Consider the following 72,089-nt stretch of genomic DNA (forward strand, 5'->3'; position numbering starts at 1 on the left):
AGATTACCTCGTCAAGCAGTTTGTCCGCTCGCTAAAAGGAAATCCTTTTGACTGGTACACAGACCTCGAGGTTGGATCTATTGATAGCTCGGATCAACTAGAGCAAGAGTTCCTCAATCGCTTTTATAGCATGAGACGTACTGTGAGTATGATAAAACTTACAAATACTCGTCAATGAAAGAGTGAACCAGGTATCGACTTTATCAATCATTGGAGAAATGTAAGCCTCAACTGCAAAGATAGGCTTATTGAAGCTTCTAGCATAGAGATGTGTATCCAAGGCATGCATTGGGGACTCGGCTATATCTTGCAAGGTATCAAGCCTAGCACATTTGAAGAACCCGTGACTCGTGCCCATGACATGGAGTTAAGCATGGCCTCCACTAGAAACGAAAGGTTGCCTATCTATGAGCCTCGCAAAGGGAACAACAAGTAAGAAGTCAGGAAATGGAGCAAGTTTGTACCCAGGTATGAAAACAAATAAGCTATGAATGTCAACACATCACCTGTGAAGTTCACAACAAAGGTGAGCAAGAAGCAGAGTACGAAATCCACTTCTTTTCAAGATTAACTAAGTGGGAAGTTGCCTCTAAAAGAAATGCAAGAGAATGAGTACCTATTTCTGGATTCTGATGTGCCAGGAATTTTTGAAGAACTCCTCGAGTTAAATCTCATTGAACTTCCGGAGATGAAGCGGCCAAATGAAGATGGTAAAACGAATGACCCAAATTACTGCAAATACCATCGACTTGTAAGCCACCCTCTAGAGAAGTGCTTTATCATCAAGGTCAAAGTTATAGACTTGGCTCGTGAAAAGAAGATCGTACTTGAAGATGAGAAAGAAAGTGCAAACCAAGTCTCTATCATCTTTGGCTCATTCAGTCCGGATGAATTATGTGGTTTTAAAGAAAGTAAAGATGGAGAATTAATGGAGAATAATAAAGTTAAATTCGATCAACCTGATGATGATGAAGGTTGGACGTTGGTGACTCGTCATAGGCGCCATAGAAGGAGTCCACAAAAAGAATCAATAGAACAACCAACAAAAAAATGATGGTAAAAAGACCAAGAAAACAGAATCCAGTTAGGCTTTTGGGGAAAGCAAAAGTGGAGGTGTACCACCCTCAAAGCCACGACATCCAGTGACCTTGGAGAATTATTTGCCATGTTGAAGATTTCTCATGATGGTATTGAGGCCTCTTGTTGTAATGCTGATAAAGGGGAAGAAAAGAGTGATGACCTACCGTTGGCACCATCTCCAAAAAACCTCATCGAGTCTATCCCTCAAGAAGCTAACGTGTGCGAGGAAAAAGTTACGTTCACAAATGACGACCTTCTACTAGGTGACACTCTTCATAATCGCCCGTTGTACCTGGTTGGCTATATGTGTGATGAAAGGGTAACTCGAATTTTGGTTGATGGAGGAACCTTAGTGAACATCTTGTCAATTCGCACTGTGAAAGAACTTGGTATTCCCACTAACGAACTCTCAGAAAGTCATGTGATGATCCAAGGATTCAACCAATGGGGGCAAAGAGCCATGGGTGCAATCAGGTTGGGAATCACCATTGAAGATATGCAATCAAGTGCATGGCTGTATGTGATCGATGCAAAGACTTCATACAATGTCTTGATCGGAAAGCCTTGGATACATGAGAATAAAGTGGTTCCATCTACCTACCATCAACATTTGAAATACTATGAGGGTGAAGTCGAGAAGAAGATAGTTGCTGATGATGAGCCATTCACCGAGGCTGAGTCACACTTTGCCGATGCAAAGTTCTACTTAAAGAATCGCATTGTGAAGGAACTAAAAGGTGATGATGGCATGAAAAGCAAGAATGACGAGCCCACAACTAAAACAGTTGAGGTGATTGCTGGCAGCACTGAAGTTGTTACTGAGGAGGTACAACCAAATGTGAATAAATCTCATAGAGGGGATATTGTGTCTTATGGCAAGAAAGTAAGTCTTGCGCTCCAATATGTCCCTAAAAGGAATAAAGGTGAAGGTGAATCATCTAATCTACAAACTAACATGCTAAAGGAGTTAACTCTTCCGGTAAAATAAATTGAGGCAGTAAAGTTGTCCTCAAAGCCACTTGCAGCGTTGTGGCCCAAAATCGTTCGCAGAATGTGGCACTCCCTACAAAGCGAACAGATGAAGGTTTTGATCCTAACGCTTACAGGCTATTTGCAAATGTTGGATACAATCCCAATGAGCCGTCAAAGTTAGGGAAGCTCCCATCAGAAGCTGCAACGAGGCAACCACGTGAAGGTTTGTGATACAAGCAACTGTCTCCAGTGCGCATCTCCATAAGGAGGGCGGGCAGCAATTATATCACTGTAGAAGATGAATCTACTGCTTCTAGCAGGCTTTCTGTCTTTGATCGACTTGGAAAATCAACTGTGAGAACTTCCGTGTTTGAGAGATTGGGTCCATTAAAGAAGGGGAATAAGTTCTAGAGATATTATCGAAATACAATAACACCCGCTTCGCCCAAAATTCAGAAGATCTCTAAGGATTTCCAAAGTCTGGTTCCTTCTAGAATGAAGCGACTGATCTCGGCCAAACCCACACCATAATTAAGTAGTGAGGCGGTCGATGCAATAATAAACCCAACAAAGGTCGGGATCGAATCCACAGGGAGTTAGAATATGGGATTAGGTGTATATCTAAGTTAATTACAAGTTAGAATATGGGATTAGGTGTATATCTAAGTTAATTACAAGTTTTGGCTCCAATTACACTTCCATAAACTTGATTGGTGTTCTACTTCTACTTTACTCTATTGTTTGCAAGTAGACAATATTTTTGGTTTTGAGTTTTTCAAATGATTACAATGGACTAGGATTGTGACTTCTACCTAGGTGGTTATCTAATGGGTTGTAAACTCCAGGGAAAATTTGATTAGTTGAGGTCGTGATGTAGCAATCACATTCGGGTACTCACTCGATACCTATCGCTAGTTTGAGTGATTTTGCCCAATTTGGCTTTCTCAAGCCCAATTGGGTATTTGCACGATGCAAGTGATATTAACTTAAGTCGGGTATTACTATCTCTAGATTTAACCTTTTAATTGGGTCTATCAATTTCTTGAGTTCACCCCAATTTCTTATTAGCCAAGGTTTCCTAGACTTAGTCTCTCCTTCTCAAGTAGAGGCTAAGTCAAATAGGCATGAATCAATTTTTGCAACCATTGATTCTAGGATTCAATCATGAACAAGGCTAAATATCACTAACCTAATAAAAAATAAGCCCTAAATTAAACATCCATCAAATACCCACACTAGGGTTCAGTCACAACCCTAGCTAAAGATTTAGCTGCTCGTGAAAAATAAAGAAATACAAGAAGAAATTAAGATAGAATGCATAATAATTGATTACACAAAGAAAATCTAATGTTAAGAAGTTAATCTAGTACAAAATTACTCAATACAGTAAATAAAAAGGCTCGGTTGCACTTCTAAAAACTCAACTTAAACTTAAAAATGACAAAACGTTCTATTTATACTAAGCTGAAAATATCTGACAAAAATGTCTCTACGAAGGTTGTGCGGCCGCATAATTCTGGTGTGGTCTGCACAATGAGCTACTGCGATCGCACAATTATCGTGCGGTTCGCATTCTTGGGAACTTGGTCTTGGAACTTGGGGGATTCTGCAGTCCGCATAAAAATGGGTGCGGCCGCACTTATGATTATGCAGCCACACAAAACTGTTGCGGTCCGCACTCCTTGCTTTTTTGGACTTGACACAGCTCTCTGATTCTTCAAACTTGCGGACCACATAATAATGAATGCGAACGTAGTTGGCCTCCTGTGGCCGCACAATTTTGGTGCGGTCCGCATGCCTTTAGCTGGCCCAAAAACCACTCTCTGAATCTCCCCTCTGCGGCCGCACTAGAATTGTGCGGTCCGCACTGCTTGCCTTTTTGCCCTGTTTTGGTTCCTGTTCACTTTTGACTCCTTTATGAGTTGATTTTGACTTCTTTGGCTCGTGTCCCAATATTCCTAGAAGTAAGCACATTTTGATAGTTTCTGAGAATGCCTTTAAGCATTTTTTAGATAAATCGCAAGTAAAAGAGAGCAAATAATCGGTCAAAATCCCCACTTATCAGCGACAAATAAAAGTCATGGTTTCGTGTGATGAGGTACTGAAGATAAAGCCATATATTGTGGTCTACACTAAGGAACATGATGAGGATAAAGAAAGTGTGGGTTCTTCGTATCACGTTAGTACACTAGGCGAGAATGGTGTTTCGTCTCTAGTGGAGGATGATGATAAATTGGAGAATGTTTCACCGTGTTACCACATATCCTTAAACGATGAGGACCCTCAAGAAGATGAAGATGCAAAGGTTGCTTCGCCTGAACTTGAAGAAGGGGTAAAAACAACAGTGAACACTTTGAAAGAAGCAAACCTTGGCACTGATGAAGAACCGAGGCCCACTTATCTAAGTGCTTTACTAGCAGCCGATGAAGAAAGTACTTATATGGAGTTACTCAAGGATTTAAAAGATGTCTTTGCTTGGAGTTGCAAAGAGATGCCTGGCTTGGACCCTAAAGTAGTATTCCATCACCTTGCAGTCAAGAATGGTGCTCGTCCTGTTAAGCAAGCTCAAAGGCGCTTTAAGCCGGACTTGGTACCCTTGATTGAAAGTGAAGTTAACAAACTCGTCGAAGCTGGTTTTATTATGCGTCGACTTCAGGGATCTCAACAATGTGTGTCCCAAAGATGAATTCCCGCTTTCTATTCTAGAGTTGATGATCGATACTACTATTGGGTACGAGGCATTTTCATTTATGGACGGTTCATCGGGCTATAACCAAATTCGCATGGCATCAAAAGATGAAGAGCTTACTGTATTTCGTACCCCAAAGGTATTTTTTGCTACAAGGTAATGCCTTTTGGCTTGAAGAACGCTGGTGCTACTTATCAAAGGGCTATGCAAAATATTTTTGACGATCTTCTCCACAAGAATGTCGAATTCTATGTTGACGACTTGGTGGTGAAATCAATAGAGAAAAGCGACCACTTGAAAGACTTGAGAATGGTGTTTGAGTTGCTCCGAAGGTACCAACTTAGGATGAACCCATTGAAATGTGCCTTTGGAGTTACTTCTAGAAAGTTCCTTGGTTTCATTGTCCGACATCGAGGGATCGAAATTGGTCAAGATAAAGTGGATGCCATTTTAAAAATGCCTGAGCCTCGGGATATTCATGAATTTAAAAGTCTGCAAGAAAAGCTAGCATACCTTAGAAGATTCATCTCAAACCTAGCTGGGAAGTGCCAACCATTCAGTCACCTCATGAAAAGAGGCGTTCCTTTCAAGTGGGACAAATCTTGTAGCAATGCCTTAGAAAGTATTAAAACCTACTTGATGAAGCCTCCAGTTTTGGCAGCGCCTATTCCTGGAAAGCCGTTAATACTATACATTTCGGCACAAGAAAGGTCTGTTGGAGCATTGTTGGCCCAACAAAATAGTGAGGGGAAAGAAAACTCCCTTTACTACCTGAGCAGGACGATGACACCAAATGAGCTGAATTATTTGCCAATCGAAAAGTTATGTTTGGCCCTAGTCTTCTCAAATCAAAAGTTGAAGCACTACTATCAAGCTCATGTCGTTCACCTTGTTTCTAGGGCAAATCCCATCAAGTTTGTAATGTCAAAACCTGTCCTTAGTGATAGACTAGCAAGGTGGTACCTCTAGTTTCAACAATTTTAAATTGTGTACATCCCTCAAAAGGCTATAAAAGGACAAGAGCTAGCGGACTTCTTGGCAGATCACCCTATGACTGATGATTGGGAGCTAACTAACGAACTACCTGATGAGGACGCAATGGTCGTTGAAGTTCAACCTCCATGGAAGATGTACTTTGATGGTGCTGCACCTCACGGAGGAGCTGGTGCTAGTGTAGTATTTGTTACTTCTCAAGGTGAAGTTCTGCCCTACGCTTTTACGTTGACACAGCTCTGCTCTAACAACGTTGCTGAGTATCAAGCACTAATACTTGGGCTTGAAATGGCTGTCGAAATGAAGCGGTTGCAATTGTAAGTCTTTGGTGACTCTCAGTTGGTGATCAACCAGCTTTTAGGTAGTTACGAGGTCAAGAAACCTGAACTACGCCCATATCACGATTATGCTAAAATATTAATGGGGTGGGTCGGTTACGTAACTATTCAACATGTGCAAGGGAAAGAAAATAAGAAGGCTGATGCTTTAGCTACCCTAGCTTTATCTATAACCCTGCCTGATCAAGCGCAAGTTATTGCCTCCCAAAAATGGGTAGTACCGCCGCCAAATGAGGCTGAAGGCGAAGAAAATGAACTCAAGCATCTTGTCGTTGTTTCTGAAACTGAGAAAGAAGAATGGAGACAATCCATTATCGACTACTTAATTTATGGGATACTTCCAGAAACTCCAAGGAGAAGGACTAAAATCTGTCGTCGCGAACCTCGCTTCCTTTACTATAAAGATACTCTATACAAAAGGTCATTCGAGGGAGTACTCTTGCGATACTTAGGGGAAGAAGAAGCACTCCAAGATTTGCAAGAGGCACATTCTGGGGTATGTGGATCACACCAGTCTGGACCAAAGCTCCAGTTCCATATAAAAAGGATGGGATATTATTGGCCAACAATGGTAAAAGATTGCTTGGACTACGCTCGAAGATGAAAGGCTTGCCAATTTCATGCAAATTTTATTCATCAGCCTCCTGAAGTGTTACATCCGACTGTTGCATCCTGGCCGTTAGACGCCTGGGGATTAGATGTTGTTGGACCACTTAGGCATCTTAGAGTTTCATTCTGAGTTCAGTCGCATGAGTTCAAAAGATACATAGTGCCCCAATCTTTGTTCGAATGAAGTATGATGGAATTTAATCCATTCAATCGGCACTTGAAAATCGAGCTGAGATACCATTTTTCTATTAAACTTTGGGTCCCATTTGCTTTAAAGGGTACAAGCCTCTATGGTAAATTTGTGTCTTCAATAAAATGATTATAGTCTTTTAGGAGGCTACAAAGTATTTGCATTGAAGTTTGGGGTTTCGCTATGTCTTCATATTCATGTGACCTTCAAGTTTGTTGGTCTTCATATTCGCTCTCTGCCCTAAAAAAAAAAGGTAAGAGAAGAGAGGCGTCAAAAGGGAACACAAGTATAAGAAGGAAGGTTACTTGGCACAACGTTTCAAATTCAGCCAGACTTGAACCTAAGATATTTGGTGAGAATGGAGATCTTGAATTTTGATTGATAGCAAGAAAAACGTCTTGTGATTCTGAGGCTTCCATACCAAAACATAAAAGTTTTGGCGAAATCGCGCCAATTCGAAACTGTCGGTATATCAAAATCTGATGTTGACTTCAAAATATTATCTGAAACTATCCTTAAGGTATTAAATCCTACATTTTGGGCATGTTTTTATATTTTGAAGTCTTGTTTTCAAGAAATCAAACGGTTCGATATCAACGTTCCTACATCAAAATATAAGAGTTTTGGTGAAGCCGCGCAAGTTTGAAATCGTCAGCGTGTTAGAATTTTAAGTTGACTTCAAAATATTATCTGAAACTATCATTAAGGTATTAAATCTCACGTTTTGGACATGTTTTATTTTGAAGTCTGATTTTTAAAAAATTAAACGATTCATAATTTTGACGTTTCTACACCAGGATACGAATATTTTGATGAGACTGCGCAAATCTAAAATTGCCAGCATGGTGCAATATAAAGTTGGTTTTAGAATATTGTCCGGGACAATTCTGAAGGTGTTTTTTTAAAAGTTCTCATTGTGAACTTTTATAGGTGTTCGTCTCGAACTTTTAAAGGCATTCGAATTTTAAGGTTTTTGTTGCGAACCTTTAAAGGTGTTCATCTCGAACTTTTAAAGGCATTCGAAGTTTTTAAGGTTTTCATTCTGAACTTTTAAAAGGCGTGTGTTTCAAACTTTTAAAGGTGCTCGTGGCAAGGTTTAAAGGGTCCTCACTGCCGACTTTTAAAGATTTCTACCATGAGCTTTTAAGGGTCTTCGCCATGAACTTTTAAAGGTCTTCATCGCGTGCTTTCAAGGGTATTCGCCATGAATTTTTAAAGGTCTTCACTGTGAACTTTTAACGATAATGACCGCGAACTTTTAAGGGTCTTCGCCACGAATTTTTAAAAGTCTTTATCGCGCGCTTTTAAAAGTCTTCACCGCGAACTTTTAAAGGTCTTCACTGTGAAAGATCATCACCGTGAGATTTTTCTTTTAAGGATCTTTGCGCAAATTTTTATGGATCTTCGCCACAAATTTTAAAGGTGTTCATCGCGAACTTTTATGGTTTGCCGCCGCAAAGTTTAAACGAATTTTTAAAGGCCTTCGTCTCAAATTTAAAGAGGACTTCGTAGTTTGACGAAGTTATTTCTAAAAAAAAGAGAAAACAAGTAAAACAACGAAGAAAACACTAAAAAAGAAAAAGAAATTATCTTTGCGTCAATACCTTCCCGTCGTTAAATATTGACTCGAGGTGACTTGCAAACGCTACAATTGATACTTATGAGAGAAGCATATGTCTATATATAGGTTCTGGAGAGGTTAGGAAAACCTTACTTTACCTGATGTGGGACAGATTTTGCCGTCACCTAATTGTCGCGATTGATTTCTTATTAGGAATTGGCTTAGTGGTAGGCAGTGGAACTCTTTTCCAAAGGCAAAGAGTTTGCCTTAAGTTAAGGCAAATATTAAGGTATGAAGAAAGTAAAATCCTACATGGCATATGGATGTGAGCTTCTTCATCAATTACATAAGAGTAAATTTGTGGCAATGCTAGAGCTAAAATCAAAATATGTGCAATAACAAGATGCATGACATACTCAAGTTTAATTATTGCAATTGGAAAGAAATATTTTTCTAATAGAGCAAAAGGAAGATTTTTTGGCAAAGTTCAATCTCCTGCCAAGGGTGACGTCAATCATCCATATTTGTAATCAAATATGTTTTGATACAAAAGTATCGCAAACAAATATTTCAAGTACCAATTTGACGTCTTTATGATACTTCAATCCTAGTTGTATTGATTTAATATCCCGTCAAGTCTTCAAGTATGGGACATTTGTAGGCATGTAAAATTTATTGAATTTAAATTCAATAAACAATTGGGATTATATTTTAAATTCAAAATATATTGGTCCAAATAAATTATGGGCTAATATAAGTAAATTAATTATATAAGTCCAAAATATATGGATTAAATAAATAAGTCTTAATCCATTGGGCTAGCCTATTTAATTGGGCTAAAGTGATGAACCCACTTCATTAAACCCAAGATGTCATTTTGCTAGAGGCCCAACTTGATGCCATGTGTCAAATGACGTGGCGCGCCAAGTCAAACGAAAGAGCCAATAGGATTGTGCCATGTGTCAAAAATGACACGGCATGCCAAGTCAAATTAAAGGCTAATTAAATTGTGCCATATGTACAAGTGACATGTTCTGGCCAATCAAATGTGGCCTTGTCACGCTTCAATCTGATTGGTCGAAAAGAGTTTGTTCCTATCAAAACTCTTCTCTTCCACAACTATAAATAGAGGTCTTCATAACCCAGAAAAAGAACCAGAAGTTATAACAAGAAGCAAGAAAGAGCTCGTAGATCAAACGCTGTAAATTTCTCCACAAGTTTCAAGTTTCAAGCAATCAAGTTCTAGTTCAAGCTCAAGAACGAAAAACAAATCAAGTTCAAGTTCAAGCAATCAAGATCAAGCTCGAGAACGAAGAACAAATCAAAATTCAAGGAGTACGAGTTCAAATCAAAGTTCGTGCTAGTTGAATTCAAGATCATCGTTCGTGGCAACAACTACATATTCAAGATCAAGCTCAAACGCCCTTGAATTTATTTACTATTGAAAAGAAGAATCAGAGGATTCATAGAGATTGTACACTCAAATTATTTGAAATCAAATACTACGATTGTTGCGATATTTTCGGTCTTGAATTTATTTTCTTGACGCAAATTTATTGTCTACAGTTGGCTTTAAAGTGCTAATTTGCTTGGGATCTACAAATAAAGAGAGAATTTACCTATAATAAAATCTTATTTGATTCTAAAGTCTTAAATTTTAGAACTTCCTACGTATATGAAATAAGGAAAGATTTGATAAATAAAATTTTAGTTGATTTAAAGTTCTAAATATTAAAAAATTAATTAAATGATAATTTTATCTAATGTAAAATCTACTTTAAAGGGAAAAAAGGCGAACGACTTTTCGCTAAGGGTTCATGCTTTTAATATAGTACTAGTATCTATGAAATAAAAAGACATCATCAAAAGTTACACAAATAATCAATTTTGTCATGTTAGTTAGATAATTATGTATTATAGTTTAAAAGTATTTAATGTGATGGTGTAACGACCCGGCCGATCGTTTTGAGAATTTAAGTCTCGTTCGGCGGCATAAGGCCCTGAGTAGCTTCGTATTATGTGTATTGACTTGCGTGTGTGGTTGAATTCAATTTTCGGATGATTCAGAGTGATTTCGGACACTTAGTCCCTAAAACGGAAGCTTAAGCCTTATGATTTTGACCGTAGTCGGAACTGTGTGAAGACGACTCTGGAATGGAGTTACGTCGGTTCAGTTAGCTCCGTTGGGTAATTTTGGACTTAGAAGCGTGTCCGGACTGTGAATTTGAAGTTTGTAGCTGATTTAGGCTTGAAATGGCGAAAGTCGAATTTTTGGAGATTTTGATCGCAAGTGGACTTTTTGATATCGGGGTCGTAATCCGATTACGGAAGTTGGAGTAGGTCCGTAATCTTGAATATGACTTGTGTGCAAAATTTGAGGTCAATCGGAGGTGGTTTGATAGGTTTCGGCATCGGTTGTAGAAATTTGAAGTTTCAAGTTCATTAAGTTTGAATTGGAGGGTGATTCGTATTTTTAGCGTCGTTTGACGTATTTTGAGGGCTCGACTAAGTTCGTATGATGTTTTAGGACTTGTTGGTATATTTGGTTGAAGTCCCGGGGAGCCTCGGCTATGTTTCGGACGAGTTGCGGATGGTTTTCATGGTTGTGAACAGGTCTGAGTTATGGTGTAATCGCACCTGCGGACCCTGGGCGCATGTGCGATGGTCGCAGATGCGAAGATGAAGACGCAGGTGCATGAAAAGCTGATCTTGGTCGTCTCTGCAGATTCGGAAAATTGGTGCGCATATGCGGCGCCGCAGAAGCAGATTCTTGGGCACAGAGGCAAGCTGGAGCGCAGATGCGGTTTTGGCATGCGCACCTGCGGGTGAGATGTCCGCAGGTGCGAGGGCGAAGCTGGTCAGTGGTCTTTGCATATGCGGTTCTTTTGTCGCAGAAGCGGCTAATTGTGTCGCAGGTGCGGTCATACCTGGGCAGAATCATATAAGTCGAGGGTTTGGCCATTTATTTCATATTTTGAGTTTTAGACCTCAGTTTTGGGAGCTTTTTTGAGGATTTTTCAAGCAAATCGATTGGGTAAGTGTTCTTCACCTAAAATTTATTATATTCCATGATTTTATCTTTATTTTTATCATTTAATTTATATTTTTAATTGAGGAAAATTGAGGTTTTTGAAGAAAAATTTCAAAATGAAAAATCATGATTTTAGGGACGAAATGGTATCGGAATTTGATAATTTTAGTATGGTCGAACTGGTATCGGAATGGGTGTTCAGATTTTGTAAAATTTGTCAGGTTCCGAAGTGCGAGCCCGGGAGTCGATTTTTGGGTCAATTTTTAGATTTTGATAAAGATCGAGTCTTTATGATCCTGAATAGTTTCTTATGAGTTTTATTTATGCTTTGAAGTTATTTTGGTTAGATTTGAGCCGTCCGGATGTCATTTCAACCGAGAAGTTCATTTTAGCATATCAGTTTGTCTTCTTTGAGGTAAGTATCTTGCCTAACTTTGTGTGGGGGAAATAACTCTTAGGATTTGAGTCTTCTATGCTAATTGTAGTTCGTGTACGAGAGGTGACGAGTACGTGCTCAGACTTATTTATGGAAAGTTGGCCTTTTAGGGTTCTTAGGTCCTTGTATTCACTGATTATGCAGTTGTTATGTTATGAATACGTCTCTTAATTACTTATTTTATCTCTACCTGCTTTAATTAGAATTAATTATTTCATGATCCGCCCTTGATGCTTATTTGAGTCATCTGTGCCTTAACTAAAATTGTTATCTCTTCTATTGCCATGTTATCTTTCCCCTAACTGCTTATCTTTATTTGAAGTTATAATTATCTCTTTTGTAATTGTTCATCCTTAATTGAGGCTATGATTATCTTTCTGCTGCTTATCCCTAATTGAATTTGTTGTATCTCTTTCTTAAATGCCAACCTTAAAAGAAGTTAGATATCCTACATTTTAGTTGACTTGTCCTTATTTGGAATTATTCGCCTTGTGTTAGCTCCCTCGTTGTCGAACTGTACTTTGTGGACCGTTGTTATATAATATTTCCTTTCTTGTTGAGCTGTTCTTATTATGATTAGCATTCTTTATTGTGGCCACTCCTTGTGAATTTAGTTCCTCCGTTCCCTTGAGTTCTGAAATTTTTGAGTTGATTTATTTATCGTACCCTTATATTAGTGTTATTGTTGTTTTTGTACTTGTTGTTCTTGCATATTTACTTTGGGACTACGAGGCGGTATGTCGGGAGATCCCCCTATCTTGCATATTTACTTTGGGACTACGAGGCGGTACCTCGGGAGATCTCCCATCTTGCATATCTACTTTGGGACTACAAGGAGGTACCTCAGGAGATCCCCCTGTCTTGCATATTTACTTTTGGGACTATGAGGCGGTACCTCGGGAGATCCCCTGTTGAGCATTTACTTTTGGGACTACGAGACGGTATCTCGGGAGTGCCCTTTATTGACATCTCTTTGTTATGAGGTTCCACGAGGTTTCTGCCATGCTATTGTTACTATTGATATTTGCACATGCGGCGTGACAAGGCAGGATATATATATATGTGGGTTGCGCATGTGGCGAGACAAGGTGTGAACATTATTATGCACGTGTGGCGAGACAAGGCGGGAATTTACTATACTATTGCATACGTGGTGAGACAGGGTGGGCTATGTCAGGGATTGATTTGTGATGATTTGTGATGACCTGGGGGCATTCTTGATGTTGATATTTGTGTGGTGGTACACTTACCTGTGTGAGCTTTATCTTGTGAAAGTTGTGAGAAAACATTCTACGTGTTGTCCGTTCTTTTTCTTATGCTCACTAGCTGGTATGAACTATGTTAGGACACTTGTACAAGCATACACTTAGTTAAGCACTCTTATCGGATAAGAGATTTTCTTGATATTGTTGAGTACAAATGCACACCTTTGCTTACTTGCCTTCTATGTGAGAATGGCTCTATTTGGCACGCGAGTCGTCAGTGCAGTTTTGAGGTGTAATAAGGGCACATGATGCCAAGTATTAGGGTTCAGGTATTGAGACTTGTGAGTTATGATTTGTCCGAGGTTCGGTACCTCGTGGAGTTTGTTGACTAAAACCTGATGTGAAAGCGGTCATTGTTGCTGAGTTATTATTTGTTCTTGTTGTATCTGTGATTTCGGATTTAGGTTGTGTTTACGTTCACCCTTCTGTGTCAATATTATGGTATTTTCGCTGATACTTGTTGTTGTCCTTTCCTATTGCAAATTAATGTATTGTTAATCATATCGCGTAGTCTTTATGTAGATATTATACTCTGTTGTTTCTATATTTATAATTTGTTCAGGTCATTTAGTCTACTAGGTGTCTTGATTGTTCCTCGTCACTACTCCACTGAGGTTAGTATTGATACTTGCTGGGTACCGCCGTGGTGTACTCATACTACACTTCTGCACATTTTTATGCAGATCCAGGTATTTTGAAGTCAGTTGATCATTAGCTAGCTGTGTGGACTGTTGCTATAGAGACTCAAGGTAAATCTGCTGTTGCATTTGCAGGCTTCGGAGTCACCTTCCTATTTTGTATTCATACTGTTTTACCTATTTCCAAACAGTTGTATTTAGAAATTTGTAGCAATCTCTGTAGAGCTTATGACTTGTACTACCGGTTTTGGGAATTGTAAATTTTTATAAAGAATTCCATTTCAAGTTATTAGATGTTATTTATTATGGTTGTTATTCAGTAAATGTTAGGCTTACCTAGTCCCTAAGACTATGTGCCATCACGATACCCAACAGAGGGGAAATTGGGTCGTGACAGATAGTATCTTAAAGAACACTTCTTTATGGACAATATTCTTTTTGTGTATGTTCCCTCCTGAGGCTTTGGTTGCTCTGCCTTAACCAGAACTCTTGTTGTCGATCTTGATATCCCTCTTGAAAGTGCAACATACAGTTGTTCGTGCAAGAAAAAATATTACGGTAAATATAGTCTAATATTTAGGATATTTGTCCTTGTGCTTTATTTATTATATTTGCAAAACATAAACATACTAAAAATTATTTTCACACAAATTTAAAAGGATATTCCTTAGTTTCGAAAGACGAAAGTTGAATTCAAGGATAAGAATATACTTAGAAGTACATTGACCAATATCATAATTTTTGCATATGTGATGTTATTGTCAAAATTTTTATATACCATATGTGTGCTATTACATAAGGTATTCAACGTATTTAAGTTTTTCAGCAGCATGACGGGTATATTTTTCTTCAAAATCAACTGAAGATCAACTTAGTCTATTATATATATGGTGACACAAACATACGTAAGAAATAATAAACTTGACAACAAACATATAGAGTAGAATGTCGCTTGGTATTAAAGTATTTAAGTATTCTTCTTGGTATTAATTATTGGGATCCTTTTCTACTGAGCCAAAAACAGAAAAATATTTTGTTTTTACTATAAATTTTGTAATCAACCTTTTATTTAGTTGATCAACATATTCATTTCTGCTAGCTAAGATATCTTTTTAATTCTATCATGCGATTTGCACAAAATGCATTTTAATCTAATGATAGAAATAATTCTCTTATTAAATGCACTACTATTACCATTGAGATTGATAACCAAGTGTTTAGGAAGAACCAACTCATCTTTTATTGGATGCTCTTGTTCGTTTCCAATAAGAAGCAAGAAGACACTGAATACTAGATCTGTTCTTACTTTATATTTCTTGTTAGTTGAATCTTTTTCATTTGAGGCCAGAAGTATAACTTTGGCAAACTCGCTTTTACAGTCTCTACTTTTGTCGATTTTGGAACTACTGGTGGTACTTGGGATAAATTACCTCCCAAACCATTAATTTTTCACCAAGCGGTTCATTAATATCCAATATATCTCTAGAACTCCGTTTGACACTTAGCCATAAGTGTTTCATCCCATATTATCAATTTTGCCTTCCTTATAAATTAGCACCATTATTCTGCTTTGATATATTTGTGATGGTTATTTAAGTTGTTTGAAGAGGTATATCAAATCTAAAGTGGGTGACCTCACAATAAAATCGTTGTTGGTACATCACTTGCTATTATTGCTAACAATGTCATGCCTCTTGATATGATATTTACAAGTAATGCGTGACATAGAAATATTATTTCGATTTTGCCAGAGGCATCTACAAAGAATAATCCCGTTATAGCAGAGTCGACTCTTTATAATATAGTCTTGGAAGCTTGTTCTTGTTTAGGATTTAGCTTTGATTGTGCTTCCTCATACACTTGTATAGCATTTTGATTCTTAATAATATATTAATATTTTTACTTTGTGTTCTAACTCTCTTTTTATGGAATAAATTTATGTATCCTAAGATTTTTTTAATTTGAATAAGAATTTTACTTATATGATAAATTTAAAAATAATTGAATTGGATTCTCTTGCTAAATAATTAATTAAAAGATTTAATTATTTAATTTTAGCATAAAAATAATTTATTCTATTTTAATTCAGATTTTAATATTAGTTCATCTCTTGTTTTGAATATTTAATCTTAATTATAATTTTATCCACCATAAATTTTATTTTCAAAGAGTAAAAGATTGATATGACATTTTACTTTTAGATCTTTATGTTTGTAGAATCATTAGTGGTATTAACTCTTACCTACCATTTTTTTCTCTTTCTCACATATTTATATTCTTAAATATTTTCTTAGTAGTTGTTTAATAATTGGGTATTTTTTAATATTACACGAAAAAATAATTAAAAAAAATATTATTTGAGTAGGAACATAATTCAAATATAATATAAAAATATATTATCGTGGGGGCATTTTTTTCTCAATTTTAACTCTTTATGCAGTCTATTTAATTTTTTTAAAATTATATTTGGTATTGGACATTATGGAGTGGTAATGTATTGTCAATACAGAGGATTCTGATGAAATTAATTTTATTAAACCTTCCTACATATTTTTACTAATAATTTAATAAATTTGTTTTATTAATTTTAAAATTTTAAATATTAAAAATTATCATAGAAGATATTGTAATCCAAAAAATAAGGTATTACAGTTATACTCTTTCCCTATGAGTTCTTCTGTTTAATATTTTAGGGCTATTTTGGTATATTAATATTGTATTTATACTTTTATAATAATATAGGTTCTGTTTTTTCTAAATGGATTTGGACAATATACTACATTCTCAAATTAAATTAGTAATAGGACATTATAACACGTTTTTAAATTAAATTAGTAATATAAATTTTTAAGAAGTATATCTTAAAAGTAGGATTACATAACTAAAGATATTTACTTGTTCAATTTTATATGAATTAGACAGCCGAAAAGTAATTATACTAATAGGATTCCTAAAGGTAATCATGTAGGATTCCTAACGTGTAGTATTATGTTCTAAAACTAATAGGATTATAAGGCTAATATCTAGAATTTCGGTTATGTCCTTTTATTATGAGTTATTATGCTTAATATTATAAGGTTATTTTTATAAACCGACATTGTATTCATGCTTTTTATAATAATATAAATAGATAGATAAGTCTGAGAAAAACATACGCAATAAGTTATTAATTTATTTACTTTGATTTCTTTTTTTTGGTTTGTTTTGAAAATAAGCAATTGAGCTTGTCATTTTCCTGCAACCTTATATTTTTTCGAGAAGAATATAAATTAACTAACACTATAGTTTCCACAAAAATTGGAAAATTCTTAGAATCAGTTAGTAACTGTCCGGGTAACACTCAAGAAAAAAGCCAGAACATTAGTTTTTGTCGGTCCCATCCATATATATCTAGTTCTTGAAACTTGATACAATCACAAGTTGTATCTGTCATTTTAACCTCTTAATGGTAAATACTACTTAAGTAGTATAAGTAACAAATATTTATGAATATTCTTAGACCAAAACTAAAGACGGATTCAGGATTTACACTATGTTCAGATTCACAATTTTATCATATCTCATTTAATTTAGTTTAAAATTTATTATTTATATATATTTAATAATTTTTTGAGAAAAAAATCAAGGTATGAGAATGAATTCAGATGAACTCATAATGTCTAAGTTGGATACGCCCATGGCAGAACAGATAAAGACTGACAACATTACGTCTCTGTGCAAACATTTAATAATAACATTTTTATAGCATCAGGTTATGCAAGTTTTAAGGAAAAATTGTAAAGCATCTAAAAACATTCACCAAAAAATTCAAGAAAGAATGAAAATATTATATATACAGAATCTAGAAAAAGATAACATGAAGGGCAACGGAGTTATAACAGGTTTCATCTTTTGGAAAGAAGTTACGTTGGGATAAAAACTTGCACAAAATCTAGAAAAGGAATCACATGTAATGTTTGAGCAGAGTTATTGTAATCTGATAAAAACCAAATCACATTTTGCAGAAATTTGGCTGCAGGACATGAAAAGGGAAAAGAAAGGAGAAATACCAAAACAGAACAGGAAGAGAATTCGGTGGTGCATTTGTTGATTTCCGACAAGTGTAAGAAATTTTTTCCGATAAACTTTGTTAATTTCTGCGAAATAGTTTTAACCAAATACCATTTGACTATGAGAAGTGATTGGTTGGGAAAAAAGATTAGAAAGTATCTTTTACAATATTTTAACTCTTGCAGAATCTGACATTAAAATGTCACTTATTTTTAAAACAAACCTCACCAGTACTTTAAGGGGTCGTTTGGTGGGGTGTATAAGAATTATGCTGAATAAGGTACATTAGCAATACAAGAATTAGTAATGCAAATATTAGTTATGCAGAGATCATTTCTTATCCACTGTTTGGCGTAGTGTATTAAAAATTAGAATACATTGCATAATTTTTAAGAAAATTAATTGTTTACAAAAATATCCTTCATATTCTTTAGTTTTAAGGGACTTTAAGGACAATTTTATCTTTAACCATGCTAATGCATGCATTAGTAGCCTTGATATTACTAATACCATATTTTACTATGTATTAATTATACATAAGATAATACCAAATAAGTTATATAACTGATATTTGCATTAGTAATACATAAGTTGAAAAAGTATACCAAATAAAGAATTGGTAATAACAAAAACTAATGCATGTATTATTTTCTCTGATGCATCTTACCACACGACCCTAAGAGTTGTTTAATAGTAAGGAATAGTTGACTTAGTGAATAAAGAGGAGAGACAAAGACGATGGCGAGATTTAAATAGTATTGGATGGAATATCTAAACAATGAGTTTAAGCGAACATAATATTTTTAATATGAAAAATATATGAAAGATTACAAATATTTCAATAAATATTTTAATTTAAGTCCATAATTTAAAAGTATAATGAATTTAGTTATAAAAATCTGAAGTCTCAACTATCCAATTAAAATATTGGAAAAATTTATACCAGATATATAAGTGACGAACCAACAAATATTCGATTAACAGAGTGGTTAGCAACTCCCAATCTCTAACCACATGAAGTGTTTTTTGTTTGTTTTCCTTTCCTTTTCACATGCACTCTGTAATTTTGCATATATTGTCGTCCTTGGCATGAAATAAAATTAAAAAAAATAAATAAAACAAATTCGCGAAAACTCGTGAGGAAGAGACAAGTTACTGACCTATTTTGTCCTGACTTGGTTCTGATTGAAGCAGCGGTAAATAAGGCCACAACGTGCGAGAGTCCATGTATCTCTGCTGAGTTGTTCCCTTCAAATTTACAGAATTACCCTCAGACGTGGCATACCGCAATTGCTCTATTGACAGTGCCACACAAAAAAGAAGTGATATAAATAAAGAAAGAAAAAAAAGTAGACGACAACACTACTACGGTTTCTCCAACCCCTCAATCTACCTCAAGGGTCAATTCGTGTTATATATAAGTGGGAAGATATCATCCATCTCTAATCTACAACAAAACAGAGCACAAGTAAACAGAAGCAGAAAAAATAGATAGAACTAAGGAGGATTTGAAGTTTTATTTTGTTGTTGCTTTGGCGGAGTTGCGGGAGTTGAGGACTCTCCGCACTAGGGATACCAGGCTAGGAGAGGAGCCGTTTCTCTTTGTTTATTTGTGAATATGGATACGGCTGATCCTGCTCGGGCATTTGTTAAGGACGTCAAACGAATTATTATCAAGGTATATTTTTTATCTTTTTCAATTTCTTTTTTTGTTTCACTTTATTTAGTGTATACATTATATTTGCATGTCTAGTTTGATGGTTGATTTTCCTCTTTTTTTTTTTTTTTTTTTTTTTTTCGTGTTTTCCTCGTTCATGCCTTTATAAGTAATTTTTTTTTCTTTTGATTTGTATAGTCGTGGTGTTTGAGTTATGGAATAAGGTAGTTCGGTATGAAGTATATGATGCATTTGTTTTCTCTTTTTTTTGGTTGAATTTGAGTGTCCGATGAATGTTAGATTTTAGTAACAGTGGTCATTCTGCTTCGTTTTTTATGGTGTTTTTTTTGTAGATTGGAAAAGGTCCTAATTATCCTTCATTTCTGCATATTAGTTTTACTCTTTTAGCTATGTTGCATGTTATCTCTTTTTGTTTTGTTTGAATAATCGTGTTTTTTGGGCCAACTTGCACCGTAACTACTAACTCTCGCCACCAAGTCTTAGGCAGTATTTGTTTTTTGAACCTTGGTTTTCCATGGATGCGAGATGTTATATGCATAGGCGGAGCCAGGATTTTAACTTTGTGGGTTGTGAATTTAGAAAAAGGTTTGGCTTGCTCTAGTGGCAAGCACCCTCCACTTCCAACCAAGAGGTTGTGAGTTCGAGTCACCCGAGAGCAAGGTGGGAAGTTCTCTTGGATGGTGAAAGTCGAGTTTCTATCTGAAACATCCTCTTTACCCCAGGGTTTGGGTGAGGTCTGCGTACACACTATCCTCACAGACCCCACTAGTGGGATTATACTGCATTGTTGTTGTGGTTGGTTGTGAATTTAGAACGACCAACTTCAAGGTCTAATAACTGGGTTCTAGATGTAAAATTCGTACATATTTAATGAATTTATGAAAACAAATACACTCTTTGAGCAAAGACTATTGGGTTCGACCGAACCCGCATCCAAGCTTCTAGCTCCACCCCTGGTTACACGTTTGGTGCATGGTGGCTCTAGGATAAGGCCACTAAAGCTTCTGCTTTAGGCTCCACGAGTCAAAGGCCCCCAAAACTTTTTCTAATGGTTATAATTATTTATATTAGTAAGATTTTTTCAAGTTAACAAAACATTAACATTTGTTTCAATACACTACATTAGTTTTAGTTATCAGATATTTTATTAGTAGATATGAATATTTAAATAATTTAACTCAAAATTTTAAAATATTAGAAAATGTTATACCGTGGAATACTTAAAAGAAAACTTAAAAACTTGAAAGAAAATTTGTTAAGACCACAATTTTTTCTTGGTTATCTAAATTAATTGTGTCTATTTATCCAACCGTTGTCACATTTCTAATGCTATTTCCTCACTTTAGGCCTCCGATTTCATTGAGCGCCCCTGGTCTGGTGTACCATCTTTTGTAGTTATCTTTTTCTTAATCTCTAGTGCTAATACATTTAGTTTTCCTTTTAACAAATTGTTTTGTTTTTCCAAAGGTTGGAACTGCAGTCGTGACTCGAGGTGATGGAAGATTAGCACTTGGAAGAATGGGCTCACTGTGTGAGCAGGTGAATCTTATGCTTACTCAATTTCCACTATATTGATTAGATAGTTTCTTTTAATTATATGTTATTGTGTTTGCTTACAAACTACTTACAGATTCGGGAACTTACCACCCAAGGCTTTGAAGTTATTTTGGTGACCTCAGGTGCCGTTGGTGTTGGCCGTCAGCGGCTTCGATATAGGAAGCTGATTAATAGCAGGTTTCTGCTTTGTTCTTTCTGTATAAACGATGTTCTCTTTGTATTCTAAAATTCCAATTCAAATAGCTTAACAACCCGTTTGAGTTAAATGCAACTTTTGGTATCATTAAAAGTAAGTGTGTGGCTTATGTTAAGTGATACAGGTGAATGAGAACCTCTTACTAAAATGTCAGTAACATGTGTAGAGTAGTTTATCTCATGGATGGCATCTTTGCCTATTGTATAATTTTTTGAATTGTATTCTACTAGCCAGTATTGTCAAAGGAGCGCTTAAGTCCTGAAGCGAGAAACATGTTGAGCGCTTCGCATCGCTTTGGGGGTACTTCAGTGTCGTAAAACTTTTTAATTTTTTTTTTGTATGTAGATTTGTTATTCATGCTTATAATTATTGGTTTTGAACTACATATACATATTTTTACTTTTTCACCTGTTGCGCCTTTTTTCATTAAAGCCCACGCTTTATTTGCGCTTTGCGCTTAAAGCCCCAACGGACCTTAGAGCTTTTTTGCGCTTTACGCCTTTGATAACACTGCTGCTAACTGCCTAAATTATGGATAAAACGTTACAAGTGCAGACACCTGAACCTTTACATCTGATTTCGTGTATTATTGGATATTAGAATACACTCAATCTATTATCCTCGTCGACGAGAAGCAAAAGATAATATTTTACATTTCGGCATTAACAAGATACTACTTTAAAATATCAAGTATGTGTGTTTCATTATTCACATTTCAAATGCAGTTTTCAATGTACTAAATAGCTAATTGGCCCCTGTAACAGCCCAAAGACCTTTAGCGGTTGAACTCGAAAGAGATCGTTGTGAAACTTGCCTTGGGTAAATTCGACATGGGAATGGGAGGGTATAGTTAGGGGGCGGCCATATAAAAGCGAGTTTAGGATTCAACTGTTGAGGCACCTTTTGGGATAAAGCCCAAGGAGACAAAACCATGAGGCCCAAAAGCCGAGGATGTCCGGCCAAAGCGGATGATATAGCTGCCAAGGCCGTGACATGCCTTACTCTTATTAGGTTAAGTATATCTAATAAACTGGAAGCCTGCTAATCTGAAAAGTCTAGTCTATTGAGGTCTAGGTTTGCTCAAACGTATATTTACTAATTCTTGGAAAGTCTCCATATTTGCAGCTTTGCGGACCTTCAAAAGCCTCAAGGTGATCTTGATGGCAAGGCTTGTGCTGCTGTGGGTCAGAATGGCCTCATGGCCCTGTATGATACGTTATTCAGTCAGGTAAAAGCTTGGTTTTTGGAACTTCTGTGTATATTTGTATGGTGTAATGCCTTATTTTGTTTGGCGGAACCATTCCTTCTTTTCTCAAAAGGATTGTGTAGTGACCTTCCCGCTTTGTGTCTTACCTTCATACAGTTGGATGTAACCTCAGCTCAGCTTATGGTGACTGATAATGACTTTAGAGATCCGGACTTTAGGAGACAACTCAATGAAACTGTAAACTCATTGCTCTGTCTGAAAGTTGTACCTATATTTAACGAGAATGATGCTATCAGCACGCGGAAAGCTCCTTACGAGGTACCATTTCTCTTGTTTTACTACTGTACATGCTGTATCTGGTGCTTTCTGTTACAGTCCCTTCGCTATTGATGTTTTATGAGAATAAAACTGACGACTCTAACTTGTGTCGAGAGTTAAGACCAACCAAGAGTGCAACTCCTAAATTTTTGAAATGTTTGTTCAGCTGTTTCAAGTTTTGATCCTTTGGAACCTGCTTGATTGTTGATATGTCTGAGACCCTGAGTTACATGCATTTTCTTTATCTCTGTTGTTTTTTACTTTATTGTCACGTCACATGAACCCTTTTATTAAATTGGTTTCTTTTAAATTTTGGTCCAAAATATCATCTTGATTTTGTTTGGTCTTCAGCCTTTGACATGATATGGTTTTCAATTTTTAGCTAGTATCCATAAGATAATAAGTTCCAATTTTTTCATTTTTGTTCTAGGTTCTTGTTTTGGTCTTAATAGTGACAGTTTTTAGTTCTCCTTGCAGGATTCCTCTGGAATCTTTTGGGATAATGACAGTTTGGCAGCTCTATTGGCTCTGGAGCTAAAAGCTGATCTTCTTGTTTTGTTGAGCGACGTAGACGGTCTTTACACTGGCCCTCCAAGCGATCCGCAATCAGAGCTAATTCATACTTATGTTAAAGAGAAGCATGAGGGGCTGATTACTTTTGGAGACAAGTCTAGAGTGGGAAGAGGGGGCATGACTGCCAAGGTAAAAGCTGCTGTGTATGCAGCTTATGCTGGCATTCCTGTTGTGATAACCAGGTATGATGTTAATACTAACAGAATTCTGACATTTTGAACTTTGTGTTGATAAATTGTGTGCGTGTCCTATTAAGATATTTAAGAGAGTAGAAAATGCAGCAAAAACAGTTTGTGTCAAAGTTGAGCTTTTAGCTTTCAATCAGGGTAGAGAAGCTTGAGGATTTGAGTGGAAGCTGTTATGATGTTTTCCGGATATGCATTGATAGACCCCAATATTCATGTTCCTTAAGTTGTAGTTTGATGGTCTAAAAGCTTTAAGATTTCTCTTCTGATCAAGCAGAGATGTTTAAGAAGTTCTAGAGCATTGGAAGCTTTTGCTTGATGCATTGACATCTATTCCACACAAAAAGAAAAAGAAAAATGGTTGCATTAATTTCATAACAAGATGGCCCATTCATCCTTGCATTTTTACCATGGAAAAGGTGATGCTTCCATCAAATTAGAGACGGATCCAGGATTTAAATTTTATGGGTTCAAATTTCTGAGTTTATTGAAAACTTAGGTTAAAAATTGAATATTCATACTACTGTTTTTCTGGGTTTTTCACATATATTTCTGTTGTCTATTCCAAACATGATGAGCTCAGATGAACCCACACGCATCAAACATGACAAAGCTTATCTAGTAAAGTTAACAATTTTGTGAATATCTTTATCTTGTTACATTAAGAGGCCTAATGAGTCTTTAAAGGTGAGAGTAGAACAGATGCTTGTAATCACGCGAGTCGTTCAGGTGTTAAGGAGTACAATTCAGTATCTGGTGGAAGCATATTGCACTTAGCAAAGCATTGTTCTTGAGCCTATTAGATGTAATGTTTTGGTAGCTCACTACTTGTTGCTCCCAATATTTCAACTCCTGCTGATTGTGTGTCTCACTCTCTCTCTGTGGAACAAGTGGCTTCGCCAACAACAATATCATTAAAGCACTAGATGGAGAACGTGTTGGCACTCTCTTTCATCGTGAAGCCATCAAATGGGCGTCAACAGGGGATATCGATGCTCGCGAGATGGCAGTTTCTGCAAGAGAATGCGCCAGGCGGCTTCAGGTATTTTACATAGAGGGACACGTAAATATAAATTGTAGTAGAGCTGCATGGATGCGGCTGCTGACTATTTCTTTCTTTTACTTCAGGCACTCTCTTCTCAAGAAAGGAGTAAAATTTTGCTAGATATAGCTGATGCACTGGAAGCAAATGAAGAGGAAATCCTGGCTGAAAATGAAGCTGATGTGGCTGCTGCTCAACAAGCTGGATACGAGAAGGCTTTGGTATCTCGGTTAGCTTTGAAGCCAGGAAAAGTAAGACATTGCTCACTTATGGTAGATCTAGTCTTGTGTAAATTATTCTCACTGAATGTTCATTTACTTATTTTAGTATTCTTGCTGAATTTAATTTTAGATTTCAAGTCTTGCAAACTCTGTCCGTGTGCTTGCTAACATGGATGAGCCTATTGGCCGCATTTTAAAGAGGACGGAGGTAAGTAAATCTTGTTTATCGGGCACTACCTCGTGCCTTTGAACATTATGGTTTGACTTGTAAAAAGATGAGGTGAATAAACCAGATACCAATATTTGTACAGTGAATGCTTTTATTGAGATGTGGAACAAAGATCAGTTTGGAGAGTAATCTTGTGAAATAGCTTCTTATGAAATATCTTTCTGCAGTCCTGGACAATATAGTGGATCACACACTATAGTGAATGGTGCTAATACATGTTTCAAAGAGAGGGTTAAAGGAGTGTATCTTCCCCTAAGAGCAGAAATTCCACATCCAACAGAGACTAGCAGCATATTCATGGGGAATAGCATTTGTCCCATTACTTTCATCTATCCCATTCTCTTTATTGAACACTTCTTGAATCGAATCCAGGCAGTGGCTTTCATTCTAGTTGAAGCTCTCTTTTCTTTGCTTAAAGGCAGTCTAGAAGAAGCTACAAATATTATTAGTAAAAACTAAAGTTTCATTGGTCCTCTGGGTCTTCGTCACTAGTTGCATACCTGAAAATGCTAACAATGTTTCTTTATGGCAATCGAATGGTATAGACAAACCTATCTTTTACTCTGTTGTGTCTTTAACCAAGAAAAAGCTGGGCCAACTCGTTGAAGTTTTAGGGAATACTGATAAAGAACAACCATTTATGACTAGAGAACTTGATCACTGATTTGTCTTTGAATTCATTTTGGGATGTAATCTTGATTTCTGGAATGTTATCGCCTTATTCAGCTTGCTGATGGAATCATATTGGAGAAGACGTCATCTCCATTGGGCGTTCTCCTGATTATTTTTGAGTCACGACCTGATGCACTTGTACAGGTAAGCAGGGATGGAAAATATTTTACATTCTTTTTATTTTCCGGAAGTTCTACGTCACCAGTTACTTGTTCGCTTAAGAGTAGTTTTTTAAAATTACGAAAACCTATCAGAAAGGTTAAAAAAAAGAACAGAGTGGTTGGGTTTTCATGGTACTTGTGCAGCAGCTTGTCTTTTCTTAATTTGGCACCCTAGGAGGTGAGGGTGGTCCACTAAAATATGTTGGAGTCGATGCATACTTGAATTGCCTATTCTTGGATTATTATTTCAAAAGCTCACAAACCTTTTCACTTTTTTGCTTTGTGGAGCAGATAGCTTCTCTAGCAGTCCGAAGTGGGAATGGCCTCTTGTTGAAAGGAGGAAAGGAGGCCAAAAGATCAAATGCATTTTTACACAAGGTTTAATTGAGAATTTGTCCTCAGACCATTTTTCCATGGTGTTTCAACTTCCACTTGGTAATGTACAGCTTTTCACCTGTTCTTCTTTCCTTTTTTGGTTCCTCCTTTTATGCCAGGTGATTACCTCAGCCATTCCTCCAAGCGTTGGTGAAAAACTTATTGGGTTAGTGACTTCTAGAGAAGAGATCCCTGAATTGCTTAAGGTACCTTTTTATAAATTGAATGCAAGTGTACATTAGACATGAGTTTGTCTCTTGAGTTTTTTTCTTCCCTGCTCCAGCTTGATGATGTGATTGATCTTGTTATACCAAGAGGTAGCAATAAACTTGTTTCTCAAATTAAGGCTGCAACAAAAATTCCTGTTCTTGGTCATGCTGGTAACTATATCTTATCTCAACTATTGATAACTTCTAAGTATGCTATATGCACAATTTGCTTCTTTGGTAGCAAGACTGCAAAAATGGTGAAGATGCTCTATTTTCTTCCAGATGGTATTTGCCACATTTTCATTGATAAGTCTGCTGACTTGGATATGGCCAAACGTATTGTTTTGGATGCGAAAACCGATTATCCAGCAGCCTGCAATGCAATGGTAACTTGTAATTCTTTGTCCTAATACAGTGCACAGTAGCAGACTTGTAAGGTATCCATGTTTAACATCTTTTAATTACTTTCCTTTATAGGAAACTCTTCTCGTTCATAGGGATTTGGTGCAAACCGGAGGTCTTAATGACCTGATTCTGGAACTTCAAGAAAAAGGTGAGGCTTCTTGGTAAACTCTTTGTACAATTGAGCTTGTACAATTAAGCTTCTAAATGAGCGCTGTTAGACCACTTAGCTTTAAGAAAGTAAGAAGAATCTGATGCCAAGTTTAGCAATAACATGTTTTCTTGATGGTTATTCTATAATAAATTACTTCTTAGTTTTTCTTTTTCTACTTGAAGTGGCTCTTATTATTAAAATATTTCATCTATATAGAGAAGCCTACGGAACATGCATTGTGTCATCTCATTTGTTGTTCAGTATGATTTAAGAATTCTTCTAATTTCCTTGTTTAAGCTTGTATTATCTTGACGCAAAACAAATCCTTCCTTTGTCATGTCAGTTTTCTCAAAGCCCATCGGTACTCTATTCGTAACTTTACTTGTTTGTAGTCTGAGTCAAGACACATCTTCCTCCATCCATTTTATGTTTCAAAGTGTTTCTCACTGTTTGTAATTCTCTATGTAGTTTTATGTCATCTTTGCTTTTATAGTTTAGGATGTTTTTGACCGCCTCTGTTGTCCCGCAGTCCAAAAATTCAACTCGTCCCATCCCAAATTAGTTGGTGACATTCATTCATGAAGTGTCTGCTGTATGAATCCTCTGTATCTATTCCACTCTATTTAGGTAAATTTCATTCCAATACCAAGTAATTTATCTTATTTTGGCAAATTAAGGTTTCTTGGAGGGAGGGAGCCGAGGGTCTATCGGAAACAGTCTCTCTACCCCAGGGTAGGGGTAAGGTCTGCGTACACACTACCCTCCCCAGACCCCACTAGTGGGATTATATTGGGTTGTTGTTGTTGTTTGTTGTTGTTGGCAAATTAAGGTTTCTCTAATACTAGAGGTCCTCTAAATCTCATTCTAAAACTAGAGATTCCCAAAATACTCCGGTTTTTACATGTTTATGGTTATCTTCTGTCAGTCCTTCACCTTTCACCAACATGACATGAAACCTATAGATTACTGAATTCTTATTTATTTAATTAGAATTTTCTACACAGTTTATTTGACCATCGTCTTTGAAGGATTTTGCTAATTGTAATTTTGTGCTCTTGCATCTCAATTGAGATTGTAAACTGGACTAATAATATTTTTTCCCTAGTAGTAATTTTCAGAGATTGGTACTTTTCCTATAAATCTGAAGCTGTAAATTGCTAGAGATCTTATAGATTCACCAGCAACTAGTAGATCATGTGTTTTGAAAAATCTAGCAAATGCTGCTGGCATTTTGTCCAATTGTTGTAGATATGAACAAATGTAAAATGTTGTTTGCATCATTTGCAGGTGTTTCTTTATTTGGTGGACCTAAAGCAAGCTCCCTACTTAATATTCCCGAAGCAAATTCCTTCCATCATGAATATGGTGCACTGGCTTGCACTGTGGAAGTTGTTGAAGATGTGAACGCTGCAATAGATCATATACATCGTCACGGAAGGCAAGTTACATTTTCTTAATTATTCAATTTTTATGGTTGTTCTCTTTGCCATTTTCCATGTACTTCATCGAATTTTTTTTATTTATTCGAATTGCAAAATGCTTATGTGGTACCTCACTTTTTGACAGTGCTCACACTGATAGCATCATTACTGAAGACAAAGAAGTTGCTGAACTCTTTTTACGTCAAGTTGACAGGTATACTCGCCACTAGGGGTGTACAAAGAAAACCGATAAACCGCACCAAACCGATTATCCGAATCAAACCGGAAAAAAAAACCCGATGTAGTTTGGTATTGGAAATTAAAACCCGACCATAATTGGTTTGGTTTGGTTTTAACTAAAAAAAGTCAAACCGAAACCAAACCAACCCGATAGTATATTTATATAATTTTTAAAAATATTTTATACATATAAATATTTATCGTAATGTAATTTATAAATATTTCTTAAACTTTTTCATAGTTTTATTTTTTAACATATTATTTCAAGTTTAGACTTAACATTCTTGAATGGTAAATAAATTTTAAAGCCCATAAATGTAGTAACTCAAACAAAGTTCAAAACAATACTAATGCTAACAAAAGCAATTCAATTTAATACTAGGAATGACGATAATGTTGGATAATTATTTTAGTTTTACATTGGTTTATAATGAAAATGCATAACTTAGTTTATCATTTTCTTTAGTGCTTAGTTATGTAATTAATATTAGTACTTATTAGCTATACTTATTTTAGCATGACCTATATAGTATTTTTAGATTATGTTAATTTTCATTATGGCTTATTAATTAGCAATATTTGTTTTATGTAATTTTATTATTTTATCTTTATTATTGAATATTTTAGTATAATGCTATGACTTATCTCAGATTATTGTGTTAGTTTCTTGGAAAATACATTATATAGTTGTATTTTACTAGGATTTTAGTTTCTTGGAAAATACATTATATAGTTGTATTTTACTAGGATTTAAGAAATATTTGGAGCACAAGTTACATATTTTATGCTATGAAAACTTTACCGAAAAAAAACTCGAGAAAAACCGAAATTGAAAAATACGACTTTGTTGGTTTGGTTTGGTTTATAAATTTAAAAACCCGACACCATTGGTTTGGTTTGATAATTGAAAAATCCGAACCAACCCGACCTATGTACACCCCTACTTGCCACTGTATACTCTATTTCGGCATTGCTCTGTATGTTTTTCATTCATCCTCTTGCACAAGTAATTTCTTTAAACATGATGTACTAAGACCTTGAAGGATTTCACAAGTTACCAAGACGATACACATTGTTGCTACTTACCTAAGCTGTTAATGTGAGTAACACTAATACAACCTTCTTAAATGGTATTGATATTCTTTATGGAACGTTTACTTTTCAGTGCTGCTGTACTTCATAATGCAAGCACAAGATTTAGTGACGGCTTTCGTTTTGGACTTGGTGCTGAGGTATTTAATTGATCAGTAGATCCAGATTGTATGTTGCTATCATTGTTTGGCAGTGCAACATAAGTTGATTGTTTTTCGGCTGAATAGGTGGGGATTAGTACAAGTCGCATTCATGCTCGTGGTCCAGTTGGAGTGGAGGGATTGCTGACAACTAGATGGTATCGTGCTAATAACTTTCTGAATTTGAGTCAAATGACTTCTATATATTTCTGGAAATTATGCCTTTGGATACAAGTATTATCTGGGAAACTCCTCTTGAGACATTGCCTTGAGGAGAAAACATTGTGTGCCTATTATGTCTCTTTGCATTTCATGTGTATATAGAAGAGAGAGTAAAGTAACAACGGCTGACATATCACTTATTCTTATATGAACAAGGAATTTGTTTAACAAGACATTTTAATGTTGACTTTTGAGGTGTCAAGTCCAGAGCAATCGATAGGCCTGATTACATAGTATATAGTTATTGATACCAGGAAAGGAGGCCTGATCTGAGTTTATAGATAGCTGTTTTTAGTATGTCTCTAGGAACATGGGAGACGCAGAATTTTCGTTTCTGCTTGGTATATTAAGATTATGCAAGGCAAACTATCATTACCTTTTTGTGCTATTATCATGTCCTCATCGTAGTATTTTACTGAGTTTGTTTTCTGGTTTCATGCGTGAAAATCTTGAGCCGAGGGTCTATCGGGAACCTTTCTACTCCATCGGGGTAAGGGTAAGGTCTGCGTACACACTACCCTCCCAGACCCCGCACCCAGGGGCGGATTTAGTGGGTGAGGGTAGGGGTACGGCGAACCCCCTTCGCCGAAAAATTACACTGTGTATATAAGGCAAAATCTGTTTTTTATCTTTATATATTAAGTTTTGAATCCCCTTGATATAGTCCAAAAGTGTAGCTTAGTGGTCGAGGGGGTTCAAAACCTTTGTAATGTCATAGGTTCAATTCCCACTAGCTACAATCTTTTTTAACTTTTTCTTTTTGAACCCCCTTAGCTAAGATCCTGCCTCCGCCACTGCTCGCACCTGTGGGATTTTACTGGATTTGTTATTGTTATGCGTGAAAATCTTGCTAAGCTAGTTCCCTTGAGCACAAGATATTGTAATTTCCATTTTGCACTTTGAACTGAAATGATATTTGGGACACTAACGTAATGGTGTACAATTTTGTTTGTAGGCTTGCAAGAGGATCTGGACAAGTCGTTGATGGTGATAAAGCAATTGTCTACACTCACAAAGACCTTAATCTGGAGGCTTGAGTGTAAATGTGTACAAGTATTATTATTATTGCTATTATTATTATCCTACCTCTGGATCTTGAATGATGTGTTGTACACTTGGATTTTGGTAAAGCGCCATTTGATGCTTATCCTGGAATTTTCAAGTGTTTCAGCCGTGGATATTGAATTATGATGTCAAGAAAGAAGGACAAGGGCAGGACAACTAGGATTTGCCTTACTGCTGGGCAAAATAATTTTTGTAATTAGCAGAGGTTAATGAAGTTCGTGTGGTAGATTATTAATACATGGTTGCTGTAGTAAACTAGCTGCCAAATTTGTCTCATTAAGAGCTTTCGATTAGTTATAATTAAAACTTCAAATCTGTATGCAAGAAAAAATAAAGTTGAGTTTCATTATATATTGTCAATGAAATTGAATGCTCCTCTTCTTTTCATATTTTTCCTGACCTTTCATATTTTGATTTTGTAAACTCAATTCGAGTTTAACTTGTCTATGCTGGCACTATAAAATCTTGTTATACTATTAGGTTACTTGAAAGGTAATTAGCCTTAACAAATGGAATTAGTAACCAGAAAATTAAAGCAAGTAATCTTTTACGATCTTCAGTGAGTATGCACGGTGTACAACTGGAGTTACCACTAGAGCTCGCCCCCCCCCCCCCCCCCACAACCCCCTCCCAAAAGAAAAAAATCTACTACACTGCTTGGTACTTTAAAAGACATTAGAAGGTCAAAAGTTATTTCAATAAAAAGTTAATGTGACTTCTTAGGGCCTCACAATGAAGAGACAGTGATCTATTCTTCCATTACCCTCTTTGGTCAATAACGCACATGGTAAGAAATATGTGTTCCCGTGTTTTCGCATTATATCAATGCGTGTATCTTATTCTTTAAATATATAAAACCATATTGATCTTGATCTAGATACCATTAGATGTCTAATCCGAGTTTCTCACTTCAATGATTCTTGAATCAAAATTCTCAGAAAAACCCGCATCTGACTTACAAAATAAGTATATTAGACCACTTATCAAGACCGAGCTTCACAGATAAACGTGACCTCATACTATCAAGATTGTATTAGGTCTTATTCCTTCACTTTCCTCAATGTAAGATGAGATTGTTTATGTGAGAAAGCCAATCTCACGACTTATTCGACACATTTATCACAAAAAATATCACCACATGCAAATATAACATATATACAACAATAAATTATTGAGGAACATATTATAACAATCAAGACATTTACGATACTTAAAAATGACCATATCTATTGCAAAAAAAAAAAACAAAATGGCAAAAACATGTTTCTCAAACATATCTTCAAATATGGGCTTTGTAAAAGAACCCATTATCATTTTTTGCGTAAGTATCTATTATAAAGTAATTCCACTAATCCACAACTTGCTACAGTGTGGTTATACTTGATATTAACATGTTTGGCTATAAAATTATAAAATCATGGAACCCTGAGAATTCTTTACAATGTTCAAATACTCAAAGAATCTTCTTAGCCAAACAACTTCTTATACCATAGATGCACAAGCTAGAACCTAGATTCCACAGTCTAAAGTGTCGTGCAAGTTTATTTTTTTTTTTTACTTTTCATGAAGTGATTGTAACAACAAATTTTCGCATTCAGAAAAATAAATAATCTAAGATTAGAAAATTGCGTAACAAATATAGTATTTGATTTCAATAAATGATGAATGTTATAATCACTATGGTATTCCTCTGATTCTTTAAGAATATGAACTATCTTGATGAGCTTGATTTTGATTTTGATTCAAGGGCTTGTAAAGCTTGGTCTTGAATCTCCTTCTTGAACTTGAATTTGGATTTGATTACGAACAAGTAATTTGATCTTGAACGCCATGGTATTTGATTTGCCTTCGTTCTTGTAGCTTGAGTGCTTGAACTTGTAGCTTGTAGAGAATTCTGCAGCGTTTGATCCACGAGCTCTCTGCTTGCTTCTTGTTATCACTTATGGTATCTTCTAGCTTTATGAAAACCTCTATTTATAGTTGTAGGGAGTGGTGTGACTCTGCGATTTGATTGGTCCGTTGAACTGACCAATACCGTCTAGACACTTGGCAGAACTCTATTGCTTGTTGATTTGACTTGGTATGCCATCCTTTCTTGACACATGGCATGATTTTATTGGCTCATTTATTTGGCTTGGATTGTCACATCACTTGACACGTGGCATGATTTTATTGGCTCGTTCTTTTGACTTGGATTGCCACATCACTTGACAAGTGGCATGAGCCTGGGCTTTAAGATGGGCTAATAATCGTTTGGACCTTGAGCTAATGAAGTAGACTTATCATTTAATTTGTAAGTCCAATTAATAGATTTGCCCAACACATATATATTGGTTTTAAATTATTAGCTCAATTTACTAGTCACAATATTTGTTTGGACTATTGGCGTGAATTTAATATGGTCTAAATTATTTTATGGATTCAAATCTGATAAAATTTAAATGCGTACAAATGCCCCTAATTTAAGATTTGTCGAATATTAATCTTTCGAGACTAGGCTTGAAGTATATGTGATAATTTCTCTTTCGCTTTATCTATTTAATTTGACGCTTGCTTCATTTGAGTATTTGATACCGTACGAAAATGCTGCAAGGCCACCAGTGTTTGAGTTGTAATCAGTAATCTCTAATCACTAGGCTATGTAAATTTATTAGCCACTTTAGTTTAGTATGTCACATTCCTCTCTCCATTACGTTAATATCTTATACATTTGTCTTCCAATTAGAAAGGAATCTCATATCCTTTCTTTAAGGATGTAAACACACAATCACATTTCCATATGAACATACATCCGAGAGATACATCAGATTTCAAAAGTAGAATCACAGTAGCGTTTGTATCCTTACCAAGTAATTTCTTTCCACCCTCTAAATAACCTTGTTGCGTTAGAATACTTTTCTTTGCTTGTCTAATGGTAAGCTTCACTGCTTCAGATGCCCATAGCCGTTGGCCGTGTGACATTCGCATCATGATTTGCATTCCATGAGCATGGTATATAATTAATATCATTCAGGTATACTGGCAATTGATTTATGCATCAAAGAACTCTTCCGGCACTTAGTCAAAATTGCGTTGTTAGGGAAGTTGGATATTTGTAAGCCTCCATCGAGACCCTAGATAACTTCTAACTGCAAAATCTATGAAGCAGATAACCACAAATTAACAATAATCATGCATACTCTGCCCCTTACATGAAAGCTGGAGTTTTGCAGTACTGTGCCTTGTCATGCGGGGAAAAGAATCAATGAATCAGTTATTCACACAAAAATTCATCTGGTTTTCTGGATGCAGCTATACAAATCTGTAACCTTATCTGTTTTGGGAGAATGTGCAGAGAAAGAGAACCGACTTATTTTTTCGAAAAATATATTTGTTCACACTAATAATGGCCCAAATGTCCCTAATGGGGCATTATGGTAACTTCTCACGGCTTTTGAGGACATAATGTATAATTGTGCATTTTTATTTTCCATCTTTATCCTTTAGCAGATTTTTATTTTAATTCAATTTTTTCAAACAACTCTCTCTCATTATTTTAATTGCATTATCTTCCCACAGTGGCGGATCTATCTTATGAGGTAGGGGTACCACGACATCCGCTTGCTTCGCTAAAATTCTTACTATGTACATAATATCTCTGTAAAGTAACGTATATATGGATAGAGTGACACCCAGAAGTCACAAAGTGGAAGCGGGTGCCATTGGTTCAGCCTTCCCTTTGAAGGCTTTCTTTGGCCTCATGAATGCAAGTTCGATTCCCTGTTGGAGCAGCTCCTTTGATTTTTTATTTTTTCTACTTATTAAGATTTTCTTTATTTTCAGTTGAGCCCTAGCGCCTCACCTCTTTTCCTTCTTTTTCTGCTCTTTCCCTCATTTTCTTCCTTTTATTACTTGCTAAGTCTCTCTTCTTCATTTTCTTAACTTTCAGTCCTCATTTTGTTTCTATCATTATACTTTACTTTATGAACAATTATTTTCTATAGGTAATTTGAATTGATTTTAATTAGCATATAATTTTTTATTTATTTTTAATGAAATGATATTAATTTATATATTGGAATATAATTTGAGCAATATCTTCTATTGGGTTTTGAAAAAAATTAAATGGCTTGATTGATAGTCGTTTTGAGTCGAATATCATAGGTTGAATGTTGAAGGTTTTTCTTTGAAAATAATTGTCATATAACTCAATAATTAAGATGGAAAAATAAACAAAGAACAATACAAGTAAATTAATCTAGTCAAATAAAGAATATATAGTGTAGTTAAGCTACTCTTTAAGCAAATATTTATATTGGAGGCGTTCTTTCATGAAATGTTATTTTTCTTTTACATTTTTATTTAGAATGTGTTTAAATTAATCGTTAAAAGTTTGAACTAAAATCGAACTTATTTGCTTTGTGAATGAAGGGCTTATTCAAATTAACCAAAAATTAAGCGAACCGACCCATTATTCCTAATCTGTCTTTGTAGCTACTGACATGTATACTGTATGCATAACATGGTGGCATCCGCAACCTTCGAATCCCGAATCCGCCTCTGCCTTCCCAAGACTTCTTTCACATATACACATGCATGGTTACATCATTTTCCAGAAAGAACTCAATGCACATATACATATACTATACCAAATGAAATACATTGAAATATACATATAGTATGCTAGAAGAAATATGTATAAAATTAAACTACTATACTCATCTTGCATTGGTCACTTTCTAACCCTAAACTCTTAAATATATAGTGCTTCACCTAAGAAGCTTTTTCAGCTCCCCATTTTTCTATCTTTGTTTTCTCCTTCTTCATCTCTTATCTTTCTTTTAGAGTTAAGGGTTGGATTAAGGAATGGGGGACGAGAAGTGGAATAATGCTTCGAAAGTCTATATTGTGGTAAGAGACCTGGATTATACAACTCTTGGCATCAATGTGATCCTATGGTTACTGGTGTCAAGGGTAGCATCTTCAAGGCTTTCAAATCATATGATGAAGCCATAGAAACGTTCAATGAGTTCAGAAAAAGTTGTCAAGTTGATACTATATCGGCATCGAAGGTGTATGTAGTATTTCGTGGTAAAAGGCCCGGATTATCCAAGTCTTGGTATGAGTGTGCTTCTATGGTTATAGGTTTCAAAGGAAGCATCTTTAAGTCTGACAATCTTATGATGAAGCCGTAGTAACATTCAATGAATTCCAAGAAGGAAATGCTGACAGTGAAGAACCATCTTCAAATTCGTTTGTAGATGAAAGTGGTGTAGGGGTTGAAGGTGACAACGGAACAGGTGTTATTTCATCTGTGTTGTTAGCTGGAATATTTGTATGGATGATGATATCAAAAAAATGTTCAGTTTGATTTTTAATAAAACTATTTTTCCCCTTATGAACTGAATGTTTTATCTATATTGTTGGATCTTAAATAAAAAGTTTAGTTCTAAGTGTCAAAATGTTATCATCTACTGACTAGATGTTAAGTAGTTATAAGCGTTAGATTCACTTTGCACCTGTTTTAAACCTTACTACATTGATTCATGATATTCATCAGATTTTGGACATTGTCTGGAATGATAGATGAACTTTTCATATTTGTTTGATTATGGAAAATTATAGTAATGTCAGATTTTGGACACTGTTTGATTCATCTCTAAAAAATTCCTTCTTTTGACAAGAACTTGGGAAGTTTGCTTCATAATTACTTCTTCTATTCTCAACTATCCTCAACTTTTTTACATATTTCTTAACAATACAATTTCCTACTGTCCAATGTTTGTGTCATAAGTTCAATGTGTTATCTTAATTTGGCAAAACATTGACCAACTTTAGAGGACTTAATTAATCTTTACAAATGCTACTCTTAGTTCTTTCATTGCATTAGGCATCAAACGAACAGTTGCACTTTTGAAGACAATATAACTGTTTTGTTAACTGAAATCAAACGATCATTTAAGTAAAAAACAAAAAAAGGTTCAAAGACATAATAATATAGTTTCATTAATAATAGATTTCATAGCATCACTAAAACATAATAAGATCAATAAAAACATCACCATAAGGGGTAGACAACTTCATAGACTATTAGAAAAATATCACAATAAGCAAAAGACAACTTGAGAGAAAACTTCATAATGCATGGACTACTCAATCTTCTGGGTCACAGAAAGAGACTTGGTGGTCTTGGAGGCAGATTCAGTGTCACTAGTGATAGAAATAATAGAATTGCTCTTAGCTCCATTCTGGACGGATGATGTGGGCATATCATCAAGCATGATATAAATTGAAGTTAGCAGATGCTCCTCCAACGTGACACTTTTTAGGTAATTAATGCTTGAGTCACGAACCACCCTCTCAAGCAATTCATTAACCTCATGCTTCAGCTTAGTAAAGTCACGCTTAAGATCTTGGTACAAAATATTATGACTAACGGATGAACCATGGAGTGACTGTTCAACAACTTTCTTGATCAGAGTCTTATCCATCGTTATGCTTAGATGTAGTAGTAGTTTCGGTTTGTTTGTTTTATGTAGGGTACTTATCATATGAGAAAAATATATAGGGAGAGTTATAATAGCTATTCCACTTCCCAGTAGGACTTAAAATCTCTTTGCAGAGACCCAATGCGGCCATTACACTTCCCAGTAGCCACCTCCACTCCTCCATGCGGACATTACACTTTCCAGTAGCCCATTCCACTCCTCCATGCAACCATTACACTTCCCAGTAGTCAATTTCACTCCTCCATGCACCATTACACTCCTCCACGCAATAATTACTCTCCTCCACGAGTACAATTACTTATAGAAGCTTGTCTTTATCCATCCGCCTATACAGATTTTGGATAATTTTTAATTTTTTTTAACTTCTGCTATATAGTGGCAGTGCCCTTCATAGGTTTTATCTCATAGTCTTAACCTTAGAAGACTTGAGTAATCCATGTAAAGGTTATTTGACCCTTCTTTAGGTTTAGGTTTAGGTTTTGGTTCTCTTTTGGTTTAGCTTCATTTAGGTTTAGGTTTAGGTTTTGTTGGTTGAATTCTAATTAATAACGGACCGGTCTCTAAAATTTTGTATTGGTTAATACACTTTTTGATTTTTCGTGTTGATTTTTCCACTTCTCTATGAACAAATTAATGTCGATTTTTAGATTTCTTTTAAAAGATATGCTTCCCAGTCTTGTTCTTGTTTGTAAAAGGAAAGAAAAGAAAAGGGGGACTTGGCCTAAACGATGAATGCTAAATAATATCTTAGTTGCAGTTCCAGTTTAGTCATATTATGCACTAAATATATTAAATAATTTTCAGTTTAAATAGGCTTTTTTTTAATCCAGTAGTCTTCTCAAAATAAATAAATATAACAATAATTATTGAAAATAATACAAACAATATTATATGGAACAATCATATTAATCTAGAAACATGTTCTTATAATACTACTTTGATCCATTTGAAATCTTTACATATAACTAAAAGCACATATCGAACTAAGTATTAGGTGTTCCTTACACTTCAACAAAGAAGATCACAACCCCTGATGTAGCCTCAAATAGTTCAAAGAGAAGAACATTCCCTTTCTTCAGATTATTGTCGACAATAAATTATTTCCACCCCTTAACGAGTCTTCTCCGAATACCACCTGCGAGAGTCACAACCCACTCCTTCCCATTACGTAGAAGGAGCGAGTTTTATCTCATAGTCTAAACCTTAGAAGACTTGAGTAATCCATGTAAAGATTATTTGACCCTTCTTTAGGTTTAGGTTTAGGTTTTGTTGGTTGAATTCTAATTAATAATGGACCGGTCTCTAAAATTTTGTATTGGTTAATACACTTTTTGATTTTTCGTGTTGATTTTTCCACTTCTCTATGAATAAATTAATGTCGACTTTTAGATTTCTTTTAAAAGATATGCTTCCCAGTCTTGTTCTTGGTTGTAAAAGGAAAGAAAAGAAAAGGGGGACTTGGCCTAAACGATGAATGCTAAATAATATCTTAGTTGCAGTTCCAGTTTAGTCATATTATGCACTAAATATATTAAATAATTTCCAGTTTAAATAGGTTTTTTTTTAATCCAGTAGTCTTCTTAAAATAAATAAATATAACAATAATCATTGGACATAACACAAACAATATTATATGGAACAATCATATTAATCCAGAAACATGTTCTTATAATACTACTTTGATCCATTTGAAATCTTTACATATAACTAAAAGCACATATCGAACTAAGCATTAGGTGTTCCTTACACTTCAACAAAGAAGATCGCAACCCCTGATGTAGCCTCAACTATTTCAAAGAGAAGAACATTCCTTTTCTTCAGATTATTGTCGACAACAAATTATTTTCACCCCTTAACGAGTCTTCTCCGAATACCACCTGCGAGAGTCACAACCCACTCCTTCCCATTACGTAGAAGGAGTGGGTTTTATCTCATAGTCTTAACCTTAGAAGACTTGAGTAATCCATGTAAAGGTTATTTGACCCTTCTTTAGGTTTAGGTTTTGGTGGTTGAATTCTAATTAATAACGGACCGGTCTCTAAAATTTTGTATTGGTTAATACACTTTTTGATTTTTCGTGTTGATTTTTCCACTTCTCTATGAACAAATTAATGTCGATTTTTAGATTTCTTTTAAAAGATATGCTTCCCAGTCTTGTTCTTGGTTGTAAAAGGAAAGAAAAGAAAAGGGGGACTTGGCCTAAACGATGTATGCTAAATAATATCTTAGTTGCAGTTCCAGTTTAGTCATATTATGCACTAAATATATTAAATAATTTTCAGTTTAAATAGGCTTTTTTTTAATCCAGTAGTCTTCTTAAAATAAATAAATATAACAATAATCATTGGAAATAACACAAACAATATCATATGGAACAATCATATTAATCCAGAAACATGTTCTTATAATACTACTTTGATCCATTTGAAATCTTTACATATAACTAAAAGCACATATCGAACTAAGCATTAGGTGTTCCTTACACTTCAACAAAGAAAATCGCAACCCCTGATGTAGCCTCAACTAGTTCAAAGAGAAGAACATTCCCTTTCTTCAGATTATTGTCGATAACAAATTATTTTCACTCCTTAACGAGTCTTCTCCAAATACCACCTGCGAGAGTCACAAGCCAATCCTTCCCATTATGTAGAAGCATTATTTTAACCGAAAATAGGAGGAAGATAGTCACAGATACTCTTTGGAAGAAACTGCAAGAACATAATGTAACGATAGGGCTCAAGGTTCATTGCTAGTTGGGATAATCAATAGTTATCAAATAATGAAAATTTTAAAAGAAAATTACCAGATCATCACACTTAATATACGATCTGGGCACGTTCATCCTAAACCATGGATAGAAATCATCTTCAATCCATCTGTTAGCATTCATGTTTAGAGTATCTAGTTTGTTTGGAGAGTTAAAAATATTGTTTAACACTTTAACTTGTGTTTAAGAGATATATAAAGAGTCAAAACTTTTAATTTCCCTCCAATCGTATTATTACTTTTCCCTTCGAAAATTTTATTTGACATTTTAGTCCAAAAATGTCATCTTGTTTTCCCTCCTAATAAAGAAGCTAGAATACATTTAAGTCCTAAAATTTAATCATATTTTCCCTTTTATTATAATTAAGATTAACCAACAAAAAATATATAGAATTATATATTGACTATTATATAAACGGACAATATGACCTTAATGAATGAAATTATATATTGGCTATGTATAACATAGGCCATATGACTATAACCTTAGTCAATGGACTTATGAATAACTATAGGCCGATACGTATGACCTTAATGAATGAAATTATATAAACGGTCAATATAACTATGAATCACAACGATGAAATTAACATAAGCCATATGAATAAATCCTTAGTCAATGGACTTATATGGTTGCTATGAATAACTATAGGCCGATATGTATGACCTCAATGAATGAAATTATATAAATAGCTATTATATAAGCGGTCAATATAACTATGAATCACAACGATGTAATTAGCATAGGCCATATTACTATAACCCTAGTCTATGGACTTATATAATTGCTATGAATAACTATAGGCCGATACGTATGACCTTAATGAATAAAATTATATATTGGCTATTATATCAACGGTCAATATAACTATGAATCACAACGATGTAATTAACATAGGCCATATGAATAAATTCTTAGTCAATGGACTTATATGGTTGCTATAGGCTGATACGTATGGACTTAAAGAATGAAATTATATAAACGACTATTATATAAACGGTCAATATAACTATGAATCACAAAATATTACTATAACCTTAGTCAATGGACTTATATGGTTGCTATGAATAACTATAGGCCGATACGCATGACCTTAATGAATGAAATTATATATTGGCTATATAAACGGTCAATATAACTATGAATCACAACGATGTAATTAACATTGGCCATATGAATAAATCCTTAGTCAATGGACTTATATGGTTGCTATAGGTAGATACGTATAACCTTAATGAATGAAATTATATAAACGGTCAATATAGCTATGAATCACAAAATATTACTGTAACCTTAGTCAATGGACTTATATGGTTGCTATAGGCTGATACATATGACCTTAATGAATGAAATTATATAAACGACTATTATATAAACGGTCAATATAACTATGAATCACAAAATATTACTATAACATTAGTCAATGGACTTATATGGTTGCAATGAATATCTATCTATAGGCCGATACGTATGACCTTAATGAATGAAATTATATAAACGGTCAATATAACTATGAATCACAATGATGTAATTAACATAGGCCATATGAATAAATCCTTAGTCAATGGACTTATATGGTTGCTATAGGCCGATACATATGACCTAATGAATGAAATTATATAAACGGCTATTATATAAACGGTCAATATAACTATGAATCACAAAATATTACTATAACCTTAGTCAATGAACTTATATGGTTGCTATGAATAACTATAGGCCGATACGTATGACCTTAATGAATGAAATTATATATTGGCTATTATATAAACAGTCAATATAACTATGAATCACAACAATGTAATTAACACATGCCATATGAATAAATCCTTAGTCAATGGACTTATATGGTTGCTATAGGCCGATACGTATGACCTTAATGAATGAAATTATATAAACGACTATTATATAAACGGTCAATATAACTATGAATCACAAAAAAAATACTATAACCTTAGTCAATGGACTTATATGGTTGCTATGAATACCTATAGGCCGATACATATGACCTTAATGAATGAAATTATATAAACGTTCAATATAACTATGAATCACAACGATGTAATTAACATAGGTTATATGACTACAAACTTAGTCAATGGACTTATATGGTTACTATTAATATCTACTTATTATTATGGTTTGAATTAAATAATTTAACAATTGAGGTCAAAATGAACATTACACAGGGACACTTAATTCATTAATATTTCATAATTAAATTGCTAATTAGGTACCAAATCTAACAATTGATGTCAAAATTAACATTACAAGGGGACTAAATATGCAAAATACACATTTTAATTAGGTTCCAAATCTGCATTTTACTAAACTTTATGGTTAAATATGCCTTTTTGAATGGTTGGCCGTGTATATATACACATTCACCCACACAACCCTATAGACATAAACACACACTCTTACACAAACCCTAGAAAACCAACTATGGAATCCTCTCCCAGCTCTGCCAAACGATGCCTATCTTACTCCTCTTCTGATGATAACGAGGAAGAGCATAATCTAACATTTGAAGTGCTTATGAAAGATTCATACATCAATCATGACTATCTGGTAATCCAATATTTTTTGGTAATTGGCTATCTGGTATACATCAATCATGGGGGGTTTGGGCTAAATGGTTTTTTCTTCTGTTTGCAGCATATTCCAAAACGAATCTACAAACATCTTCCTGAAACAAATAACACCGCGCTTCTTCAATATGGTGGCAAAGAGTGGTTTGTAAAATTGACCATTGGTGAACGAAGAAGGCTCTAAGAGGGCTGAAAAAGGTTTGTGGTGGAGAATGATATCAAGCGGGGTTGGGTCGTTAAATTTGAGTTGGTTGAAATTGCACCATTGTTTGTTGTCTTCAAAGTGCAAGTGAAAGGACAAGGAACTTCTGAAGACTCGATTGAAATTAGTTAGTTTTTAGGTTATGTTAGTGTTGTTTTTTCCTTTTTTTAGCTTTTATTTTTAAGTTTATCCAGTTATGGTATGTGTACTTTTATTTTCTATTGAACTATGAATGATATCAAATTTCTATTTCATCCAGCTCTCATGTGTTTTTGGTTATAACTATATCTTTTTTTTTTCATTTTTTAAATGATATCAAAAGACTAAAATAGTCTTGAATTCGAAAAGAGTTAGGAAGAGTAAATAAGAGGTGTAAATGCTTTATTGAGAAATTAAATGGTTGGTATGAGAATAGTTTTGTTAGTAAATAGGATTCAATATCTACATGGGGATTCAAAAATTATAGTTATCAATACCATTTTGGTAACCGAAGTAGTTAATACAATTCAACTAACATCATTAATTTCGACAACAACTCTATTCAAACCAAACCAGATAGTCGCACCAATAATAGGTTGTTCGTTCACTGACTGGATTCTTTAGGCTAACTAAAATTGAGGATTCATTAGGCTAACTACAATGTAAATAACTTTGGTGGTTAAATTATTAGGCTAATAAATTAAGATTCTTTTTTTCGGTAGTCTTACTATGTCCCATGATCGTGATTATTATAAGGGATCTCTCTATGCAAAGTATATCTATATTTCATAATAAAAATTGCTACTTAGGATTCAAATTTAGGATGAAAAATGATGGAATTAGCATTAAAATACTATTTAATTAGCACTTAAACGATGGGATACAAAGCTGTCAAAATTGAACTAAGAAAAAACTTAAGAGGGAAAATTAACATTCAAAATTTTTGAGGAGGGTGTTTAAATTTTTCTTTTGGACTGGGTTGGCCCCATATATATAGTCTTAAATACTCAAACCCTAAAGACCTAAAACACACTCACCTATAAACCCTAACTATGGACGCCTCTCCCTCTACCAGACTAACCCTATCTTACTCTTCTACTGGTGATAATGAAGAACACAATCATCCAACATTTGAAGTGGTTATGACTGATTCATACATCAACTACGACAATCTGGTAAATTATTATGTCCTTTAAACTTTATTTCTTTTAATTTTACAATAACTTCTTGAGTTAATCCTAACTGAATTTTTTTACATAAAATACTTTTGTTTCTTATACCTTAACTCGAGAAAAAATATATATGCATCAGTATTGTGTATATATATTTTCTTGTTTCAGTTTCATATTTTTCGAAAAACTTAATAGTAATATTTTTTGTTTTTCTTTTTTTAGTATATTCCAAGAAAAATCTACAAGCATCTTCCTCCAAATAGTGGCTTGTATCTATGAGCATTGGTGATCGAAGAAGGTTCAAAGTAGGCTGAAAACTTTTTGTTTTGGATAATTATGTCAAGCGAGGTTTCGTTGTCAAATTTGTGTTAGTTGATGTTGCACCACTGTATGTTGTCTTCAATGTTCAAGTGAAGGGAGAAGGAACTTCTGATCATAATCCGATTGAAATTGATTAGTTTCTAGGATGTGTTTGTGTTGATTTATCCTTTTATTATCTTTTATTTTCATGTTGTTTTAGTTATGGTAGTTGTGCTTTTGATTTTCTGTTAAACTATTGATGTTATGAAATTTCAATCTTCATCACATTTTTTTTAGTTAAAAGGAACTTTTTTTGAGAACTTCACAATAAACTCCTCTTAGACGTCGTACTAGCAAGAGTAGATGAAAAAACCCAAATTGCATAAAAAGAGAAAAGTACCCCCACAAATCATTATTACATCACCGTAATCTTAATACTAAGCCATTTTCTTCTCATTAATCAGTTTTCTAATTAATACTCCATCAAACAGTAGCTATTGGGGCAGAGTTGATAGCAGTTTCCACAACCTTCATTGCTTCAAACCTTGGCTCCTTAACCTAGAATTTAAGACCTGCATATAATTTCATATAGTCCTCAAAAACAAACTTGGGATAAATGGCTTTGTTCTCTTTCTCCAACAATTCTGGTGATGGATAGATGAGATCATCACTCCCTGGGTTATAGAAGGAAGCAATGGACATTCTGTTTCCATCAGGCTGGGCAATCACCCTATGCTCCACACTCTTGTACTTTTCATTAGTAATCACCTCAAGTTGGTCGCTGAGGTTGATGACAATAGAGTGGCACATTGGTGGAACGTCGATCCATTTGTCATCTTTGAGTAGTTGGAGACCACTGACTTTGTCATCTTGGAATAGAAGGATGATTCCACCAGCATCAGTGTGAGCCCTGAGGCCTTTAATCAAATCAGGCTTGGGACACGGTGGGTAGTTGCTAACTTTGGTGCCAAAAATAGGACCCTTTGAACCATAAAAGGCTTTCTTCAGGTAACCTTGCTCCAGTCCAAGATTTTCACAGAGCAAGTCCAAAAGTTGCTCTGCTAGTTTCTCTAGCTTTTCAGCAAACTTCTTCATGATTTTTCTGTATTCATCTTTAAGATCAGGAAGTTGTGAGATGTTTGAAAGAGGAAGGTGTTTCAAGAAGAAAGTGCTTTCCCAGTCCAAATCCTTAATTTCAGTCCGAATAGCTTCAAGCCCTTTACTTGCCACAATTTCCTTGAACCTTTGTTCCATACACTTGTTGTAGTGCCCCTTTGTCAACTTCTCCATTGTGTCCATGAAACACCCTGGAAAAAAAATTCGAAGTACTTAAGCGCTATTAAGAAAGTTGATGTGCGCTAAATATATGATTTTGGGTGCAGAAAAGGACTATTATATGAATGATATCGATTGATCATGATAATATATGTATGAGATGCATTAAGAATGGTTTATGGTCTAAGGAGAGCCCTAAGTCTAAGTCAAGTTACAAATTTCATAATAGACTAAAGTTTCAAGTGAGTTCGCACAAGATCTAACTTTAAATGATCATAACTCTCATGATACAAAGTGTTATATAGTGTATTACCTATCAAATGAAAGATATTTGAGTCTGGTTTATAACTCTTAAACTGTTTGTCATTTTGACACTCCTACAAGAAGTTATGACCAAATTACCAAAGGCTAAAAAAATACAATTCTGCGACCAATTCTGCGATCGCAAAATCGTTATGCGATCGCAAAACTATTTTTGCGATCGCAAAACTGTTTTTGCGATCGCAAAACTGGTCGCAGAATGACCAGAACAGCCCAGTTCTGGGCACCGATTTTGTGATCAATTGTGCGGCCCGCATACCCATTCGGCGGTCCATTATGCAACCGCAGACCTGATTTCGGAGGGTTAATTTTTTTATTTTTATAACCCGACCCCATTTTGATAAATAGGCTTTGAGGCTTATTTTGGGATAATTATCTGAAGATTTTAGAGAGAAGTGAAGAGTGTTCTAGAGAGAGGAAGTAGATGAAGTGTCTTGTTCATCAAATTCTTGTCCAAGCCTTGAAATCCAACAAGAAAATCCCTCAAGTTCTTCATCAAAGAGGTAAGGTTCCATACCCTAGTTTTCAATTTCGGGATTTAGATTAAAAGTAGGTCATAAAAAGTATGATTCTTGGGCGTGAGAGTACTATTTATACATGCATGGATTTATTATGGAAATATGAGTATTAATCAAATATTGAATCTCATGGTATAATGATTGGAAGCCATAAATTCTCAATTTAAATAAATACCCATCGTAGAAATTGAAAAGTGATTATTTGATGGAATTTTGTTGGTTGGGTAAGAATGGTTGGTCACACGTGTGATGTTAGGATTATAAGTTGTTAAATAATGATGGTGGAATGAATTATTGGTAAATGATGGTAGTTGAAAGAACTAATTCTATGGTTAAGAAATGTATAAATGTATGCCCACTAGGTGTTTGGTAAATTATCTAAATAGCCTAAACTATGGAATTGGTTACTAATGTTGGTTCCATTGGATGTTAATATTGTAGATTGAAGTTTCTTAGTATAGTAGATCGTTGTAATATCATTAAGGGGTGAATTTCAGTTTCATATCGTTGGCATTGAATTCAGGAGACAAGAAGGCATTTAGAGGCAGATAAGCACGGAATGGAATTTCTTGAGTATTGATTAGCTTGCTCGATGTTGGGTTCATCTTGTTGAGGTAAGTAATACTTCTACACTTGGAGCTGAGGGTATGAACCCTGAATATATGTGTTATGTGATTTGGTTGGAGGTGACGCACATGCTAGGTGACGGGCGTGTGGGCGTGCACCGTTGAAATTATGACGTAATTGATTCCGTGGAATTTTATAGTAAACTAATCTTGGCATTTTCCTTGTATTGTCATATGTTAAAGGAATTTGAGTTGAGAATCATATTAAAATTCATGCTGAGGCTATATGTCAGTATTATTGAGACCCACAGATATCATATTGATGTTGAATTGTTTTAAATTAAAATTTGAAACTCAGTCACGTTCAGTCATTTATATCATATCTCAGTGTCTGTTATTATTTATTGATACACCATATCATCATTTTTGGGCTGATTTTCATGACATTTTCGAGCCTGAGAAACTGGAGAGATTGATGACTGAGTGAGGCCGAGGGCTTGATGGTGAGGATGTTTATGGGATCGGGCTGCATGCCGCATCATGTTTTATTGATTTATGCCATGATTGGATTGTTATTGCGCTTGGGCTAAAGGAGCCCCTCCGGAGTCCATACACACCCCAGTGAGCGCATGTACCTACTAAGTGAGAGTGCCGAGTGATTGGAAGGACTGAGTGACTGAGAGGATTGAGTAACTGGGAGGACTGAGTGAATTGATACTCTGAGAGTATGCATATGATTTTATCACTATGTTGTATTGCATTGGTATGTACATTGACATGTAGGCATGAAGATGTACTTTCCTCATGCCATTTGAAAATGAAATTTCCTATTGTGGAAGAAATTTGTTTTTTTGGGAAAAATCACAGTTTTTAGACTTACTCATATTTTGGTGATTTCAGTTAAAAGAATTGAGTTTTACTACTATACTTGAAAAAAAATGTTTATTTTACCGGAACTGTGAACGAGCTGAGCATTTTATTATTGAGTTATTCTTTGTGTTGCCTCAATTCTATTGTTATGAGATGTTACTGGATATGGGTGTGGACTCTGACCTTGGTACAAGCTCGTCACTATTTTCAACCTAAGGTTAGGTTTGTTACTTATTGAATACACGGGGTTGGTTGTACTCATACTACACTTCTGCACCTTGCATGTAGATTTTGGATGTTGATGTTACTGTGCGTGACGGGAGATTACATTGAAGATGTACCAGCGATCCAGTCACAACTGCCTCTTGTTCTTGGTAGGTTTAGAATTATTAATCTGTTCATGTATATTTCAAACAGATAATGTATTTTATTTCACACCAGCTTTGTAAATTCAAATCTTAGAAGCTCATGATTTATACTACCAATCCATGGGGAGCATATTAGAGTCAGTTAAATATTAATTGAATCGAATTATTGTTATTTGGCCTACCTAGCGGGTGAGGTTAGGTGCCATCACGGCTAGTTAGATTTTGGACCGTGACAAGTTGGTATCAGAGATCTAGGTTCATATGTTCTACAAGTCATAACCAAGTGTATAGTAGAGTCTTGCGGATCGGTATGATGACGTCCATATTATCTTCAAGAAGCTACAAGGCATTTAGGATAATTTCCCATCTTTGTTTCCTTATCGTGCAAAATTTATTCAACTTGAGACATAACTCTTTGAATTCCTTCCACACATTCGTGTGCGCATGTGAGCGCTCGGTATCAGCTGTGCATCACTGGCTTATGATTCCATGAACGAGGTTCGAAAAGTGTATTTTGTATTTTGGTAATGGGCCAGTCTAGAGGACTTGAGGCCAGGATTAGACCGTAGCTTAGGCTCGGTAGTTTCAGTTGTGTGAACTTGTACAATTAGACTCATATGTCCAGTAGTGTCCCTATGAGTGAAATTTGTGGCTCGATGAATTGTTGGGTGATCATATGATGATTATATTGTGACCGCGAGATGTGTTCAGATTGTTTGAAAGTGACAAATTTTTTTTTTTGCCTCGATTTGCTTGAGATGTAAAAAAGGACTATTGGGTATTTGACTTCTGTCTCGATTTGACACAGAGTCTCGAATTCTGAATGTGTTGAAGGATCTTTCACGTGATGTAATTGTGGATCAAATTAAATTTTCGTGTCTTGTTGATGAGTTCAAACTCATGAAGGTTAAGTTATTGCGTAGGAGTTATGGCAGTAAAAAAGGTATAGAAAGATGCCAGTTTGAGACTAAACATGCGGGTTATCACCTGCGGAATAAACTACAGAGGTGTGATATTTATAATGTTGTGTGGAGAATCTCCTTTTCTACCAGTAGGGCAGATGTATTGTGATTTGAATTTGAATTGATTAAGAAAGTTGACCTGACCGTCACGAGAATGAAGGCGAGCTTAGTAGACAATTTGAGGTACCATATAGGTTGTGATGCATGAGCTTGGAAAGAATTTAGTTAAATCTCACTACGGTGTTAGGGCAGTAATTGAATATGGGTATTGTGAATTATTGAATTTTTTGATCTATGACTTTGAGCCAAGTGGGGGAGCCTACTATTGACAATTCGATTTTATGGCTATAGGTTAAATTAAGTTTTGGTTCGAGACATACTTGTGGAGTAGTTATGACTACATGGGTTGAGATCGAGGATGACTCGAGTAAGGAAATTTCCTGAATACGGGATATAATGCACTTACAAAAATATGAAAAATCATGGAATGATTAAGTTGTAAATTGCAAAAAATATAGTGTGCATGGAATATGAATTTGGCCAGTAGTGTTAAGGCAGTGGTTATTTCTTTGAGTGTTTTTGTGCTAATGGGGCATGTGTCTTTTGGCCCGTTTGGGTGGTGCATTTTAATTTTGAGCCGAGTGGGTGACTCATGAGAAAGTTCTAATGGGTCCGAGATTTATATATAGCAATTAAAAATTTTTTCGGACTTGTGTATGGATAGAATCTGAGATTTGTGTTTGATGGTATCGGGACTCACGGTAATTCTGTATGACTATGGATTCTACATTCCAGTATAAGAAAGGTAAACGAACAATTTTAAGTTCACATAAGGTCTCTTCAGAGTGGGTGTCTCAGTAGTGGTACTTATAGGGTGCTTAATAAGGAATACAATGGCTTATGGGCCTTAGGGCGGCGTGGCTCTAAGTTAGGATATCTTATAATGAGGCCTTACGAGTGTTTCGTGGCAATACTCTAAGATTTGGCGACAAGTGTGGCTTGGTTGAGTTAGAAAGATTCAATTCAGATAGCTTGGTTATGTGCGAATGGATTTCAAAGTGTTCTTGATGGTTTGAACCGGATATTTTCTACCTGTGTGGGGAACATGTTGTGTATTATGATTTCCTCCTAGAAGGGAGTAAATGGAAGGTTTCTAACTAACCGGGTTTGTAATTTGATGGTGACTCAGAATTGATAATGAGATTCTCGTGCCTTTCACATGATGGAATGATAGATGTGGTGTGTTGTGCGTGATTAAGACTTACATTTGCAAGGTGGCAGTTCAGTCTTGAATGGAAGGTCACGAATTTTGGACAACATGGTCAGTTTTAGACACTTAGATGAATGTTATAACTGCTCGGTAAATCTTGAGAATATTGCGCATTTCAGAAGGTACATTGTGTTTTGACTTACGGATGTTCACTGGTATTGCGATACTTACCTGATTGATAGACTGCTGATATTCAAATTATTGTTATGTGGCACGAAAGAATTATGGAAGTATTCCTAATGGATGATCGGGCGTGAAAGGTGTGTTAGTTATTCAATTGTTGGAGTTGGGATCGGCTATATCGGTTCATGTGTTATGTGGATTTGGGGACTGGGAGTTCTCAAAAGAAAATTGTTTGGGGCCGCGGACTATGAAGGTGTGGCCAAGTTAACTAGATAATAGTACGGATTATGGTTAATTCATTGAGGACTTTTTAGAGGGCTTTTTATCCATGCTCAGATTGCGTTTGGGCTATAATAAGCTTGGAATCGACTGTTGTGCTTTAAACTGTGATGTTTCTCATATATGGTTTAATTGTCTTTCCTTCCTCTATACGCTATAATATTATTGAGTAGGGTATTTGAGGAATTGAGCATATGCACCTATGGTTATTCTTTTCACGAAATTTGAGGAGTTGGTTAGAAATGTTGGGGTTGAATATTAATAAAGTGGTTAGGTTTAATGAGATGAGGTCATTGGACCTAGAATGAGTACTATCCAATTTGATTACGGTATATTTGGGAGAATAACATCGGCAGTGCACAAAGGTTTTGGAATGAGGTTTTATGGAAAGTGGGGTTTAATACTAGTACTTGGTTGGTTTTGAGTAGTTACTATGATCGGGAATGGTGTTGCGAATATGCGAATTGTATAGTATGTTGTGTGATTATATCTGAGGTTATGGTTACAACTTAATACAACTTGCTCAAATTTATACAGTGTGTAGATGTGAAATTCGGGTCTTGAAAAAAAGTTTTTTGATGTTGAAAATTGGATTCCAAAGTTTATGGGCTAAGGTTAAATTAGTAATTTTCAATTATGTGGTGTCATTAGGCCTATATGGGATAGGGTGACGTGGGATCACTTCGGGTATGCATGCGTGATAAGGTAAAATAGTGATTTGAAGGTTCAAACATGTCAAAGAAGAAGCATCACCCTGTGATCAAATATATATTGGATAGAAAAGTTTATGGTCATTTTCATACTAGAACATCTTAGAGTAATTGTTGGAGGTCGCCAAAGGTTTAGTTCGGGTGTTCGGCATAGATATTTAGAGTTGAATAAAGTGAACGGGTTATTTTCAATAGTTTCTCCGTGAGGATGTTATGTGAATTTCTAAAAAGGGTAAAGTAAGTGTAGTCATATTATGCCTTATGAAATCATGAAGGGAATATTCCAAACTATGAGTATAATGTCTCCCTATTATTGTCCTCCGTGTACCCGGTGTTTCATGTGTCTATGTCTAAGGAGGTAGATGAAAATCCTTTGTCTATCGTTCCGGTGAAAGCTAGCGAAGGTGAAGTTAATGGATAATCAGCTTATAAGGGGTATCTATTTGTCATCCTTGTTAGATTAGTATGGGAGTTGAGATTGCCTCCGTTAATGTGTTATGGAAAAGTCTGTAAGTCGGGAAGGTCACCTTGAAGGCCGAAATTATTGTGGAAATAAAATATTTTCGCTTGATTGTATAACAATTGGTTTTGATTTGAAAGGTACTTTCTAAGTGTTATGATTTAAAAACGCGCAGTTCATGTCCGAATATCACTCTTGATAATATAATGCATGTAATGTTGAGATTAGTGTTGTTGATATACCTTGTGATGCTTTGTCGAGTTGTGGATGTGTTGATAGGGTGATTTTGGTGATTCTCTGGCAGGTGGATAGACCCAGTTATAGGGAAAACTCTGCCGAAATTTTTAAGAATTTGTAAAGATAGCCAAATTTTAAGGGCCATAAATAAGTTGAGATTTTGGAAAGGAAGTATAAGACCCATGTAGTCATAAGTGACTATCCATAATGATTACGGGTAAATGGATGGTAACTCTATTATTATAAGTGACTTGTAAAACATGACGAATGTTCTTAAGTGGGGGAGAATGTAACACCCCGGAAAAAAAAATTCGAACTACTTAAGCGCTATTAAGAAAGTTGATGTGCGCTTATTATATTATTTTGGGTGCAGAAAAGGACTATTATATGAATGATATCAGTTGATCATGATAATATATGTATGAGGTGCATTAATAATGGTTTATGGTCTAAGGAGAGCCCTAAGTCCAAATCATGTTGGAAATTTCATAATAGACTAAAGTTTCAAGTGAGTTCGCACAAGACCTAACTTTAAATGATCATAACTCTTATGATACGAAGTGTTATATGGTGTATTACAAAATAAAAGATCTTTGAGTCTAGTTTCTAACTCTTCAAACCGTTCATCATTTGGACACTCCTACAAGAAGTTATGACCACATTACCAAAGGCTGGAAAAATACGATTCTGCGATCGCGAAATTGCTTCTGCGACCGCAAAACTGGTCGCAGAATGGACCAGAACAGCTTAGTTCTGGGCACCAATTTTGCGATCAATTGTGCGGCCCGCATACCCATTCTGCGGTCCATTATGCGACCGCAGACCTGATTTCGGAGGGTTAATTTTTCTATTTTCATAACCGACTCTATTTTGATAAATAGGCTTTGGGGCTTATTTTGGGGCAATTATCTTATGATTTTAGAGAGAAGTGAGAGTGTTCTAGAGAGATAAAGTAGATGAAGTGTCTTGTTCATCAAATTCTTGTCCAAGCCTTGAAATCCAACAAGAAAATCCCTCAAGTTCTTCATCAAAGAGGTAAGGTTCCATACCCTAGTTTTCAATTTCGGGATTTGGATTAAAAGTAAGTCATAAAAAGTATGATTCTTGGGTGTGAGAGTATTATGTATATATATATGGATTTATTATGGAAATATGAGTATGAATCAAGTATTGGAACTCATAGTATAGTGATTGGAAGCCATAAATTCTCAATTTAAATGAATACCCATTGTAGAAATTGAAAAGTGATTATTTGATGGAATTTTGTTGGTTGGGTAAGAATGGTTGGTCACACATGTGATGTTAGGATTATAAGTTTTTAAAGAATGATGGTGGGATGAATATTTGGTAAATGATGGTAGTTGGAAGAACTAATTCTATGGTTAAGAAATGTATAAATGTATGCCCACTAGGTGTTTGGTACATTGTCTAAATGGTCAAAACTATGGAATTGGTTACTAATGTTGGTTGCATTAGATGTTGATCTTATAGATTGAAGTTGCTTAGTATAGTAGATCATTGTAGTATCATTAAGGGGTGAATTTCAGTTTCGGATCGTTGCCATTGAATTGAGGAGACAAGAAGGCATTTAGAGGTGGATACGAGCAGAATGGAATTTTCTGAGTATTGATTAGCTTGCTCGATGTTTGGTTCGTCTTGTTGAGCTAAGTAACACTTCTAAACTTGGATATGAGGGTATGAACCCTGAATATATGTGTTATGTGATTTGGTTGGAGGTGACGCACATGCTAGGTGACGGGCGTGTGGGCGTGCACCGTTGAAATTATGACGTAATTGATTCCGTGGAATTTTATAGTAAACTAATCTTGGCATTTTCCTTGTATTGTCATATGTTAAAGGAATTTGAGTTGAGAATCATGTTAAAATCATGCTGAGGTTATATGCCAGTAATATTGAGACCCACATATGTCATATTGTTGTTGAATTTGTTTAAATTGAAATTTGTAACTCAGTCACGTTCATTCATTTATATCATATCTTAGTCTCTGTTGTTATTTATTGATACATCATATCATCATTTTTGGACTGATTTTCATGACATTTTCGAGCCCGAGAGACTGGATAGATTGATGACTGAGTGAGGCTGAGGGCCTGATGTTGAGGATGTTTATAGGATCGGGCTGCACCCTGCAACATGTTTTATTGATTTATGCCATGATTGGCTTGTTATAACGCTTGGACTGAAGGAGCCCCTCCGGATTCTATACATACCCCCCAGTAAGCGCATGTACCTACTGAGTGCGAGTGCCGAGTGATTTGGAAGGATTGAGTGACTGTGAGGATTGAGTGATTGAGTGATTGAGAGAACTGGGTGACTGAGAGGATTGAGTGATTGGGAGGACTGAGTGAATTGATACTCTAAGAGTATGCATATGGTTTTATCACTATGTTGTATTGCATTGGTATGCACATTGACATGTAGGCATGGAGATGTAATTTCCTCATGCCATTTGAAACTGAAATTTCCTATTGTGGAAGAAAGATTTTTTTTAAGGAAAAATCACAGTTTTTAGACTTACTCATATTTTGGTGATTTCAGTGAAAAGAATTGAGTTTTACTATTATACTTGAAAAGAAAATGTTTATTTTTCTGGAACTATGAACGAGCTGAGCATTTTATTATTGAGTTATTCTTTGTGTTGCCTCAAGTTTATTGTTATGAGATGTTACTGGATATGGGTGTGGACCCTGACCTTGGTATAAGCTCGTCACTATTTTCAACCTAAGGTTAGGTTTGTTACTTATTAAGTACATTTGGTCGGTTGTACTCATACTACACTTCTGCACCTTGCATGCAGATTTTAGATGTTGATGTTGCTGTGCATGGCGGGAGCTAGCATTGAAGATGTACCTGCGATCCAGTCACATCTGCCTCTTGTTCTTAGTAGCTTTAGAATTATTAATCTGTTCATGTATATTTCAAACAGATGATGTATTTTATTTCACACCAACTTTGTAAATTTAAATTTTAGAAGCTCATAATTTGTACTACCAGTCCTTAGGGAGCGTAATAGAGTTAGTTAAATATTAATTGAATCAGATTTTATTATTTGGCTTACCTAGCGGGTGAGGTTAGGTGCCATCATGGCTAGTTGGATTTTGGGTCGTGACAGTCCAGAAGATCATGATAGATCCCATGGTTTACCACCTCAAAGAAGCCCCAGTTCTCACAAGCATCCTTTATTGTCTCCATTGCTGCATCCCTTTGTTCAGTGTGAAGCAACTCCATGTTAACCACTGGGAAAGTCTCCATCTTTCTACTTTTCTTTCTCTGTATTTTTCTAGCTCTTTTTTACTGTGCAGGATACTCATCACATTGGTCTTCTTTACTATAACAATTTTTGTTTTTACATTATCATTCACAAAATCGAAATGGAATGATCAGTGATCATGTATTGGAAGAGTAAATATTTCATAGCGAAGTAAATGGTTGGTATGCCATTAATGTGATAGTAAATAGGGAGTTTGTATTCAAAACAAATTGTACACTGATTTTACATTATTGCTAATTCCGAAAAAATAGGTATTGTATTAAAATAACTTTGGTATCCGAAACCATTAACTACAATACAACTAACACCAAAACAACTTGAAAATCGAAGCAAGCAATTAATAGGAAGAAGAAGAGCAGCGGTTAATGCGTCCTCTTCTACTGGGAAGAAGAAGGGTCGCATGTAAATTAATGGGAAGAAGAAGAGTCGCAGGTAGAACAATTAAGAGAGCAACACTGGATGAAATGCAATACGTGTATCATTACCTAGGGCAGGGTTGAAGAAAAGGGTTGAAGGTAGGGTTACAAAATAGTAGTTGAATGTTGGTTAAATTTTCGGAAAACAAATGATTGAATGTATAAGGGTTGAAGGTAGGGTTTTAAATACCAAGATAGGGGTTGAAGATAGGGTTTTAAATTGCAAACTGGATTTTTTTTCGTTTTTAGTAATGTCAAGATGTGAGTATTTTAGTTCTTAGTTTTTTACTGATTTTAATCTTGTCAAGTCTTTCACTTCTGTACTAGTTGCAACTAGTCACATTTTGTTAGTCTAGTCCTCTAAATTCAAAGCAAGTAACAATAAAATGAAGCATTTAACAATGACAATTATAATATCACATGTTTAAACTCATTAAAAACAAAGTCAATAAATTCAAAATAAATCTATCTCAAATCGAATTAAATAAGTTCCAAACTTAAATCATCTCAAACTAAACGGTCAAGTCTTCCACTTCCCAATTTGCTTCATTGTTTAGATCAGGCAAGCTACTCTGTGGTGGTACTGTTGCATCATCTTGCTATAATTAGAGTAAAGAAGACTAATAAGTATAAGTAATGTATTTACATAAAAAAATAATTAATCAAATTTGTTATACTTTACCTCAATTCCTTTCGCTAGCTGAGGAGTTCAGCCACTTCTACCACCACCTCTACTACCACCTCTACCATGGACTCTACCACCACTTCTACCACCACCTCTACCTCTACCACTACCACTACCCCTCCTATTACCTCTAACTCTATTTCCACCACCCGTTTGTGAACTTCTAAATTATGAATCAATTCACCCTCTATATCTATTCAACCTTGGACGTCCACGAGAAGCTATGTATCTAGGATCTCTTATATTTCTTTCTTCACCCTCACCCTCACCCTCACCCCCACCCCCACCCTCACCCACACCATCATGTATATCTTCCAATTCCTAATTTAGAACTATTATATCATCATCCCAATTCAAAAGGTCATGCTCCAATCTATTCAAATCATACTTAATATATTGCCTCGTCACTTCAGTGTCTAATGCAATATCACAAACTCGTTCAAAATGCTTTAATAGTTCCTTGTACATCATGTATTCAGAAGTCATATGTGGGTAACCTCCTAGAAAGAAACGTTTCAAATGTGGACGAACAACATCTCTTCTCCACCTTTTCAATATATATCTCTCATTAACATTTCAATCCTCTTATGAGACATCACCTTAAGTATATGGCAACATAGAATACCTCTTGTTTTAAACCACTTGCAGCTGCAACTTAGATATTCACCAATAGGTGTATATTCAACCGTGAAGACAAATGTATCTCTAGTGTTAAAAATCCTGAGCGAATAATCTATTATAATGTATTTCTCCACTCTAGGATTTGCTTGATGATCTTCAGGGGTGCTGATTTCACAATGGTACAATTTCCTTAATTGTACTTGAAAAAATTCAAACACTTCACGAGTATAACATGCTTGAAGTTTTTCCCCCATGCGAATTCAGACAAATATTTTGGTTTAAAGCACCTTGACCTATATTCAGCTTCCAATTCTTTCTCGAACTTAGCTCTTATGGCTAACTCATATTGCTGAACAAATAGTTTCAAAGTGCTTTGGCGGGTGATAAATCCATCAAAGAAAGCATGCATTCCTCCATTTCTTTGTGTGGACAATATCCCAGCCCAAAAGTGGTCATTTAGGTATACATGAACCCATTTTCCCTTCTCCAAATAAGGCTTATAAAACCAATCCCTTCCATCCAAGTTATATTTTGCAATATTATCAGTCCATTACTCAGCAACATTAATGCTATCAAGGATTAAAGCCTTAAATTCTATCTTTGCAATCTTACCATCAAGAACTCCACTTAACTTCATAGGTAGCTTTGCGAATATGTGCCATATACAATATCTATGTACTGTATTTGGCATCAATGCATTCATGGCAGCCTTAATACTATCACATTGGTCATTCATGATAGCTAATGGATAAACATTGTTTAGAGTCCCAAGCCATGTAGAGAGCACCATTTTATAACTTTTTATATCCTCACTAGACATAAGAGTGCATCCCAAAAGTATGAACTGCCTATGCTAATTGACACCAACAAATGAAGCAAATGGCATATTGTATCGATTCACAAGGTATGTGGTATCAAGTCATATTACATCATGGAACTCCTCATATGCAACCTTAGAGTGTGAATGAACCCATACGATATTACGAAGTCGACCAAAACTATCCACATCTACGAAGTAGTAAAATTCCCTATCTTTTTGCTGCATGTCACTGAAGAACTTGAGTAATGATTGTGCGTCCCCTTCTTGCAATTGAAGCTTTCTACTTTTTAAAATATGATTTCTACAGTCCTTTGGTGTAGAACCCATATTTTTGGGGCCACCAGTAAGTACTTTAGCGACTCTTATATTTTTTTAGGGTCTTAAGCCAACAATATCTTTGGCTATAAGAGCTCTCTTAAGATACTTACTAAGAGATCCGTGTTCAGCCATCAATCGCGATAGTGCTGGTTCCAATAGATGATTGTGTTTTTTAACCATATTTGAAACACGCCATGAACCATTCTCCTCCAAAATACCATTTATTCTAGCACGACAGTTCCTTCTCTTGATAACATGCTTATTCCTTGGTTTCCTAGACCTATCACAACCATATTGCACATACCTTATAATATCACCACTCTTTTTGTTTGATGTTCTTTTGACAATGCAAAACCCTGCTAATCTTGCATGTTCTTTGTAAAAATCAAACATAACATCCTTATTACTGAATCACATTCCAGTAATTGGACCTATTACTAGATCTTCTTCATTGAACTCATTAGACATTTCCATGTTCTCTCCACCTTCTACCTCTTCCTCTAAATAATGGCCGCCCTAATCATCACCATCATCATCACCACCACCATCATAATCATCATCATCATTATCAACATCGTCAACATGATCTTCTCCATCATTGAAGTTGCCGTCTGAATCAATGTTGCCCCACTCATCATCATTCATCAAACTGTTGTACGAATTCAACCCTAAAGATATGTGTACTGCATTCCTTAGTTTCTCTGACCTAATTTCTAGACTATTATTCGGGTTTAATGGCTCTAAACTGGTTTCTAGGTTAGCATTCATGTTTAGGTTAAGGGAAGGGTGGTGAATTATATGTTTAATGAAAGCTCTCTTAACATAAGTGTCTGGTATAACAAGGTTACTCAAATTTATATACCGTACAAATATTCAAAAAATAATATACATATACATACGAAGGCTTTTGATCTTCCCATCCGTATAATTGTTTTTTAACAAAAATACATAATAATATACGTATACATACGAAGGCTTTTGATCTTCCCGTGAGAGAATGATAATTTTATGGGATCAATATTTTGGGATAATTAATAGTTATTAGCTTGTTTCGGAGGGAAGTATTTTGGAGGGAAATAATGGCTATTAAGCCAAATATGAAATCAAGGGTTTTATGGGTAGTTCACAGGTGTGGCCATCGTTGGGCCAATATGAGTGTGGCCAAATAGCAGCTCAATGCATTCTATATTTATGCACATGCTTTATTTTCTGGACAAGCAACTTCCTTCCCTTTTCTCGGATTTGTTTTGTTCCTTGTTTCTTTCAAGCCTAGAGGAGAAAAGAAATTTTTATTGGTCCAATCTTCGAGTTGATTTTATGAATAGACCAATCTTAAACTGGAAGCAAGATTTACTTTGTCCGAGATTGCAAAAACCTTGCACCGTTGAAGATTACAAGACTTTATTTCATTTAAGGCGAAGATCATTATACCATCTAAGGCGAAGATATTTTTGTGTTTTATGTGAAGACCTTCACACCGTCTGAGCCAAAGATCTTACTTTATTCAAAGATTTGACTTTACTTTATCTGACGTGAGGACCATTACACCGTCTGAACCAAATATTTTACTTTGTCCGAGGTGAAGATCATTACACCGTCTGAGCCAAAATCTTTACTTTATCCGAAGCGAAGACCATTACACAGTCTACATTGAAGACTTTATTTTATCTGAAACAAAGATCATTATACCGTCTAAGCTGAAAACTTTATTTTGTCTGAAGACGAAGACCATCGAAGGCAGTTATATAGTCTAACTTGTAGATTTTACTTTATCACCAAAAAATTTAACTTTATGACACAAAGGAATGGAAACTCATCCTTATTTCAAGATACACGAATTAGAGATTGTATGAAGCACGATCTTTTTCAAAACAATTGACCACCAAGAATATCTCTTCAATTTCAATCTTCACAGGTAATTTTATGATCTACTTTATATAAATATGTTTCTTCCTTCTCTTTTGCAGGTAGAAGAAGAAATCAATTTAAAATACTTCACTTTAGCAAAGGAAACGTCACAATCGAAGAATTATTTTTTCCCAACATAAATCAAGTCATGCAAGCCAACATATTAAAGACTTCCGGTAGATTTGAAGATACATTAAAACCTTTCTCCAAAGGATTCAAGATATAAATATTTGAAGATAGTGTAGACTATATCAAAGGCTTCTACCATACACTTGGAGATATGTTGATGCTTCCAACTAAAGAGTTGAAGGCTATAATTTGAAGACTTCAAGACTATTATGGTGGCTTCTAATTGGCTTTCAAATGAATACATGGCAGACTTGAAGGCTTCTAATTGAAGACTTGACAATTTGAAGATTTCAACTTGAAGACTTAGTGGATTTGAAGAGTTTAACTTGACGATTAACTTGAAAATTTCGCAGAATTGAAGACTTCAACTTGAAGATTTGGCATATTCAAAGGCCTTAACTTGACTTGATGAATTTGAAGACTTTAACTTGACTTGACAAATTCGAAGACTTTAACTTGATGATTCAATTTGAAGACTTCTCAGAATTGAAGACTTCAACTTGAAAATTTGGCGAAATGAAGGTCTCAACTTCACGTAACATATTTGAAGAATTAAGCTAGAAGATTTGGTGGACTTGAAGACTTCAGTTTGAAGATTTGAGCAGATTTTAAGAATTCAACTTGAAGGTTAAACTTGAAGAGTTCAACTTGAAGATGTAGCCACCTTGAAGAATTCGACTTGAAGGCGTGGTAGACTTGGATACTTGAAGACTTAGCGGACTGAAAGAATTGAACTCGAAAATATAGAAGTTTTGAAGGCTTCAACTTGAAGGTTTAGCAGACTAGAGACTTCAAATATATGATCTAGAAAATATGAAGAATTCAAGTTGACGACTTAGCAAACTTGAAGAATTCAACTCAAAGATATGGCTGTCTTGAAAACTTTGTAGCCTACTAAAGACTATGATTGTCTCAAAGACACCAATCTGCTATAAAGATTTTCTCCCATTGAACTATTAGTATTTAATAAGGCCAAAAGTTCATCGAATGAATATATGTAGACCCAGTTTTCAAGTGCTAATCAAGTGAGTTATATTCCATCATACTTCATTCGAATAATGCCTGGGATGATATATATTTTTGAACTCATATGACTGAACTTAGAATAAAACTCTAAAATGCCTACGTACCTCGGTGAAGATGATCAAGTCATATCGTAGTTCACAATGTGTAAGTTTTTTTTAATGTCCTAACTTTTGCCTAGGCCGCCTCTTTCGAGGTTTTCAACCTAGCAGACTTTTTTTCTTTTTTGGGCCGTGCATAGTTTATACTCTTGTGGGCCAAGAGTAACATACAGTTTCTGCTCGTGCGTCGAGGAGCGTAGTAACTTGAAGATTTAGTTCAAAGTTGAAGAGCTTTGCAACTTGAAGTTTGGCTCGAATTTGAAGAGCTTCGTGACTTGAGGATTTAGATCAAAGTTGAAGAGCTTTCCACATGAGTCTTTGATCGAAATTAAAGAGCTTTATGTCTTGAAGATTTAGCTCGATTTGAAGAGCATCACGGCTTGAAGACTTTGCTCGAATTTGAAATGCTTTACAACTTGAATACTTTGCTCGAATTTGAAGATCTTTGCTTCTTGAAAATTTAGTTCAAAATTGGGAAGCTTCGTGACATATAGTATAAGCTCATGTGCCAAAATCATTATAACTTGCAGTTTAGGCTCGTGTATTGAGGAGCATTATAACTTGCAGTTTAGGCTCGTGCATTGAGGAGCATTATAACTTCTAGTTTAGGCTCATACGTTCGAGGAGCGTATTTGTTTTCTTCAAGGATAGTATCTCTTCATGAATTTCCCATTGATGGGGCCAATCCGCAAACCTTCTGAGTCAACTACCTTGTAAGTGCCACTTGAGTATACCTCTTGTACAATATATGGCCCATCCCATTTAGCAGAGAATTTACCCCCAGATCGACGAGAGGTGATAATAGGTCTTTTTACCACAAGAACTTAGTCACCCACTTGGAAGGATCTAAGGCGAACCATTTTATTAAAAGACCGAGACAAACGAGTTTGATAACATTCAAGGCTTTGTTGAGCTTCTAGTCTCTTTTCATCAAGAGCTTCCAATTCTTCAAGGCGTAACTGAGCATTTTCTTCATCAGTGAGTCCTTCTTGAATTGCAAGCCGAAACGATGGGATTTGACGCTCAAGTGGAAGGACTGATTCTACTCCATAAACAAGTGAATATAGAGTCATTTGCGTTGGTGTGCGATATGTGGTCCTATATGCCCAAGGAGCTTCTTCTATTCTCTCATGCCAATATCTATTAGACTTAGGGACAACCTTTTTCAACAAGTTGTAGAGTGTCTTGTTAAATGTTTCAGCAAGTTCATTGGCAGAAGCATAATACATGGAGGAATTGCGTTACTTGAAGCCAAAAAGATCACATATTTTATTCATCAAATTGTTATCAAATGGCTTACCATTGTCTGTCAATATATATCGAGGAATGCCAAAATAATAGATAATATTCAATCGAATGAATTCAGCCACATTTTCATTCTTTACTTCCTTAAGAGACACAACTTCAGCCCACTTTGAGAAGTAATCAGTTGCAGCCAAAATGTATAAATGTCTACCAGAAGAATTTGGCAATGGGACAACAACATCCAAACCCCAAGCATCAAATGGCCAAGAGGCAACAGCTGGGTGCAATACTTCACGTGGTTGATGTATGAAGTTAGTATGGAATTGGCAAGATTTACACCTTCGAGCGTAATCTAAACAATCTTTCACTATGGTTGGCCAGTAATACCCCATTATTTTTATGTGAAAGTTAAGTTTTAACCTAGATTGATGTGCTCCACACACTCCAGAATGTACTTCTTGCAGGTCTTGGAGGGATTCATCGGTCCCCAAACAACGTAAGAGCACTCCATCAAATAATCTTCTGTAGAGTGTAACTTTGTAATAAAGAAAATGAGGGGCTCTCCTTCGGATTTCTGTTTTCCTTCAGGGATTTTATGGAAATATCCCATAACAAAGATAATCGATTAATGGTTGTCACCAATCTTCAATTTCAACCTCAAGAATGGTAGCACGATGCTCAACTTTGCTTTCTTCTTCTTTGTAGTCATTTGGTGGAGGAACTACCCATCTTTGGAAAACAACGACTTGCGTTTGATTAGGAAAAGATAATGTTGAAGCTAAGGCTGATAATGCATCAACTCTCTTATTTTCCTCTCTCGGCACGTGTTGAACAGTTACCTCTCCAAGACAACTTACCAATCTCTGAGCATATTTGTGATATGGGACCAACTTCAGCTTCTTGACCTCATAGCTATCCAAAAGCTGATTGATCACTAACTTGGAGTCTCCAAAAACTTATAGTTGCAATTGTTTCATGTCCACAACCCTTTCAAGCCGAAGGATGAGCGCTTGATATTCAACAACATTATTGGAGCAATGTTGTGTCAGAGTGAAAGAATATGGCAAAACCTCTCCTTGAGAAGTGATAAACACTATTCTAGCGCCAGCTCCCTAACGATGTGCAGCGCCATTGAAATACATCTTCCAAGGAGGTTGAATTTCGATGACCATTTCATCTTTATCAGGCAATTCATCAGACAACTCCCAATCATCTGGAATCGGATGGTCAGCTAGGAAGTCTATTAACGCTTGTCTGTTTACCGCCTTTTAAGGAACATAAACAATTTCAAATTGTTGAAATTGGAGGTACGACCTCGCTAGTCGATCACTTAGGACAGGTTTAAACATGACAAATCTGATAGGATTCGCTCTTGAGATGAGTCGCACAACGTGATTTCGGAAGTAATGCTTGAGCTTCTGAATAGAGAAGATAAGTGCCAAACATAGCTTCTCAATAGGTGAATACTTGAGCTCATTTAGCATCATCATCCTAATCAAGTAATAAAGTGTATTTTGTTTGCTTTCATTGTTTCCTTGAGCCAGAAGTGCTCCTACTGACCTTTCCTGTCATGACATGTATAATATTAATGGATTTCTAGGTATGAGGGCTACAAGTACTGGAGATTTCAACAGATAAGACTTAATGCTTTCAAAAGCATTTATGCAAGCTTGGTCCCATTCAAAAAGAACCCCTTTCTTCATGAGGCGACTAAATGGTTGGCATCGTCCAACCAGATTCGAAACAAATCTTCTAAGATATGCCAACTTACCTTGTAAGCTTTTTGATTCATGAATATCCTTAGGCTCGGGCATTTTCAATATAGTATCCACCTTAGCTTGATCAATTTCGATACCTCGGTGTTGAACAATAATGTCACGATCCAAAATCCGCTAAAGGTCGTGATGGCGCCTAACACCGCTGCCAGGCAAGCCAACAATAATTTATCAATTTATTTACTCATTTAGTATGTTGAAATCATAATTTTCCTTAATTGTACAGTATAAAGTAAAATTTACAGAGTAAATAAAAATATTTACACGAACCTCAATAATAAATAACTTGAAAGAACTCCCAAAACCCGGTGTCACAAGTACACGAGCATTTTCTAAAGAGTACAATAACAATACAACATCTCTCATCGAATGTAATAAGACAAAAAAAATGAATAGTAGAATGGAGACTCGATGGACTACGATGCGTAGCCTGAAATACAGATCACATGAAGTCTCTCCAGCAGGTGTGCCTACGTGCCAAGGTGGTCATCAATGATCCTGTGAGATCCTGCACATTTAGTGCAGAAGTGCAGCGTGAGTACGTAAATCAACGTGTACCCAGTAAGTATCTAGCCTAACTCCAGAGGAGTAGTGACGAGGGGTCGACATCGACACTTACTAGAGGTCCAAGCAAATAATATAATAATCCATAACATGTATGAAGTGCACAACAATAGTGAAGTAAATTTATAAATCTCAAAAGGTTTACAATTATTTTCTTTAAAGTATGAATTTCTCAATCTTGTATTCTATCTTGATATCTCCTAAAGTTGTCAAGTGTCATCATCAAATAAACTCAGAGGACCATATAAAATGCCGGGCATCAGTAGAGAGCTTAGCTCGTGAATATTCGAGCAACAAGCGATATAATGCACGATTCTGCCGAGGTCGTTCGACCCGATCCGAAATAATGTGTACACTGTTGAGGTCGAGCAGAACGAATCATAGATGCACCTATATACTGCCGACGCATTCGGCCCGCTCCACAAGAAAAGGAAGAAACTTACTGAATTTCGAGACACGTGTTAACAACAGCGTACGTGGGTACATAAATTGATATAATCTTTACCGTTTCTCAAATAACTTGCCCACAACTCAAAGTGTTAAGGCTTTGCCTAGTGTACATATAGTTATTTCTAAATCAATTTTATTTATAACTTCGATTAATTTAATGTCAGCAACATGAGTTCAAATAATTCAAATATTACAAGATAAGATCCTAGGTCTACCCGGACATAAACATGCTATAGCTATGTACGGACTCTCATCACCTCGTGCGTACGTAGCACCCATAACTAGTTGCACATAACAATAAATATCACCTAGGGTTGGTTTCCCCCTCACAAGGTTAGACATGAGACTTACCTAGCTCCGAAGTTCCATAACTGGCTCCATGGCCTCTCTAACGCCTCAAACCAGTGCCCGTCGGTCCAAAACTATGCAATGAAAGGTGCCAACCAATCAAAATATATTCTAATACCCATAATTAATCAATTTAATAAATTTCCAACTCCGCTCGAAAAGTCGATGAAGACAACCATCGGGGCCACTTGCCTGGATTCTGAAACTTTTCGAAGATAAACTTTACCCATAACACCACGAACTAAAATATATAACCTATTCCAAATTCCATGTCCAATTTCGTGGTCAAATTTCAAAAATACCAAATTTTAGGTTTTCTACCAAAAACTAAAACCCCATAATTTCTACTAATTTCTATTTTTAAATCCCTTTACAAACCATGTATTCAACTTGTAATAGGTGTGAATCACTTACCTTGTGTTGCTTGATGAAAATCATCCCTTGAAGCTGTCCAAAATCGCCCCAACCAAGTGAGAAAATGAGGGAAATGAGCAAAACCCTGGTTTTATAACAATCTGCCCAGCCGACCTTCCGCACCTGCGGAACACCAGCCGCACCAGCGAAAAATCCATCGCAGGTGCGGTTCCCTCCAAGCCAGGCAAAATTCGCTTATGCGGACCATTTTACGCTTCTACGCGACCGCTTCTGCGGTCCACCACGTGCTTCTGCACTCCCATATGTGTGGATACCCCTCCTCTTTTGCGACCCAACTGCCCCTCTCGCTTTCCGCTTCTGCGGAGTTCCCTTTGTATCTGCGGGCTCGCAGATGCGGAAATACACTCGCATCTGCGGCCACCCAGCTTAGTCCAAAGGTCGCTTATGTGGCCACAGTGCCGCTTCTGCGGCTCCGCACATGCGGCCAAAACCTCGCAGGTGCGGTTACACCAGATATGCTGCCACCAGCATTTTCATAAAGCCAAATTCAATCTGAATCCACCCGAGGCCCCCAGGACCTCGACCAAATACACCAACCAATGCTAAAACATCATACGAACTTAATCGAGCCTTTAAATCACATCAAACAATGCTAAAACCATGACTCACACCCCAATTTAAGCTCAATGAACTTTAAAACGTCATACTCCTACATTTGACGCCGAAACCTATCAAATCAAGTCCGATTGACCTCAAATTTTGCACACAAGTCCTAATCAACATTAAAGACCTACTCTAACTTCCAGAATTGGAATCTGACCCCGATATCAAAAAGTTCACTCCGAGTTAAACTTCCCAAAATCATCCAATTTCCAACTTTCGCCAATTGACGCCGAAATAACCTACGGACCTCGAAATCAACATCTGGATACGCTCCTAAGACTAAAATCATTATACGAGCCTTTCAAAACCTTTAAATCCCGATTCCGAGGTTGTTTACTCAAAAAGTCAAACCTTAGCCAATTTTCCCAACTTAAAGCTTCCGAAACTAAAATTTTCTTTCCTAAGAAACTCTGAACTTCCCGAAGTTCAATTCCGACCACACGTACAAGTCATACTACCTGAAGTGAAACTACTCAAGGCCTCAAACTGCTGAACGTCGTGCTAGAGCTGAAAACGATCGTTCGGGTCGTTACATTCTCCCCTACTTAAACATACGTTCATCCTCGAACGTGCTAAGGACTGCTCCAGAGTTATCTAAAATCACTATGCAACACCTTGTGCACCTACCCGTGCCACCACAACCCAGTGGGCACATACGCTCGAGCCGGACTGAAGGTCTTCCCTTTTTATTTAGTCAATAAGCCTTAGAACCAAATTCCAACCTCCAAATTTCTCTACAATAGCTGATTCTAACATACGGATACCATACCAATCACCATACACCGTACCAAAAAATGATCGTGCACCTTTTGCTGGATTCACACTATGCCCCGCATAATTCACATGCCTATAATCACATCCTCCGACCACAATAGCTGTAATTTCACAAATCCGATGCCTGCAGTACATCTTGTGATGAATATAAATCCTGTTCCAACTCTCGCAATACTGTCACAATGAAAAAGACGCATAGAAACTTATAACCATACAGCCGAATCAATAATTCATGGAGTCTCTCCTCATGAGAAGAACCATTACCTCATTCTGAGCTGAATAACGATATTTTCTCTTTAATGTACCTTATATAAATCTGATTGTACTAATTTCAGGTCCAATAATCTCGTCTCACCCAGTACATGCTGCTCAGACAATAAGCCACCTCAAACACTGATTCAAATCTCATATGACTCCATCAATGCTCCAATGAGCTATAACTCGAATATGACACACAAGGAGGAACGAACTCTGGGGAAGGACAACCCAGCCCGCGTAACGAATGAATCGACCGAATAGATGCTGTGAACCTACCTCAGGGATGAAAACAAGGCACACAAAATATGTGTAATGGGCTATGCTCAACCACTCATTGTTGAAGCATGCAACTCGATCCGACATGACACTGTTGCGGCGTGAAACCAGATTCAAACAATATACCCATGGCGGTGTGCCACCCGATCCACACATAACAATCAAGAAGAAAACAAACACATCAAGCTGTAACGCCTATACTTGCGGTTTGCCCAACTGTCGACCACAAGCACGCCAAGTGCATAATACAAATCCTGGGGAGATGGATAGCGCCATACACTACGAAACCCAAGCAAAACTAAGGTGCAATGATGACCTGCATCTCGAGAACCATTCTGCTCACATGATACCACAAGCTATCCAGGACCTCAACACGTGTGTGAATAATTAAGCCACCTTACAACCCACATGGCACAATAAAGATTTACATGGAATACTGACGACCGGAACAACATCCAATGTCCAAAGACTCCTCCATAAGCAACGCTATGCCGAACGAACACATCTGGCCTGATGTAGAGCATACATGCACATTAGACCTATCAACGGACCTCAAGTCGATTCTGATCTGACTGTACTGGGCTAATAACCTTTCAAGGATCCACAATAACCTTTTTCCATGACTCACAAGAACAACCGCTGAAATTTGGCACAAACTCACACAGTCCACAACCCAAGAAATAGAATGCCTCTCAGGTATAAAACTCTCACATTTGCGATTTTACCAAAATCTCCATACTCGCTTTCAATATTTAACAATCAAGTGACTAACATGTCACACCTATACAATTCTCCCCGTGGGGTATGCTCCCATGACCTTCCGCACAGGTAGCAAAGTTCACACATCCATACCACCAGCCGTACTAATTATGTAAGGCAACCACAATCCGCAAGTCAATACACAATGCCTCTTCCACATAATACCATTCTCAGGCGACAGTAAGATAACGCCAGCTCACTCTAACCGTCTGAATTCTTCCCTGCTCATCCGAGCTCGTGACATTCTTATCGACACCGACCCGCAGCCTTGATCCTCAACTTCCAATTCCCATACTACTCACTGCATCTACAGTGCCGCTACACGATAATACAATAATTCATCGCAACCCCTGAGTTGCCGGTAGAATAAACACTTCATTGCCTAGAAACCTTTCACTTAACTCATTTCAGAAAAACCAATGCAACAAGCAACCGAATTCCCAAATCGCAGAAAATACAAACCTCAAGTCGTGATCTAGACCGTCATGACTCTTCCGGAGTCCATTTACATAACAAGTCCATTTTAATCAAATACCCCCCCCCCCAAGTCAATCAAGTTACGGTGGGTGCCAAGCCCGTACGTATATCCATAAACCACATGTATAACTTCACATGCCGAATGAACTGATCATTGCCACAGTCATGCTGAGTCAACCATTACTAACCGACCCAATTTCTTTCATTTACTTTGGATTTGCCTTATAAATAATAATAGCTCCATTCAAAAGTGTAACGAACCAAATCCGCACTCATCCCGAGTGACCAAGCATCACGAGACCAACCCGTCTCATACTTCTGAACCATCTCATACTCTCCTTATGCTCACAATAACATCCCTCAAGTGGTACACCCAATCTGCAAGACCTCCCGCGAATCCGCAACTATTTCTTTCTTTACTCCAACACTGCACTGCATACCCGATGATAACATAGAAAATTCCAAGTCCCATTCCTAATCCACTACAACAACTCGATCCTTAACCATACAACGGACCCGAAATCCTTAGGCACTGCACCTCAAATCTTGAACCCACTAGAACCATTGTTGAGAGTCACCCACTCTGACCTGATCCTGAATATCACCAACTTCAACGCTCTTCTAGCACATGAACACACTCTCAAAGAAGCAACCAGCTGAATTCTCTTCCTTGTACATTACATCCACTAGAAGAATAAACTCAGAGTCTTCCCAAATCCTGCACCTCAATTGATAAGGCAGAATATAGCACACATTTATCAATTTATCTACTCGAATTACCCCTGATGTTTCCTTTTCTTAGTCACAAATAATCCACCACTGCACCAATAATCCAGAAGCTACACAAGCCAACAATCACGCGATCCAATCGTAGATGGTGGGGCTCCCCCACTAAGCTTTAAGCTACCATCACATAATATAGAGCCCACGACTCCCTCTTCTTATTTACCATGATCCAGCACTGTTAACCAGCCAAATTTCTCGAAGTCTCTTGTTAAGATTTTCATGAACATTCTGAATCATCAGTCACAATCACATATCTGACCTCTTACTGGGTAGTGAGTAGTATTCTTCGCAGAATCTTCGTTAACACCACGCAACCGCTAACCTGCTCACAGGATATAGCCCACATGTGGAATTCCTCACCGACATCTTCCAACGACCACGTAATCAGTAAATTCCCCTGAGCTCATGTTTGCCCACTAACTGTAAATGTCTGCTCCTTCCCTATTGACGTCATCTGGAAGTTCAATAATACCTTCCGAACTCAAGTCATATTGCACCTGAAACGATAATCAAATCTTCATACCTCTCTTCATTTCAAAAAAACTCCTTTATTCAATATTCAATCTTTCTTTGTACAGTAACCATCACTCCAAATAAAATCCATAGGCCAAATCACCTTCCATCATGATTCCTAAACCATTCTACACTTTCTCAAGGCACGTGACTATCCTACCACATAATCCATATGCTAATCTGCCACTCTTACTTTGGTTAAACCACCTCATTTAACAACTTCTCAATCTCTGCTTCTCATACTTGACCTGCTAGTACTCAACTACCGCGAAACATTTCCCGCCATGCCTTCCCTCACACTTTGCTGCCCAAATGTTGCATCAAATCAAAATGCATCTCTGTAGCACTTGAACCAATAAAATATTACCGACTCTAAGCCTCTCCGAAGATCATCTTTCTCAAGCCATCAACATTAGAAATACCAATTCGATTCTGAACCGCTGCACACAGCTATCTCTGGCAACTGCCCCTCAGGCACCATTCCACAACATCCTACCCCGAAGGCAAAAATCCAAGAAGACCGTAACACTGGAGGACCGTAATGCATTCAAACAAGAACGATGACACCGCCTCACAATGAAAATTCCACCATGCTCGAAAATGCCAAGTCTCGTTACTCCATCGACCAAAACCTGAATATCCATAGTTCGATTGCCTTCCCTTTGCTGGAATTAAATGTTGAACCTCTAAATCATGCAATGAGAAATCCTTCTTTCGAGTCATTCACTGCCGCGATCCATAAATAAGTACTCTACCATTACACCAACACGGTGCGGTAACAACTCATGAACATCATAGCAACCTGTGCCTAGCCTCAAAACCATAGGAAGTACAAAAACTGAA

General features: G+C 36.1%; 3 protein-coding genes across 9 annotated transcripts; 1 reads left to right on the forward strand and 2 right to left on the reverse strand.

The window, feature by feature from the left end:
* The first annotated feature begins 19,207 nt into the window (after positions 1 to 19,207).
* On the forward strand, positions 19,208 to 31,598 carry LOC107773204 (delta-1-pyrroline-5-carboxylate synthase). 7 transcript variants are annotated; one of them, XR_012708852.1, is made up of 21 exons: positions 19,208 to 19,530; positions 20,998 to 21,069; positions 21,161 to 21,264; positions 22,409 to 22,511; positions 22,647 to 22,808; positions 23,286 to 23,563; positions 24,458 to 24,608; positions 24,695 to 24,859; positions 24,960 to 25,037; positions 25,785 to 25,874; positions 26,183 to 26,269; positions 26,386 to 26,472; positions 26,550 to 26,646; positions 26,758 to 26,861; positions 26,953 to 27,028; positions 27,561 to 27,658; positions 28,319 to 28,469; positions 28,598 to 28,666; positions 29,858 to 29,924; positions 30,012 to 30,082; positions 31,102 to 31,598. XR_012708852.1 is itself a non-coding variant. In XM_016592651.2 (20 exons), the coding sequence occupies exons 1-20, from the start codon at positions 19,471 to 19,473 to the stop codon at positions 31,181 to 31,183; spliced, it is 2,154 nt and encodes a 717-aa protein (XP_016448137.2). In that variant the 5' UTR covers positions 19,208 to 19,470; the 3' UTR covers positions 31,184 to 31,598. The 7 variants fall into 7 exon arrangements, 4 of the variants coding, with proteins under 4 accessions (XP_016448137.2, XP_016448136.2, XP_075108320.1 ...); XR_012708851.1 differs by having other exon boundaries at positions 19,211 to 19,530; positions 23,274 to 23,563; XR_012708853.1 differs by lacking the exon at positions 27,561 to 27,658 and having other exon boundaries at positions 26,953 to 27,052; positions 28,280 to 28,469.
* A 13,655-nt stretch (positions 31,599 to 45,253) lies between these two features.
* LOC107773205 (1-aminocyclopropane-1-carboxylate oxidase 3-like) lies at positions 45,254 to 55,943 on the reverse strand. The gene is made up of 2 exons (XM_075250965.1): positions 55,862 to 55,943; positions 45,254 to 46,017 (listed from the first exon to the last, which is right to left on the reverse strand). Exons 1-2 carry the CDS (start codon positions 55,941 to 55,943, stop codon positions 45,269 to 45,271), a joined length of 831 nt encoding a protein of 276 aa, XP_075107066.1. The 3' UTR covers positions 45,254 to 45,268.
* Positions 55,944 to 62,807: 6,864 nt separating this feature from the next.
* LOC142180048 (uncharacterized) lies at positions 62,808 to 63,212 on the reverse strand. Its single transcript, XM_075250967.1, has one exon. The coding sequence runs from the start codon at positions 63,210 to 63,212 to the stop codon at positions 62,808 to 62,810; it is 405 nt and encodes a 134-aa protein (XP_075107068.1).
* Positions 63,213 to 72,089: the final 8,877 nt, after the last annotated feature.

This window comes from Nicotiana tabacum, chromosome 4 (assembly GCF_000715075.1).
Source record: "Nicotiana tabacum cultivar K326 chromosome 4, ASM71507v2, whole genome shotgun sequence".
Lineage (NCBI taxonomy): Eukaryota > Viridiplantae > Streptophyta > Magnoliopsida > Solanales > Solanaceae > Nicotiana > Nicotiana tabacum.

Excerpts from the sequence above, each read along its gene's own strand:
- LOC142180048 (XM_075250967.1), bottom strand. The coding sequence starts at position 63,212 with ATGTATTATGCTTCTGCCAATGAACTTGCTGAAACATTTAACAAGACA.
- LOC107773204 (XM_016592650.2), top strand. The coding sequence starts at position 19,471 with ATGGATACGGCTGATCCTGCTCGGGCATTTGTTAAGGACGTCAAACGA. Across the intron at positions 22,809-23,273 it reads CGCGGAAAGCTCCTTACGAG|TTCTCCTTGCAGGATTCCTC; the intron begins GTACCATTTCTC and ends GACAGTTTTTAG. Across the intron at positions 30,083-31,101 it reads GGATTGCTGACAACTAGATG|GCTTGCAAGAGGATCTGGAC; the intron begins GTATCGTGCTAA and ends TTTTGTTTGTAG.
- LOC107773205 (XM_075250965.1), bottom strand. The coding sequence starts at position 55,943 with ATGGAGACTTTCCCAGTGGTTAACATGGAGTTGCTTCACACTGAACAA. Across the intron at positions 46,018-55,861 it reads GGAGACAATAAAGGATGCTT|GGTGTTTCATGGACACAATG; the intron begins GTGAGAACTGGG and ends TTTTTTTTCCAG.